Source organism: Trichosurus vulpecula, chromosome 9 (assembly GCF_011100635.1).
Source record: "Trichosurus vulpecula isolate mTriVul1 chromosome 9, mTriVul1.pri, whole genome shotgun sequence".
NCBI classification, from domain to species: Eukaryota; Metazoa; Chordata; class Mammalia; order Diprotodontia; family Phalangeridae; genus Trichosurus; species Trichosurus vulpecula.
This window is the reverse complement of record NC_050581.1, coordinates 68470064-68542152: the sequence shown is the minus strand read 5'-3', so window position 1 is coordinate 68542152 and position 72089 is coordinate 68470064. Positions and strand designations below refer to the sequence as shown.

General features: G+C 36.8%; 1 pseudogene; it reads right to left on the bottom strand.

Moving 5' to 3' along the window:
- Positions 1 to 21413: 21413 nt before the first annotated feature.
- LOC118832142 lies at positions 21414 to 51919 on the bottom strand (annotated as a pseudogene).
- Positions 51920 to 72089: the final 20170 nt, after the last annotated feature.

Sequence of the window (72089 nt, the reverse complement as noted above, 5' to 3'; positions counted from 1 at the left end):
GCTAATATATAGTCAATTTTTGTAAAAGTGCAATGTACAGTGTATACTTTTTCCTATTTCAATAATGACCAGAGAAGTCTTTTATAGCTAAGCTTTCTAAAATGCTACTTACAATTTTTTTTACCTTAGAAGGTAAACATTTCCCTTCTTTCTTGCTTATTTTGACTCCATTTTTTCTTTTTTTAAAAAATATTTTATTATTTTGATAGTTTTAGTTTTCAACATTAATTTCCACAAGATTTTGAGTTACAAATTTTCTCCCCAATTCTACCCTCCCCCCCACTCCAAGATGGCATATATTCTGATTGTTCCATCCCCCAGTCTGCCCTCCCTTCTGTCACCCCACTCTCCCTGACACATCCCCTTTCCCCTTACTTTCCTGTAGGGCAAGATAGATTTCTATACCCCATGGCCTGTATATTTTATTTCCCAGTTGCATGCAAAAATAACTTTTTTTGAGCATCTGCTTTTAGAACTTTGAGTTCCAAATTCTTTCCCCTTTACCCTCCCCACCCACCCTCCCTAAAAAGGTAAGCAATTCAACATAGGCCACACATGTATCATTATATCATTATGCAAAACACTTCCACAATAATCATGTTGTGAAAGACTAACTATATTTCCCTCCATCCTATCCTGTCCCTGTTTATTCAATTTTCTCCCTTGACACTGTCCCTTTTCAAAAGTGTTTGCTTTTGATTACCTCCTCCCCTAATCTGCCCTCCCTTCTATCATCCCCCCTCTCTTATCCTCTTCCCCCCTAATTTCCTGTGTGGTAAGATACCCAATTGAATGTGTATGTTATTCCCTCCTCAAGTCAAATCCAATGACTAAATTTCTAGCTTTTGTTTTTTTCCCAATTTCTAACTTTTGTTCTAATTTCAACTGCATTGGATTTGTATAAAAACTTCTTTTTTTAATTTCATGGAATCAATATTATTTATTCTATTTCCTGTGATCCTATCTATCTCTTGTTTGATTATAAACTCTTCCCTTATCTATAAATCTGACAGGTACATTTTTTCATGCTCCCTTAATTTGCTTATCATATCATCTTTTATAACTAAATTATATATCCATTTAATCTTAACTTGGCATGCTTTGTTTCTGTTAAATGGTTTCACAGTTTTCCTAGTAGCTGTTGTCAAATGGTGAGTTCTTATCCCCAAAACTTGAATCAGATAAGAAAAATTGGGAGCAGAGAGAAAAAAAAATTACTTGCCAAAGGTCATACAGCTAATAGGTAAGTGTCTGAGTCCATATTTTAACTCAGGTTCTCTGAGATTACTCCCTAAATTCAGCCTTCTAGGAAGTGGAAGATTTCTTGGGCAAGGATCATGCTAAGCTTCCTCAAGTCCTAGAATTTCATGATCCAGGCTTTTGTAAAGAGAAAGAAATATCCTGAGGAACACTAGAATTTAGACAGAGTTAAAGACTGTGCACAAGCACCATTAAACTGGACCTCCCAAATTCTTGTCAGTTATTTGGAAAGAGCAGATCTCATGGGAAAAGTATCATTAGAAAGAGCCCCAGTTTTGTTTGCTTTCTGAGAAGACCCTAATCTCTCAATGCAGTACCATAAGGCTGTGTGTTCGTATGGATCTATGAGATGAAAACTGGGACTACCAAGAATGTTGATAGATGTCTCTCTAGTAACCCTGACTTCAGTTGTCTTTTGAGAAGAGTCTAGACCATGAATCCAAAGGAGCATAGAATCCTGAAGAAAAGTAAACTTACTGGAAAAGTAGGATAATTTTATTGTTTATGGGTTACCCTGAATCCTTTTATGTAATTTATTTTCTCTAGGGTGTTATAAAGATTGTCCTATATATTCATGACACATGTATTTTTATATTTTGTGGTAAATGATCTGGGAGACATTTTACTCACATCTCTGAGGAACTAGATAGGAGCTGTGTTTGATTTATATTCTGAGACTTCCTAGAGACAACTCTGGGTGGGACCACTATGTGCCCAAGAGTTTTAATTTTTATTTTTCATATTCTCTGTCATATATTGTCTAAGAGAGTTGCCTAGAGAAGTGAAATGTTAAATGACTTACCAAGGGTCATAAGGCAGTATGTATGAGATGTAGGATTTGAACCAAGGACTTCTATCTACTATAATGCATTGTCTCTTTATATATATAAAGAACATGAAAAAGGAAGAAGGAGCAGAGAGAAGGACAATAATAGAAAAGAAGGAAGACAGAAGGAAAGTAGTAAAGGATGGATGAGAAAAAAGGAAGAGGAAGAGGAGGAGGAAGAGAAGGAGGAAGAGGAGGGGAGGATGAGGAGGAAGAGAGAAAGAGAGGAGGAAAGAAAGAAAAGGAGGAAGGAAGGAAGGAAGGAAGGAAGGTATGAAGGAAGGAAGGAAGGAAGGAAGGAAGGAAGGAAGGAAGGAAGAAAGAAAGAAAAGAGGGAAGGAAGGAGGGAGTGAGGGAGGAGGGAGTGACAGAAGGAAAGAAGGAAATCTTTGGGGAAAGGTACTAGTATTTGAAGAGACTAAGAAGTGCCTCATGTAAAAGATGATGCTTAATTTAAATATTGAAAGAAATTAGGGGTTCCAAGAGGTGGATGGATTGAGAAGGGAGTTCATTTCAGACATAGAGGATATCCAGGCCAAAAACACCAAGACTACAGATGGAATGCCCTATGTGAGAGCAGTAAGAAGGCCAATTTGTACCAGAAAGTTTCTGGAAGGGAATAATTTAAAAGACAAGAAAAATACATTGGGGACATGTTTTGAAGACTTTTAAATTCCAGATGAAGGCATTTACATTTATTCTTCAAAGTAATACAGAGTCATGGAGTATATGGTTCAAGGAATGATATAGCCAAACTTGTACTTTAGGAAAATTCCTTTGTTGACTATGTGGTTAATGTATCATCAGTAAGAGAGATCATGTCTTCTCTTCTGTAAGATCACAGGATTCAATCTAATTCTGAATTTCTGAAATGAAATAAATGATGTCCCAAAAGTACAATGACTTGCCCAAGATCAAATATCTAATAAGTAGTAGAGGTGGGGGTTCCGATGTAGTTCTTCTCATTCTGAGTCCAATCCTTCCACTGTATCACATTGCCACCATTATGGAGTCATTGTTACTATTATGGTCCCCTTGAGTTTCTATTGCTAAACGTTTTGCCAACTGTAGAATTGTATCACCCACTCATCTCCTCATCTCCAAAATAGGCACTTAATAAACATAATAACTAATATTTAGCTAATTCAGTTCACTAACCTACAAGAGCTAACACTTATATAGTTTTTTTAAGGTTTGCAAACTTATTTTTTGCAAACTATTATTTCATTTGGTACTCACAACTACCTTGGGAGATATTGGGTGATATTATTATCCTAATTTTACAAATGAGGAAACTGAGGTAGACAGAGATTTAAGTAACAAACATTGTTTCTGAGCCTTAACTTTATCTCAGATCTTCCAGATTCTAGGTCTAGAATTTTATCCACTATGCCACATAACTGCTTCTACTGTATAACATATAACTATAAACATAATTAGACAGTGGGCCCAACAATAATATATAGGGAAATTTTCCTATACAGGGAAATAGCTGAAAACTTTCAGGCAAGAGTTTGCTGGTAAATGTTTTGACAACCAGGTCTCAACACGTCATACTTTTAAACTTAATTTGCATTATTACCATTTTTTAAAATCAATGATCAACAAACACTAAATCAATCTCTGATTGGTAGTACTTTTCTATTTCCTAGGTACAAATGTTTATGCTGAAAATTTACCAATTAATTCTTATGAAGCTGTCTGAACTGATTCACGTACACCCATGTTTTCATGGGTCCCCTGAAATAGCTGTATTGAATTTCTTCTCCATGTTTTTTATACTATGCCCTATGAAATACATAAAAAAGCCAAATGGACAATTCCTTCTACCAATGGGGTTACAATCCAATTTAAGTTCAACAATCATTCACTCATTCAAAGAATATTTGGGTTGGGGCCAAAGAATTAATCCTTATGGAACTGACAAGATAGTCTGGGAACTTTTAGCTAAGGGAAGGACATTGCAGACAAAAGGAACAACATGCCTTTAAAAAAATTGAGGCCAGTGTGCTATTTGATGTACTAAACTGGGTTTTATAGCCTGATAGCCAAAGAGACACAAATCATCCTCCAACTTCTAAAAGTATCTATCACAACTATGGATCATTTTATCTATCTAGCATAGATGTATTAATCTGTTTAAAGCCACCAGAGAGTTTTCAAACAGAGGCAAAGATAAGAATACTGCACACTAAAGGCAACCTGTAATTGTCATTTTTGATATTACATAGTTTAACATTACTCACAGAAGTCATAAAGTGGAATAAAAATGAGGTTACGTTAGTTTCAGGAAAACTCAATGGCCTTTCATATAACTCCAGGCCTGGAAGATTATCTGCCTCATTCCAGAACTAGAGGAAGAGATTCTTTGGCTAGACTCAAAAGACGAAAAGCAGCTACATTCAGAATGACTTCGTAGTGGAGACATGATATCAACTAGGCATTTCAAGATGAGCTAAGGTGGCATATATTAGAGTTCATTTGCACTAATTGCAAATTTGTAATCCTATAAGAAAACAAGCTCATTCTCTGTCCAAATTCTAAGAAAATGTGGGAATTGGTAAAAGAGGTCTACCCAAATCTGGAAATTGGTCTAGCTTTTTACACCTTTCATTAGGTTAAAGTGGAAGAAAAATGAGACTTTTGCCTTTATTAATTTTTTTCAAAGATTCTTACATTTTTCATAAAATGCTGATGCTTTGTCTCCAACACAGAGGCTCTAGTAAATAGAACTCTGGATTTGGAGTCAGAAAGACCTAAACTCAAATCCAGCCTTAGACACTAACTGTGTGACCCTAGGCAAGTCACATAACCTCTGTTTGACTCATTTTCATCATATACAAAATAGGGAAGATAATACCACCTATCTCCTAGCATTGTTAAGAAGATCAAATGAAACAATGATAGGAAAGCACTGAGAACAGTGGCCAGCACATAGTAAAGGCTATAGAAAATTTAGCTATTATTTTAATCATTGCTACAGTTATTAGTAACCTCTCCTTTTTTGTATGTCAGGGGAAAATTGAGAGAGGAGTAGGAAGTAGACATAGGGGCAGCTAGGTGGCACAGTGAGTAGAGCACTGGCCCTGGAGTCAGGAGGACCTGAGTTCAAATCAGACACTTGACACATGTACTAGCTGTGTGACCTTGGGCAAGTCACTTAACCCCACTGCCCTGCCAAAAACAAACAAAAAAACAATGGAAGTAGACATATTTAAGGTCAGAACATTTTTTTCTGATTTTTGAAACTTAAATTTGTCCTCAAAATAGAGGGCTAATTACTTAAGTGAGGGTTAATTTATAAATTCAGTTAAAAATAACAGTTCTATTCAACACGTATTCATAAAGCTCTTGTTCTGTACAAGGAAATGCCCTAGGAAATGAAAATACAAAGGAAAGAGTGAAACAGTCCCTGAACATAGGAAGTCTACATTTTACTAGAATCTGGAAAATATTAACCCCTGTATTTTATTTTATACAAATTTAGTATAGAATAATTTCATTTTAGTAAGTCTAGAAACTTTGAGATATTTCTTAACTAATTAATTTCTAGGTATTAGAAAAATGACTATAAAGAAATTTTACACATACACACACACACACACACACACACACACACCACATATATACTTGTAACAAGAATTCCATATAAAATGTAGCATAGAAAATGGAGGTCAGACAAGGGGAAAGTAAATGCATTAGCTAATCTTGCCTCAAAGAAGAATCTTACATCCCAAGGCAAGAAATTAGATATAACATTTATTGAAACCCAGCACATTTTTTCAATGTGATTTCCCCAAACTAAAAACAGATGGAATTTAGAGCTAGAATTACAAATAATGCTACACAAGCATTCCTAATATTGTCAGATCCTTTGGGAAGAAGTATCTCACCCCAACCTCTCAGATGGTCAATTATGACTAAAATCCCCCTGAATAGTTCCCTCAAGACTCTATCTTTACCTTATGTCAATTTCCCAATTACAAAACCAGTTCTCAAATGTCTCCAAATCCTGAACAGTAAAGAGAGAAACAGAAAAAAAAAGTGAAGGATAGAGAGAGACCAGATCAATTTGGACCTTCATTATACTATACATAATTAACAGAGAACAGATGCTTCCCAATTAATTGTGCTGGCTTCAGACCCATGTAAAGTCTCTACTGATTCTCTTGGACAGAACTTAGTTTAAAAAAATAAACCAACAACAAAAACAAAATACAAAACATTAAAGGAACCAAGATAGATACTATAATAATTCATATTAATATTATCTAAAAACATTTACTCTCTGAGCACAGTTCTAAGGAAAATTCCACACAAAAGAGGCAGATACTTTCCTCTAGGACCTTACAATTTAAGATAGAAAGAAATAATCTGGACAGACAAAATTAAGATAATATTGAAATAGGATAAGTAATGGAGAACGTACAGAAAGAAGTTTTTTAAGCACAAAGATACTTATAAAACATTAAGCCATAAAAAGAATTCCTAGAATATAACCCTAACTTTGTAGAAAATGCGTAATACAAACTGTAATTGAAGAAAATAAGAATCTCCCAAAAAGAAAAGATAATTCACTCTGCTAGAAATTGAGATGCTGGCTGTGGATGCCCCCAAATAGCTTTAAAGTGGGCGGAAAAAAGAGTAGCAGAATGACTGCTATAGAGGCCTTTAAGGTGCCTTGTATTTTTAATTTGTCTTGATTGTTTACATAGCTGTGATCATTTACCACTCTCTTCCCTCCCCCACATATGAACACTTACCAAAAAAAAGAAAGATATTTACATTCAAACAGGTTTTTGTTTTTAGTTTAGGATGTTGCGTAGGCCTAAGAGTCAGCATGGTATAGTGACTAGTGTTCTAGATTTACAGTCAAAAAAAACTTGGGCTCAAATATTGACTTGCACATTGAGTAGTCACATGACCATGGGCAAGTTGCCTGAACTTTCAGATACAGTCTCCTCTCTCTACAATCGGGGTGACAGATAATATTTATAATGCCTAGCTAACAAGGAGCTGTTGTCAGGCTAAAATGAGATAAAATGTGGCAAACACTTTGCAGTCTTCTAAATACTATATAAATGTCAGTTATTACTTTTTGTATGGTACTCATCATTCTTCCTTGCATATAATGAACACTTAGAATGCTTCTGTTAGTGACTCAATGATTATGTATACCTCTTCTAACTGTTACAGGAACAGCACCAATTTACAAACAGGATTGATAATTGCATAATACAGTGTTTTGTTTGTTTTTTTGTTTTTTTACTATGTGATATGCAGGTATGAAATACCTCCAGGATGCTAGGCTCCACAAGTTTCTCTGGGCCTTCTAAGGTGGAACCAAAGAAGCAATCACTCTTTTGATAAAAATGAACAAAACTGCCCATTTCCCCCCCAACTTTTGGGGGGCAATTTTTGGGATCAGAGATAAAGTTCAAAAGAACATTTTGGAGGCAGCTAGGTGGCATAGTACATAGAATGTTGGACTTCAAAGTTCAACATTCCTATCAGAATCAGGAAAGGCTAAGTTTAAATCCTTCCTCATACATTTACTGGATAAACCATTTGATGGCTCTAAGCCTCAGGTTCACGATTTGTAAAAGAAAGAAAATAACAACACATACCTCATATGGTTGTTGTAAGGATTAAATAAGATTACATGTCATTGGCCTGGCAGACCTTAAATCAAATGGACTCACGTCATCCCAGGTTCTTAATTTTTATAAAAATACTGGGATATATTTGTAGCTTGGTTTGTTTACCTTTGATGAAAGATTATTTTGATTTGAGGAAAACAAAGGATATCGTCTTTGTAAGGAAAATAAAAGTTTTGAGAAGCATAATAATAATGAAAATGCCTATGAATGAGATAGAAAATACATTCATTAAATTTCTTCTCATTACACTCTAATAAATCTACCAATGGATCTGTGATCTCGTCAGTGTGGGTGTTGACTCCAACCATGCAGATCACAACTTATCCATTTTTGCTCATGTCAATTCACACACAAAACAAAGAACAAAAGGTTGCTCAATCCTGCGCAGCCCCATTTTGCTTTTGCAGTAGTGATCTCGAAATATCAGGAAAGAGAGCAAAGGGTGTTATCAATTGTGCATATTTTACACAGTTTATAAATCCATTTATAGAGAGACAAGCGAGCTTAATAGTTAGAGAATTATCCTCAAAATTAGAATGAAAAATTGTAAGTCATACCTCTGATATAAATAGTGGCTGTGTGACCACCTCTCAGTGACATACACAACTCTCTGGGAGAGGAGTTTGTAGCATTTTTTTCTGTCAAGGACCCCTTTGGTGGTGCAGTGAAGCCTATGGATCTCTTCTTCAAATAATATTTTTAAATGCATTAATTAAAACATAACTTACAAAGGAAACAAATTATATTAAAATACAGTTATGAATTAAAACAAATGAACCAGTTCATACAGGCCAAGTTAAGGACTCTTGCTTAGGATTAGGAGTTACAGATTTGTTGTTGATTTGCATTGGTAGAGGAAATTTCCTAACTGGAAATGACCAATACTAGTGAAATGACAGGTCCAATTTCCCAAAAATAAAATAAAAAAAATAGACCCATTTATACATAATTGTAAAAATTGAGTAGCGTTATAAACTTGCTGAATTTGGAATTATCCTGAGAGGTCAGCTAATCTAATGCCACAATTCTATCAAGCCTCTGTTGAAGCTGCCTAGGGGAAGATGGCTCAGAATTATTCTGGGTGGCAAAGGATTACATTGTGATAGAAATTTCACAGTGATCCATTCACATAAAGATGATCAAGATTCCTCTGACCTCAAACACAACTATATTACCTATCAAGATCATCGGTTTTGTAAATTGTGGAGGGTAATCAAAAGACTGAATTGAAATTTTTAAAGATTCTTTTTGGTGTAAAATAAGGAGTAACCTATTTAGCTCTTCCAAGAGAATTTAATTTTCTTGTTGATTATAAATAAAGCCAGAGCTGCAATTCATCATTTCTAAATGTAAAAGGAAAAGAATTTGCCAGGCATTCAAAGAAGCTGTTTTAATTAATAATTTATTTACTCTTCAATTGAAATGTCTTTGCCCATGTGCTGCCAGGCACATCCATGAAAACAATAATTAAAACAACTTTTTATGCTTGCTAATGGAAGCAATAAAAAGACTTTTCTATCTGTCTTTCCAGCAGCACCTAAATGGCACACCCACCAATCAATCCTCTTTAGTAAGAGCTTTGGTAAACAAATGGATCTGAGTTCACATGAGGAAAGATGGTAAATGTAGTTTAGAGAGAACAGTTATCTAAATAATATTAAAGATGGCTATCACAGCAGTTTTCTCATTTGGAAAATTTATGAGGCCTTTCTCAAATCCCTCAGTTTACAAAAACTGCAGCACTCCTGGAGTACTTTAAGGCAACATCTGTACATCTTATGGGCACGAAGAAAGATCAAAGGCTACATCTGACTTTAGGTTTCCTTCTCATAGCCAGACCTTATCCTGCCAACAAGTGAACAAAACTTCAGATGGATTAGGTTAGGTTAATTAGATTTTTAAAAAGTAATTGTAAAAATTGGAAGACAATTCACCATCCATATGCACTTCAAGGCCTTTTGCTTAGTGACTTTTAACTTTTGGAAAGATTTTAGATTGTGTGTATGTGTGTGTTTGTGTGTATAATACATATGAGTGCATGTCACAAGTGTTTTTCCTTAAAAGCAAATATTTTAAAGCTTATAAAAGGGAATATCTAGTGGGTTCTGGCTAATTGCAAGCTCTTTATAAGCCTACAGTGTGAGATAGCTACTAAAAGACCTAATGGAAACTTATTCCCATTAAAAGAAGTATAGGATCCAAATCAATGAAAAAAATGTTCTCGATATTCACTTGTAAGACCATTTCTCCAATATTTCAATTAATTTGGGGTAATACATTTTAGGAAAGGCAATGCTAAAGAGTGGCCCTAGTAGGGAAAGCAGAATGAAGAAGGGACTCAAGATCTTACCACATGATGGTCAGACTTAGGCTTAGGCTGAAGATGAGAAAACAGGGAAAAGAACATGATGGTTTCAGTAATTTTAAAGGCAACCAGCTAGAAGTGGAAGTCACCTTTTGTACCCTTGATTCTACTGGGTGGTCTAATGGGTGGAAGCAATGGGCAAAAGTTACAAAGAAGTGAAATTAGATTTGATGTCAGGATTTTTTTAAAGGAGTAGAGTCATTGCCCCAAAATGAAATTGACTGCTTCAGGATGAAGGGGGTTTCAAGTCATTAGAGGTCTTCAAGCAAAGATTGGATGCCATTTGTTAAGTATATATTGGATTAAGTATATATTGGAGTCACTAAGGTATCTTTCAACTCTGAAATTCTATGATTCTGTGAGACTATCACATTGCCAGGGTTACTTGGATGATAACAAGCACAGTATCTATCAACTTGTAGGGTGCTCAATAAATATTGATTGATTGACAGAGAAAGTCTGAAAGCTTTGATGATGATTAACAGAAAACCCAAGAAACTTTGGCTTTATCTTTAAGAAGAGAACATATAGGGGCAACATGACCCTGACAAGTCTTTTAAGTATTTTCAATAATGTCATATGGAAGAAAGACTATACTCAATTCTTGCAGCTTCAGAAGCTTGAAGGAGCAATGGTAGATTTTACAAGAAGGTAGGTTTTAGTTAAATATAAATTTGCATTTTATTTATATTTATATATGTGTTATATATGTATATATGTGTGTATGTACACATTTGGGTACATGTATATGACTGAAGCAACCTCATGAGATAATCAACTTTCCACTACTTGAAGAAGGAGTGTATTATACCTAAAAGAAAGCCAACCTGGGCATCAAGACACCCAGGTTGTAATTCTGCCTTGACCACACGTTGTCTAGCAAACTTTCGCAAATCACTTTCTCTGTACTTCAGTTTCTCATTTGCTGAATGGAGTTTTATTAAATTATCTCTAAGATTCATAGAAATTTAATCCAATAAATCCATTAATGTCTGTGTATTACAGTAAGAAAAAGACCTTGGTTTGTGATTTATAGTTGTATGACTAATTGTTCCATTAGACTGTAAGCTCTGTGAGGTTGGACTCTTTTTCCCCTTTCTGTAGCCCCAGACCTTAGTACAATGCTTGGTACATAGTAGGCACTTAGTAAGTTTTTATTCATTCATTATTATTCACACAGAAACTCCATCAGTCAGTAAGTTTATAAACACATATTAAGCACCTGCTGTATGACAGGAATTGTACTAGCACTGAGGATACAAAGAAAGGCTAAAGACAGTCCCTGATGTTAAGGAGTCCACAGTCTAGCAGGGGGAGACAACACACAAACAACTATATATCAATAAGATACATACAAGATAAATCAGAGATAATCACGAGAAGAAAGGTCATAGCATTAAAGGACATTGGGAAATGCTCCTTGTAGAAGGTAGAATTTTAGCTAAGACTTGGAGGAAGTTATGGAAGTCTGGAGGTAGAGATGAGGAAGGAAAACATTTAGGCATGAGGACAGCCAATTAAAATTGAGTCAGGTATATTATACATACACACATACACATGTATGTATATATGCATATATTTCTACAAGGTGAAAAATTGAACTACATAACTTCTAAAGTCCCTTCCAAATCTAAGATGCTATGATTATTAAGAGGAAAAACATTCAAAAGGTATTGGATGGGGAGGAAGGATTCCATCCCAGGCATGAAAACAGTACAAGGACTTGGAAAGAGTAGATGAACCACTAGACAGACAGACAGCTAGACAGATAGATAGATAGATAGATACATAGATACATAGATACATAGATAGATAGATAGATACATAGATAGATAGATAGATAGATAGATAGATAGATAGATAGATAGATAGATAGATCAAGTAGACCAGTATGACTGGGCTATAGAGTATTTAAAGGGGAATAATGTATAAGAAGACTAGAAGGGTAAGAAAGACCAAGTTGTAGTGGCCTTTAAATATTAAGCCAAGGAGACCATATTTAAATTTAGAGGTAACAGGGAGCCATTGGACTAAGTTGAATCAGAGAGCAACATGGTCAAATCTGAATTGAAAGGAAATCACTTTGGCAGCAGAGTAGAGGCCAGATTAGTGCAAAACTTGAGTTATGAAGATCAATTAAAAGTCATTGTAGTAGTTCATGTGAGATAGCCATGAAGCAGGAAAAGGATGACAATTAGTTGGAAGAGACTTCAGAGGCTACTTAGACTAACTTATCTCTCAATAAGTATATGATCTCTACAATGTGCTTGAATGATTATCTGACCTTTTCACAATGACTTCCAGATAGGAGGGATCCATTGCCTCACTAGTCATCTATTCCATTTTTGTATCACCCAGGAAATGCCAGATTCCATTATGAATTTTCCACAAATTTATGCATATATTAACCACAGAGGAAAAGGGAGTAATTCTAACTTCTAAAAATAGATAGGTATACATTTAGCAAATTAAGGATGGAGTGAGGAATGCTTAAGTTTTTGTTCTACAACTCTCTCCCCTTCCTATCCCATTGATCTAGAGCTTCATTTGTATGTAGTAATAGCTTTCATCTCATTATGCATAGTTAACCTCAGTCATATTAAAAAAAAAACTTAATCCTGTGCAAACTGTGAACCTACCACTAATTTATGCATGTTACATCATTGTCATCATCATCACCAACCATTGGAACTATACAATTACTCTTTTTACTATAGAGTGGAATTTGGTATAAAGCATTTGGCTTATCTGTGATCCTTTTTTCAGGGGAACTATTTTGCAAAATACCTCCCCAAAACCACTGGTTATAAAGTACTTGCCTAAATGTGGTCATTTGATTTTTTAGGTCACGAAGTTATTATCATATTGATATATCAATATGCATATATTTGGTATTCCCTGTCAAATTTATTTTTCCCTAAAGAACTTGAAGAGCATTGCATGTGTACTCTTATTTTGTTTATTGCCGTTTTGTTAATTTACCATTAAGAAATATAAAAAATATATAATATTCAAACATTTTAAATGTTTTTAAATATCTTAAAATTTTTGAATAAAATTTAACCCTTCTAAATAAAATGCTATCTGTTCTCCTTTAACTCAGTGGCACCACACACCACTTGCAGATGAAAGAGCAGTCTGTCCTAGATCATGAGAGGAAAGAGAGAGTCATAGTCTCTCCTCACAGGAATCAGGAGGTTGAGTTTCAGTTTAACTCAGCTCATAAGTGTCTGAGGTAACTGTTGAACCCCAGTCTTCCTGATTCTAAGTCCCATATTCTATCCACTATATCACCTGTAATGAATAGTAATGACTGCACAACATTGTGTCATTAAATATCATTGAATTACAGAATTTCAGAGTTGGGAAGGATTTTAGACACTACTTAATAGAATCTACTAGGTGGGCAGAGAGGAGACACAGTGGATAGAGTGCCAGGCCTGGAATCAGGAAGACTTGTCTTCATGAGTTCAAATCTAGCCTAAGACACTTTCTAGTTGTGTGACCCTAGGCAAGTCCCTTAATCCTGGTTGCCTCCGTTTCCTCATTTGTACAATTAACTGGAGAAAGAAATGTCAAACCACTCCAGTATCTTTGCCAAGAAAACCTCAAAAAGGAAATGAGTAAAAGAAAACAACTGAACAACAACCAAAACACAATTTACTACTGGACAAAAATCACCTTTACAACACAAACAGATAAATGAGTATTTAACCTCTCTCAAGGGGGTTCCACCCCTGTGGTCTCAAAGCTATGGACCAGAGAGAATCTGCATTTTCCTGTCCCCTTCGTGTGCCAATGTTAACTGGGTTCCCTAAAGATTTGTGTTTTTTTAATGTTTTATTTTTTTATTTCAGTTAATACACTTTTTTCACTGATTCAGCAATACTTTCATTCTTCCCCATTTACCACTTTATTATAGTCTTCACAACAACTATTCCAACCCTTCTCTTCCACTCTCCTCCATACTCCTTGTCAGCAAAGGACTTCCTCATTTCCAACTTTACTAAGAACATAGAGGCTATTCATCACAAACTCCCTTTTCTCTGCTCATCCCATTCTTCAAAATGCCTCTTAATCATCCTCCATGCTCTGTTTCTTTGTTCAAATGAAGAGATGGTCTTTCTCTTATATAGCCCAACCCCCTTCCTTTGTACTCTGTTCCACAACCCTATCCATCTATTCCAAGAGTTTTCCCCCTTGGTAGTCTCTTCTTTCTCTCACCTTCACTCTTTTCACAAACACTGTTTCCTTCCTGACAACCCTACTGATATTATCTCTCATTTTTCTCACATCTCTGAGGAACAGTTGACTATTTTCCCAGTTGATTCTATTTGCCAAGAACAAGGTCTTTATTTGTCCTTTAGATCATTTTTTAAATCTGATTTTACTTAATATCTTTTGTTTTTACACCATTTTCAGATATAAATATATTTTTTCAACCCTACTCAGAAAACTATTTTGAATAACAAAGATTTTTCATAAGAGAGAGTAAAATACCAACAAAATCAAGCAGTAACTGATAGAATATTATGACCTCGATATTCTATACCCTTCTGTTTCCCCCAGGAGTTTGCTATATAGATAATTCCCTCTGTTTCATCTTTGTTATTTAGCTCTGTTGTTTTTCCCCCTCTAAAAGACAAACAGGCTCAGGTCAAATCTTTTCTTAAAAAAATACTTGACCCTTCCATTTTCTCAAACTATCATTGTTTATTTCTCTGTATCACTGCCAAATTCTTAAAAAGAATTTTCTACATTCACTACTTGCACTTCTTCACCTCCTGTTCACTTCTAAGTCTCTTACAATCTGGTTTCTGGCCCTAAAACTTGACTTAAACTGCTCTCTTCAAAGTGATCAATGATCTCTTAACTGCTAAATCCACTGGCCTTTTTATCCTTTATACTTGTTAACCTTGCTACAGATTTTTATACTGTTAAACATCTTTTCCTCCAGGACTTTCTATCTTCCATTGGTTTCCATGACATTATGGTCTCACAATCCTTTGTTTTTCTGACTCTTCTTTCTCAACCTCCTTTACTGAGCCCACAGGAATCAATGAGATTGACAGTTAAGACAGCATAGAGGGAAAAGAGAAGAGAACCCAGGACAGAGATCTGAGAGACAACCACAGCTAGTGGACAGACTCTGAATAAATATCCAGCAAAGAAGCCTGAGAAGGAGAAGTCAGAAGACAACCAGGAGAAAGCCAAATCATGGAAACCTAGACAGGAAAACTCAGAGGAAGGGGTTGATTTACAGTATCAAATACTTCAGAGCTTAAAAAAAAATGAAGAGTGAAAAAAATTGATTAGATCTGTCAATTAATAGATATTTTGTAAATTTAGGAGAAAGCAGTTTCTGTTGAATAATCCTATTGGAAACCAGCTTACAGAGGACTTCAAGGTGAGTGAGAGGGAAATGTGTTTTTGTCGAGTAGTTAGATCTCTATTACCCTTGTGTAATAATTATTTGTGCATATGTTCTATATCTTCTCCCACCCATATCCCCACCCCCATAGACCATTAACTCCTTAAAGTTAGGTGTTTATTTTATTTTTGTTTTTGTATCCTCGGTGAAAATTACAATATCTGGCAGGTAGGAAGTTCCTAACAAATAATGAAATGAATTTAATTCAATTTAATAATAAACAAAAGAGAATTCTAATTGGTTAACATAGAACTTATACTAATGTGCAACTTAGAGTACTCTAAATACAGTCAGGCAATAAGTATCTGATAGCTTAGGCCCTAAATCCTTTGTAAGCCCAACAATCAACCCATTGAGGATTGATTTCAAAGGGAGCAATGTCTCTTCAATTGTGTCAACCTACTCCTTGTGAAGCTAATTCTTAATAAATACAAGTGAACGTCCTAGGGCACCTCTTTGAAACAGTCTGACTCCATAGGAATTCTTAGATTTTTGTGGACTCATGTGATTCTACAAATTAATTACCTGGAGTCTTTTATTTTCCCATTACTCAATTATCATCTAACCCACACGTCTGCAACTATTACACACAGAGCCTATAAACCTAGAAAATATAATTACTACTCCCTTGAAAATGAGGGGAAATTACTAGTTTCTAGAGAAAATCATTCATTTATTTATTGGATAAACTTTTATAAGATATTTTCTATGTAACAGGAATCTCTAGTACTGGAGAAATAAAAGTAGAAATAAGATAGTACTGGCCCTCAAGGAGTTAATGTTCTACTGGAAAGAAATTAGAAACAGGAAGAGCTATAAACTTTACTTATCCAGCATGATAGGAGAGAGATATTCATATGAGTGAATACAGTTAACTGAAGTTTATCTCTTTATATGTCAACACTTTTTTTAAAGTAGAAGCATTTTATTTAGATATTTTCCTAAAATGTATAACACATGTCCTTATCTTTGTGAACAAGAGTAGGAAATATTATTTTGATGACTTGGAGTTTTAATTCTTTTTAATATTCTATTCTATTGTGTAATAAGAGTGATGCCCATAGCGATATTGATGCATGAAGGGCTTTTTATCCCTATAGTGAATGACTCCAAACTGGTAATGCTTTCTAATTGTACTTTTTTCTCCCCTCATCTATCAGGTTGTTAATAACTTGGTAAATGGAAAAACTGCTGGAGGACCTGGGTTTGAATCTCAGCTCTGCAAATTAATTACCTGTGTGATTATAGGCAAGCTAGTTTCTTCATCTGTAAAATGAGAATGTTAAAACTAAATGACCCAAAGATCCCTTCCAATTTAAAATATATGATCCTATTGTCCTGCTGCTGTCTCTGGGCACACCCCTCCATTAATGCCTTTCTTCCCTAGTTATTTCTCATTCCATTCTGCTTCTTCTATCTACTAACTCTAATTCAGTATCAACTACAAAATTAGGTAATCAAACTAGTAAAAATCTTACATTGCATGCACAACTATTAGCTAATAAGGTTCTGAATGAATGTCTAAACGTGTTTCTTCATTTTTTTATCCTTGAATCTCATATTTTATTATTTAATACTTTTACTTTTCAACATTGATTTCCACAAGATTTTGAGATACAAATTTCCTCCCCATTTCTACCCTCCCCCCCACTCAAAGTTGCCATATATTTTGATTGCCCATTCCCCAGTCAGCCCACCCTTCTGTCACCCCACTCCCCACCCCCCATCCCCTTACTTTCTTGTAGGGAAAGATTGACTTCTATACCCCATTGCCTGCATATCTTATTTCCCAGTTGCATGCAAAACAACTTTTTTTAAGCATCTGTTTTTAGAACTTTGAGTTCCAAATTCTCTTCCCTCTTCCCTCCCCACCCACCCTCCCTAAGAAGGCAAGCAATTCAACATAGGCCACACATACATCATTATGCAAAACACTTCCACAATAATCATGTTGTGAAAGATTAACAATATTTCCCTCTATCCTATCCTGTGCCCCTTTATTCAGTTTTCTCCTTTGACCCTCTTTTCAAAAGCATTTGCTTTTGATTACCTCCTCCCTCAATGCGCCCTCCTTTCTACCATCCCCCCTCTTATCCTCTCCTACCCTACTTTCTGGTAGGGTAAGATACCCAAATGAGTGAGTACGTTATTCCTTCCTCAAGTCAAATCTGATGAGAGCAAGATTCACTCATTCCTCCTCACCTGCCCCCTGTTCCCTTCCAATGAACTGCTTTTTCTTGCCACTTTTATATGAGATAATTTACCCCATTCTATCTCTCCCTTTCTCCCTCTATCAGTGTATTCCTCTCTCACCCCTCAATTTTTTTAGATATCATCCCTTCATATTCAACTCACCCTGTGCCCTTTGTCTATATATACATATATATATGTATATGTATGTATATATGTATATGTATGTATATGTTTGTGTGTGTGTGTGTGTGTATTCCCTTCAGCTATCCTAATACTGAGAAAGGTCTCATGAATTACAAACATCATATTTCCGTGTAGTAATGTAAACAAAACAGTTCAACCTTAATAAGTGCCTTATGATTTCTCTTTCTTGTTTACCTTTTCATGCTTCTTTTGATTCTTGTATTTGAAAGTCAAATTTTCTATTCAGCTCTGGTCTTTTCATCAAGAATGCTTGAAAGTCCTCTATTTTATTGAAAATCCATACTTTGCCTTGGAACATTGTATTCAGTTCTGCTGGGTAGGTGATTCTTGGTTTTAATCCTAACTCCTGTGACCTCCAGAACATCATATTCCATGTCCTTTTGGTCCCTGAATGTAGGAGCTGCTAGATCTTGTCTTATCCTGATTATGTTTCCACAATACTAAGATTATTTCTTTCTGGCTGCTTGCAGTATTTTTTCCTTAACCTGAGAACTCTGGAATTTGGCTACAATATTCCTAGGAGTTTTCTTTTTGGGATCTTTTTCAGGAGGTGATCGGTAGATTCTTTCAATTTCTATTTTACCCTCTGGCTCTAGAATATCAGGGCAGTTCTACTTGATAATTTCCTGAAAGATGATGTCTAGGCTCTTTTTTTGATCATGGCTTTCAGGTAGTCCAATAATTTTTAAATTATCTCTCCTGGATCTATTTTCCACGTCAGTAGTTTTTCCAATGAGATGTTTCACATTGTCTTCCATTTTCTCATTCCTTTGGTTCTGTTTTACAATATCTTTATTTCTCATAAAGTCACTAGCTTTCACTTGCTCCAATCTAATTTTTAAGGTGGTATTTTCTTCAGTGGCTTTTTGGACCTCCTTTTCCATTTGGCTAATTTTGCCTTTCCAGGCATTCTTCTCTTCATTGGCTTTTTGGAGCTCTTTTGCCATTTGGGTTAGTCTATTTTTTAAGATGTTATTTTCTTCAGTATTTTGGGGGGTCTCTTTTAGCAAGTTGTTGACTTGTTTTTCATGATTTTCTTGCATCATTCCCATTTTTGTCCCAATTTTTCCTCTACTTCTCTTACTTGCTTTTCCAAATCCTTTTTGAGCTCTTCCATGGTCTGAGACCAATTTATATTTTTCTTGGAGGCTTTTGATGTAGGTTCTTTGACTTTGTTGACTTCTTCTGTCTGTATGTTTTGATCTTTCTTATCACCAAAAAAAGATTCTAGAGTCTGTCTTTTTTGCTGCCTGTCCATGTTCCCAGTCAACTACTTGACCCTTGAGCTTTTTGTCAGGGTATGGCTGTTTGTAGAATACAGAGTACTTTGTCCCAAGCTTTAGGGGCTGCGCTGGTCTTTTCTGAGCTACTTCTGTTCCACTGTCACTACAAGCTCTGCCACACCAGTGCTCCTCCTCCCCTAAGAACCACCAACCAGGATTGTGACCCAGATAAAAGCAGGGCAAAGCAAGAGAGCCCTGCCTCTGGGCCAGCAAAGTGCTCCCTGTACTCCTGCTCTGATGCACAGCTTCATTCCTCCCACCAGTGGGCCTGGGCCCCTAAGCAACCGCAACTGGAGCTCTGGAAGCAGCCACAGGAACTTCCTGTTGCTACTGCCTGCTCCCCATCCACCTTCCCCCGGGCTGGGGCTGGGCTGGACCACTCTCACCCTGATCCATAAGTTTTCCCACTAACCTGCTCTGTTGTCTTTGGCGTTTCTGGGTTGAGAAGTCTGGTAGCTGACATAGCACAGTGATTCATGGCCCTCAGGCCTGCTTCACCTGACTACCACTCTGGTTGCCTGGTGCAGACCATGCTGAGCTGTGCTACACTCCCAGCACAGTGCAACAGACCCTTCCCCATGATCATCCAGACTGTCCTGGGCTGGAGACCTGCTTCCCTCTGCTATTTCGTGGGTTCCACAACTCTTTAATTTGTTCAGAGCCATTTTTTTACAGGTGTTTGGCGAGATTTGGGGGCGAGCTTAAGCAAGTCTCTGCTTTCCAGCCACCATCTTGGCTCCCCCTGTTTCTTCATTTTTATGCAATTTTATGCACAGACATTGTGACAGTTGTTTCCTTTGCCTTTTCCCACTTATGTCTGTCCAGGTTCCCTTTCAAGGTTGTATGTTCTCATGTTATGTCGATATATTACATATTCCTGATTAACTTTAAACTCAGTTTCAGTGATATCGAGAGGCACCATTATGTGGTCATATTAATAAAATAGAAAAGGCAAATATGTTTTGCTGTAAAAACTAACATGATATGCTAAACATGAATGTAATAATAGACCATAAATTGTCAACTTGAGAGGAAGAAGATCTATTTAGATAATAATATGAATAAGCTCTTTGGAAAATGGTTTACATTTCAGAATAACCCCCAGGATGTGGCATGTGATAGCTTCCCTATGGCACAGAACTGAGAGGCGTGTCCAATTGGATTTTCTTCTGAAAAAAATATTACAGGACTATTCAAGATGAACCATTTCAGCTAAAATAGAGCATAGCATAATTACTGATATAATGCTATCCTCCTCCACTTCCACACATCTGTCCGAATCTTGAACTCATATTTCTTTCTTTAATATATATGGTGGCCCAAAATATCTACAATTACAAATTGTTTCTAGCTACATTGCATTTCTTTCTGGTCCCATTTATAGTCAGAAGTGATGCCTGTACAATTTCAAAGCCCCAGAATAACAATTGAAATATCTGGTTAATTATTTCAGAGGTTTTTGGTGGTGTTGGTTGTCTGGGTGGTGATCGTGCCTCTTACAACCCTTTAAAAATGAGATTACCTCTCCAGGTCAAGTTTCTCAACAGTAGTGTATCGCTACATTTAATATACATATTATGGTATACAACGTCATCCTGCCCTCAAATATGTGTGTGTGTCCTTGAATATATGTACATATGATACGTATATATATATATATATATATATCATTCAGTCAAAAAACATTTATCTATTGCTTTATTTAGGGTTTTATACACAAAAGTCTAAAATAAATAGCAATATAGACAGGTATGGAGCCCTTGCTTTGGGACTCCTGAATTCTAAAGGCAGGTGAAAATAGGGTCCCCACAACATCCCAACTCTTTCCTACTCTCCAACCATTAAGGTCAAGACAAAGACGAAGGTGAGGGATTGTCACAGGGCTACTTCATTTGAGAAAAATATCTTTTTTAAGTATCAAAAAGTATAAGAAAAACATCTTCCCCTCCCAAGAAAGTTTATTATATAAAATCTCCAGTAACCCTATGAAGAGGGTGAGATCAGGCACTGCTGGTGGTACAACAACTTGGCTGGGTTAAGTCACAAAAACACATTGGACCTGATGGTGTCCAATGAATGGCAAAAGTGAGTCTTAGCTACAGAAATGTGAGGGGGAAGGGCTACTCACATGCTGGAATTCATCAAGACACAGATAGTACAAGAAAACTCTGGTCAAGTGATAGAAAAATTCCTACATGACATCCACAAAAAACTCACTAGTGTTTCCCATGGCCATGTGGAAGCTCTGTTGACTGGTGGTTAGCTCAGGTGATACAGAGCCCAGGTCATGAACAAGAGGTGCCCCAGGAGGTTAAACTGCTGGGGGTGGTGGAGGAGGCATCATAGCCACCATTATGGGATTATATGGTAGAGCCACACCAGGGAGTGGCCCATAGGGATGGAGATTAAGGTGAGAATGAAGGCTGCTGCCACCCCCACCTAGTCCCCTGGGTGGAGGAGGGGTGGCATCACCAGAATCCCCACCCCAGTGGAGGCTCCCACCATGGCTTGATGGCTCTGATTCACTACCACTGCCTGACTTGGACTCTGGGCCCCAATCTTCTGGTCTCCTGGTCCATCCTATTTTGTGTAGACACACTGCTCCAGCTTCCCTCACTCTACTGGCTGCCAGCACTGCCCCCTCCATAGCTGTGGGATGAGAGCTTGTGTTAAGGAGGGGTGGGACTGGGGGCTGTAGGGATGAGGGGCTGGGAACTGGTAGGAAAAAGTAGGCAGGAGGGGCCTGGGCATGGCCCCAGGCAGGGGAGCCAGTGTGTCCTGGTCAGAAGCCCCACTCAATCCATCATTATCACTCAGAGACAGGTTTACAAGGTAGCTTTCACAGCCCCCACTGAGGTCCCCAAAGACATAGTAATACTGCTCAGAAAAGGTGATCTTGTTGACAGTATGCCAGATGAGGCCTGCCTTGAGCAACCCACTGGCATATTTCCTGGCCTTCCACGCTTGGGGAACCTCTGCACATGGTGATAAAGCCAGTCAACTACATCTGAGCCCAGAAAGGTATTGGTGATAATTATCTTGAGCCACATTCAGTTGCAGACCTCCAGCCCAGACTCAGGAGCTGCCATGGTCTTGGTCACAGATGCCATGTCTGTGTGTACAGAGAGGCTGTGCCCTTTACACTCATCAGGCAGGGAGGAGCCCCAGGTTATGGTGCTCATAGAGGAAGAGCCTGGGTAGGCAGGGAAGGCACCAGTGAGTGCGGCTAAATGAGAGACCCAGGTCGCAGGGTTGATAGACTGGATCCGCTCATTTTGGGGGAGTGTGAAGTAAGCCTGAGGCGAGGGATCCCAGCACTTGGCCACCATTAACACGATGGGGCCAGGCTTGTGTGCAAACCCTCTCAGCACCCGCACAGCATCGTCATTACTCATGTTCTCAAAGTTCATGTCATTCACCTGCAAGCATGTCCCCTGGTTCATTTCACCCATCTGCAGCCACAGCACCACCCTTCATGATGGAGCCAATGTAGATGCTGCCATTGCCACGTTCATTGTTTTGGCCCACAATGGAGATGCCCAGGAAATTGTACTTCTCCATATTGAGTGTGACAGTGATGATGTTCAGAGACATGATGGAATCCTTTATGCTGCTGAAAGATGAAGTGGAAGTGGTTGCTGTTTCCTCCTCCGACGGTGTCTCTTTAGGAGTTGGGAGGCACTGCTCTGCTCTGTGGAGCCACCGAACCTGCTCATGATATCATCCTCATCTGAATCTCCCAGGCTGGTATTCTCACTAGTTAGGAGAATAGAGGAGCTCCCATAACCAGCCAGGTGTCGCTCCAGGTGGGACGAACCACTAGGCCGATGGCCCCCACCAACATGGTGGATGCTCTCTCTCCTCCTGGACTGCTCCTATCTCAGTGATATCACTGATTCTGTTTCTGTCTCAGTTTCCAGGTTCTCTCAGCTGCTAAATACATTAGGGTGGAAGGATGCAGGCCTTGAGTCCCCAGTGCCACTAGCGCTCTCAGGAGGGAGGGGAGGCAGTGGCGGGGGTGGAGATGAGGGCTCTGCCCTAGGTTCAGGAGCTGGGGGAGCATTCTATGGTTGTGGGTTATCTGAGGACACAAGCTAAGAGTCCACCCTGCCATTTAAGCAGGGCAATCCGGCATTGTCATCTGAAATCTCTGCCTTCACCACTCCAAAATCCTGGTGCATTGGCTTGAAGTAGTACCTGGCCCCAGCGGGGCGCTGCAGGATGCTCTTAAAGTCTCCCAAGGTGATGCACTCGGCCAGGACTGGGATCTTCACCAAGTATGGCGTCTCCTCCTCGTCCAGATGGTAAATCACCTTAGCCTAGCTGGCCCCGCCAAGGGCCGCTGCTCTGCTGCCTGCCATGGTCTCATCCGCGTCGCCCACCCAGCCTCGAAGCTCCTCTCTGCCCTCTCACAAAAACATTTATTAAGCACCTACTAGGTGACACGAATGTTGCTAAGTGTTGGGGATAGAAATACATAAAAGAAAGAAAGTCCCTACCCTCAAGTAGCTTATAATCTAAAGAGAAAGAGACTACAAAGCTTGAAGAGGAGGAAGAAGGAAAGTAACTATTCTGGGAGCTTTATGGAGAAGTCCAAGGAAGTGCAGCTGAGTGGGAAGTGTATACGCATATATTTCAATATAGGAGGGATAAAGGTAGGGACAGTGATTGAAGCTGCAACCTCACTGATATAAGTTAGCTCCCAAATTATGAAACTTTTATCAATGTGAATTGATACTTTCTTAGCAATTTATGTTTTAGAGTTGCCTAGGATATTGAGAGATTGATATATACCGATATGTATGTATGTGTGCGTGTATATATGTGTACATATATATAAATTCGTGTGTGTATTCTAACTTTGCCACACTGAACATGATACAACAAGTAATTAAAATATGGAAATTCATTTAAAATTTCTTTGGATAAAAAGTCATCTGTTTCATATATGTGCATATATACATACATACATATATGCACATTTATGACTGGAGATGTTCATCAGTATATATAGTAATATCTGTATATACTTCAAAACATCTTTGTTTTCATGGCTATAGTTATTCCCTACCCCTGCAATTCATTTCTGCCTTCTCATGCTTCATAATTCTTGCCCACATTTTCCATTAATCTTCTAGGGAAAATCTACTCAATATGCGAGAGACCTTCCCCGAGATGTTTTCACATGTTTATGGATAGAAATGCAGCACTTGGCCTATCTCTCTGTTATTCCTTGCTCTTTCTATGGGACTGACCCACTTCTTTTTCTAATCTTGCATTTCCTGGTTAATATCCCTTATGTCACCTTTTATAACAAGTCATCATTGCTAATATGTTGTAGCCTGTTGACATTCAGCAGGCAACTTTCCATTTCCCTTTGGGTCACCCACAACTCTGATTCTTTGGAAATTAGAATTTTATATTATTTTTCAACATATAGCAACTCCTTGAGAATACTTGCTTCATCTAACTTGTGTAATAAAGATAATTGTACATAAATACATCCATAAATATATATATATATAAAGATGCAAATCTATAGATACATTTGTGTGTACATGCGCGTGCACATACATACACATGTACATGTGCATCCATATGCACATAAGAGTAGAAATAGATATTTTACCTCTGATTTCCTTGGTTAGGGACCCTGTAGATGAACACACTATTTTTATCCATACAGACCAGCACCTTCTCTGTGACTTGTAGTCTTAGTGAGTTTCTTTGGGCACTTAGAGGTTAAGTGACTTGTTCGGCAAGACACGGTCAATATGTAAGAGGTAAGATTGAACCCAGGTCTTCCTGTCGTTGAGTTTGTTTTTTCTCTTTAGTATACTAAGCTGTCTCCATAGGAGTGTGTGTGCGTGTGTGTGTGCGTGTGTGTGTGTGTGTGTGTGTGTGTGTGCATGTTTGTGCCTAAATTTAAGTCTACATTTCAGTAAAACACAATAACGTATATATTGTATATAAAGCATGTATTGAATTAATAATGCTTAAACAGGGCAGGTTCTAAGAAATAGTCAAGCTTTTCATCAACATCCCATCTCCCCAAGTTTTATCCTTTATCTACCTCCATCTTCTTGTTGGCATCCTTAGCCTTCTGTACGAACCACCACTGTGTTCATAGCCTAAAAATATGCTTTCAGGCTCTTCATGCACATTCAATTTTAAATGATTGATAATAGATCTAAGTGTTCCCCATCCCAAGAGTATGCACATTTTAACAAAGACCAAAGTCTTAAGCTAAAGGAATAAAACTCAAAAAGCAGAATTTGAAACATCAACTAGAGGGATATAGGGGGAGGGGCCTTTCTCAACAACCCTGAAACTACCCTTTAAAAATTCATCAGCTATTTATAGGAATATAAGCCGACTATGGCTTACAGCAGTTCAAAGTTTAGGTTCAGGTCAGACAAGCAATTAAATGGATGGGTGCTTCCCTAAAGGGATCAAATCTTTTGAAGGCTGTCTTTGAGTTCAGCTTTCAACCAAAACGGGGTGGGGGAGGAAGAAAAAAAAATTAAATTCTTTCCTAAATAAACTCCCTGGAAAACTTTTCCACTGACATTAAACAAGTAATTTGGCTCCCTCTCTCTTTTTTTATTTATATAAGAAGCAGAGCCAGGGAGCCTCCAGCTACATTTCATAATGCACCAGCCCACTTACTTTCACAACTACAAACAGTGTGGTAACAATACAGAATCACAAATGATATCATACAGAGTCTGCCCAGAGAATTTAAACCAGACCTTTTTTTCTCCTGTAGATAAAATCAGCTCAACATATATAACAAAAGAAAAATAAAATAAAATAATACCAATTGAGCTACATTTTTTCCAGTTTGCAAATCAAAATGTCTCGACCAGTGCAACATGCAAATCTATTATTAACTTTGCTAAGTGAATCAATGTGCGTAATTAGTTCAATGTTCTTCTGTATAGCCTTCTTTTCTGGAATTGGTCTATGTATTTCCTAGCATGTTAAAATCGTCTGATCTCCCCCTTCCCCTGCCCTTTCCAGAACACCATTTTAAACAAACACATGTGACTGATAAAGATAGATTGTACAAAATTATTAAATTGCTAACTTTACAACTTGGGGATTATGAAGGAACTTTGTAGAGGAAAGAATGGTGCTCATGCTGACTTCAGTATAGAGTGAACTGCAATTTGGGGTTGGGGAGGGGGGAGATTTGATATTTTTCTCCTTGAAACCCTGAATGCAATTGATAACACATGCCATTGTGCATTTTATAGTTGACAAGTGTTCTTTTGAATAACCTTTTCAGATTAAAGAAGTATTATCTATTGTTTCAGATCTCCAATACTTCTCTGACAAAGATCTTATTTAATATCATGTGCAAAATTTTGAAGTAATACTATAAAACCATTTATTTTTTCTATACAACATATCACCTCTTTTCCTCTCTACACACATAGCCACCACCCTAGTTCAGCCCCTTATCACTTCTCAACTGGATTGTTGTAACAGCCTCCTAATTGGTCTCCCTGCTTCAAGTCACTTGCCATTCCAGTCTATTCTCCACACAATTGCCAAAAGGGTTTTCTTGGAGGCAGAGCAAAGATGGTGGAATAAAGGCAGGGACTCACCTGAGCTCTCCCCTAAACCCAACCAAATACCTTTAAAAATGACTTTAAATAAATTCTAGAGCAGCAGAACCCAAAAAAGACTGAGTGAACAAATTTCTAGCCCAAGACAACTTGGAAGGTCAACAGCAAAGGTCTGAGGTGAGAGAGGAACACAATATAGCACAGGCCATGCCATCACAGAACTGGCCACAGCAAACCAGGAGCAGGCCTTGGGAGTGATTGAATCAGTAGGGGCAGCAGCTGCTTTCAGAGCTCTCCACCAACAGATGGTAAAGGGGTTGAACAACTATTCAGAAGGAGAGTACAGGAGTCTTTTCCTTAGCACTGAGGCAAGACTGTTGCTTTGCCCACACTTGGATCTTGCAGCTACAGTGAAGGGAGGACTCTCCTCACAGTTCCAGAACAGAAAGCAGTTCCTGTGGTTGCTCACAAGCCAGGAGAGTAGTAAACATCTCTCCTTAGATAATGGCACCCTTGAAAAATTGAAAACTTACAGGTCCCTAGAAGTATCTCTGAAAACAGCTGCACAAAACCCCTGAAGCTTGGGATAGTGCACCCTCCATGCTGTAAGCAGAGCCTTACCTTAACAATTAGTTAAAAGTCAAGTAATAAACTGGGAAAATGAGCGAACAATGGAAAAAATAAAAACCTCTGACTAGAGAAAATTAATATGGTGACAAGGCAGATCAAAACACACATTCAGAAGACAACCTAATCAAAGTTCCTACATCCAAAGACTCCAAGAAAAATATGAATTGGTCTCAGGTCAAGGAAGAGCTCAAAAAAAGGATTTTGAAAATCAAGTAAGAGAGGTAGAGGAAAAATTGGGAAGAGAGATGAGAGTGATACAAGAAAATAATAAAAAAATGAGTCAACAGCTTGGTCAAGGGGACCCCAAAAATACTGAAGAAAATAACACCTTAAGAAACAGAATAGGCCAAATGGTAAATGAAGGCCAAAAAGCCAATGAGGAGAAGAATGACTTAAAAAAAACAGAATTGGCAAAATGGAAAGGGACATCCAGAAGCTCACTGAAGAAAATAATTCCTTAAAAATTAGAGTGGAGCAAATGGAAGCTAGTGACTTAATCAAGAAACAAAACAAAACCAAAAAAATGAAAAAAAATAGAAAACAATGTGAAATATCTCATTGGAAAAACAACTGTCCTAGAAAATAGATCCAGGAGAGATCACTTAGAAATTATTGTACTTCCTGAAAGCCATGATCACAAGAAGAGCCTAGACATCATCTTTCCAGAAATTATCAAGGAAAATTGCCCTGATATTCTAGAACCAGAGGGTAAAATAGAAATTGAAAGAATCTACCAATCATCTCTTCAAAGAGATCCCAAAATGAAAACTTCCAGGAATATTATCACCAAATTCCAGAGTTATCAGGTCAAGGAGAAAATATTGCAAGCAGCCAGTAAGAAAAAATTAAAGTATTGTGGAACCACGGTCAGGATAATACAAGATTTAGCAGCTTCTACATTAAAGGATTGGGCTTGGAATGTGATATTCCAGAGGGCAAAGGAGCTAGGATTAAAACCAAGAATCACTTACCCAGCAAAAGTGAGTATAATCTTTCAGGGAAAAAATGGATATTCAATGAGATAGAGGATTTTCAAGCATTCTTGATGAAAAGAGCAAAGTATTAGAGTTGTCAGAAAAAGTATATGTAGAGGGGACAGGTGTGAGTTAAATATGAAGGGATGATATTTAAAAAGCAAAATTAAGGGTTGAGAGAGGAATGTACTGGGAGAAAGAGAAAGGGAGAGGCAAAATGGGGTAAATTATCTCACATAAAAGAGGTAAGAAAAAGCTTTTACAGTGGAAGGAAGAGAGGAGAGGTGAGGGGTGAGTGAACCTTACTCTCATCAGAATTGGCTCAGAGAGGAAATAATATACACCCAGATGGCTATAGAAATCTATTTCCCCCTATAGGAATGTAGGAGGGGAAGGGGATAAGAAGGGGGGAGTGTGATAGAAGGGAGGGCAGATTGGAGGAGGGTGGAGTTAGAAGCAAAATGCTTTTGAAGAGGGACAGAGTGAAAAGAGATTGTGAATAGAATAAACAGGGCGATAGGATGGAAAGAAATGCAGTTCTCATCGTTTTTCCCTTTTGTTCTGATTCTTCCTTTACAACATGACTAATGTGGAAGTACGTCTAATAAGAGTGTACCTGTATAAGCTATATCACATTGCATGCCATCTTGAGGAAAAGGGAGGGCAGGAACTCAAAATCTTATAAAAGTGAATGTTGAACACTATCTTTACACGTAATTGGAAAAAATAAAATACTATTAAGTGGAAAACAAAACAAAACAAACAAAAAATAGAGTTTTCTTAAAATGTAGACATGATCATTCCTCCTCCATGTTCAATAAACCCCAGTGTCTCCCTATTCCTATAACATTGTTTGAAAATTACTGTTTTTCATAACTCGATCCCTTCTTATCGTTCTTATCTTCTTACTTTCTCTTCCCTTCCCTAAGCTCTATGATCCTGTTTTACTGGCCTTTTTGTGATCCTCACACCTGATACTCTATCTCCTGTCTCTTTTACTTTGCACTTGCTATTCCTTATATACGCCTGGAATCTTATTACTCCCAGTCTCTGATTTAAAATCCCTGGCTTTCATTAAAACAATTTAACTCCCCTCCTCCCCCCCACACAAAAGCCCCAATTGATAGTGCCTTCCACTCTGAGATGCCATTCCCTCTATTCTGTATTTATCTTGTATGTCCTCATTTATATATGTTTTCTTCCCTCATTAAAATGTAGGTTCTATAATAACAGGAACTGCATTTTCTTTTTCTTATGATCTCTACAGTGTCCATCAAATGGTAAGTGGTTGATAAATGCTTGTTGATTGATTTTAATACAAGCTTTCATCATACAACACAAATACAACCTATACCATAGAGTAATTGAAATTTTGGAGAGTGTCAAAATTCCACAGAAATTAAAATTGAGAAATGGAAACCAAAGCTACAATATTTAAAGCAGTGTTGTGGTTGGTCAGAATGCTTAAAGATTAGAATGTTGTGATTAGTTGACAAATAGGCACCCACAAAAGCTGAGACCTACCGATAAGTGCTCAAGAGTGGAATGTGAGCAGCAGAGGCAAGATAAAGATGAAGGTTGGAGTATACTATTAAAAGAAGAGAGAAGATGTAAACAATGTAGCAGCCAGCAAATATTGGGGAAAAGCCAGTGGACTGGGTTTGGGATGATGAAAAGAGAAAAGAAGGAATATAATTGGAAGAGGAAAGTCTTCTGGAGTGGAACATCAGAAAAATATTGAATGAGGAGAGACCATGGTAGGTAACTTAACACTGAGAAAAATCTTAACAACCTTCACTTATTCAATATGCCCACTCTGAAATATTGTTGATTAAATGAGGTATCTTTTGACATTAATTATAGTATCATAATGACACCTCAGTTAATTAGCATAAGTGCAATGTTGTACATTCTGGATAGCTGAGGATTAACTCTAAGTTTCAGTTTTAATTTGAATCCCCAAACCACATTTGGGGCTAAAATATCAAATTCTATTTGTCTCCAAATATTAACTTTCTTCAACTCACCTTTACTAAGATAAAATGGGAAGAACCACATAACCCTAGAAAGTTTTTTTTCTATCCTATTGGAGGATAATCACAGTCATATATACATGGTTAATTCCCAATCTGATACATTATCGTTGCTTAAACAAGCCAAGAACCATTCATCAAATAGCAAAGCATTTAATTGAGGCAGAATAATAAGTAAATATTGAAGAAAATCAGGCAATAGAATCCTTCCTACTCTGCAATTCATGGAAGAATAAAATCTCTTGACATATCAGACCCACAGCTCCATCTTTTGGCACCATGTTGTGCTATACTCTTTATCTCTGTATCTTCCTGCTTTATTGATATAGTTCTGTAGCTTCTCTTGTAAATGCCACTCTACTTGCCTCTTCAGCTGTAATCTGATGAAGCACTCCCATTGCCTATTGCTCCTTGTCATCCAAGCTGCCATGTGCTATTTCCAAATCCATCTTCTATAGTAATTCTCTACTACTTCGGCTTCTTCTTCCTCTATTATATTTCTTTAATGAAACTAGCTTCAATCAACATACTTTAAGGCTAATCAACATTTTTCCAAGTCTTTTCTTGGTAAATGTCTTGCCATACCTGGTTGACCTATACAATGTTCCCTAAGAAATCAACACATTTTATTTTTAATTTTTTTACTTTTCCAAGCCTGAAGAGAAATCCCATAACTCCCATTCTTATATATGTGTATGTATATATATATATATATATATATATATATATATATGTATGTATGTATGTATGTATTGGGGAATGAGTGAAAATTACTTTCTTTCTAATCAAAGCATTTCCCTGGAAATGTAGTGAAAATATTGATGACAACATCACTGCCATTTTTACTCTATGACTATGTGTTACCTTCTCTTAAATCTAACCATATTTTCTCCCCTCCATACCATTTTTTCTCTTCACTAAAAACTTCTAATACAGATGAAGTGCCCCAAAAAACTATAATTGAAGTCCTTTCTTCAAAGTTTATCTCTTTCAAGTATGCCCTCCACAAACAAAACAACAAAGTCAACAAAAGTTTTCCGATCCAGAAGTACCAAATTAAATTCGAAATCAAAAGAGTATTTTAAATTTCAAGAGAGCTGACGCACTTTAGGTCAATAATGAACTGCTTCAGGCTTTGCATGTATGACTAATATTAATTTTTATATCTAAATTAGTAACCAAAAATATAGTACACAGAGAAGTCTAAGAGACTGGTATAGTGTCTATTCATTTTTGCGATCCATTTATTGCCCAAATTCTTAATACAAATCACTTTGACTGCCTGATAAACAAAAAAGTTCTTTTTGAATGAAGTGGCTGTTTAGAGTAAGAAAAGATGACTAGGTCCTGAAAAAAGTAGGCCTAATATACAAAGAAACAAACTACCATTATAAAACATAGGAGCAAAGAATGTGACAACAAAAAGAAATGTGAGATTGGATAAGCTTATTATTCCCCATTTCCACTGAATTCTCCAGCTATTCACTTTATAAAAATAACCTCTACTTTGGTTATGTTAGAGCTGTGATTGGCTACATCTGAAATGCATCACTAATTTTACAATCAAGTCTCTCTTTGCTTATTTGTTTCTTGTATGATTTTGAGTTTATGGCTTCCAGAAAATGTGCCAGTGCCAGTTTTGGCACTAGTTAGTTAGCTTTGAGACCTAAGGCAAATGATTAAACTTTCTGCATCTCAATTTCCTCATCCATACAGTGAGGGCTGTCACCTCACCATCTGTCTGTCATTTATGACCTGCTCCTAGCACTTACTACACTAACCTGAGACCTGGAAAGCTATACCCAGGTCTTTGAGAGTCCAGTCCCTATTCCCTGGAAAAGTAGTTTGAATCACAAGAATGGGATTCAGCAAAAGGGTTAAAAGGACACTTTAGGCTTACTTGTAAGAATATATTGTGGCTATACCTATGTTTATGGCAAAATTAATTCTGTTCCCCATCTCATTAACGATATTATTGGTTATTGTCTATACAAATCAAATATACTGAGTTGTGTCAATCAGTTCTGTTTTTGATTATTCATAGAATGTTAGCACAAGAAATAAACTTAGAGATCTCCTTTGACTGAACCTAAAGTGTCCTTGAGGCCACAGGTTCCCCACCCCTGTGACCCAACCCCTTCATTTTACAGTAAAGGAAACTGAATTCTAGAGATGTAAAATGGGCTGGCTATGGTCACACTGGCAGTGAGTGATAGAGGAATCTGAGGATACCAAATAGACTGTCTAACAGACTATTTGTTTTTGACCATATTAAAAGTCAATGAATATTCTAGTTCTAAAATACATGCCTTTGTATAAAATTATCAAGTGACTCATGTGGTTAGTGTCTTGACTCTTATTCAAGGTTGGAAAGTCTATTAGAGAGAACTCTTATTAAGATGACAGAGTGAGTGTGAAAGCAGAATAGCATAGCTCTGTCATAGTAACTCTAGCAAATGTTGAAAAAAAATCTACTCGACAAAGAAAAGATCAAGAATTAAAGGAGAAATTACAGTATGTATATTTTGTCAGGCCAACTTTACAAAGAGAAAGCCAGAAATCTGTAAGCACTAAAGGAGTTCAGCCATTAAAGCAAAATCTAGGAGCACAATATACAGAATCATTTCATTGTGACTAGAGTTGACCCAGGGAAGCCTAGAACCCGAAGCTGTGTATAAGGGCAAGGAGAGTGGAGCTCGGACCAGAGTTTAGTCAAAGAAACTGGGATTCTATATTTCTGATAGCAAGTCAAGGTTCAGAAGCTCTAGGATTTCTAGGACTTGGACTGTTAGGGCAATGATGTGGGTGCACTATGGGTTAGAACACCCTGAAGAGTCCATGCCACCTGGGGCTTTCTCCTACCCAAGGCTTGAGACCCTTGAAGAACACAGGGCTCACTCATTAACTAGATCCCAGAAAATATAGATAAGTACCAAAAAAGACTTTACCATTCCTTATAGAAATGCATTCTCGCCCACATCAAAAAGTCCTAATTTAGGAGATAAAGCACAGGAAACAAGTAAACACAAAATTGAAAATAAGGAAAGATTATAGGATATTGGCACTAGGTAGTTAGCTGTGAGACTTTATAATGGCAAGCAAGGTGAGACTTTTTGCTGTTTTTTTTTTTTGAGTGCATCTCAGGACTAAGGCGGTCCAGTGCCTTTGACTGAGTCTTGCCTTTGTTTCAATCAAGAGTCTTTGAATCAGTAGTCTTTGATGACCTGCTTAAGTCACAGGAAGGCCTAGGTCACTCTGACCCCAAAGAAGGGTATATATACTCTAAGGTTAGCATTTTGTTCTGGGCTCACTCACTGGAAGAGTGTTGTGTGATTTGACCAGATGAGACTCTGGGTAGCCAGTGTTAAGGAGTACCCCCGGCTTTGAAAACCCAGATACTGGTGCTTCTCTTTCTGGTAACTGTTTATGTATTTCTAGGAAAGACAGCTAAAAGCCTGTCTGCTGATTTGTGTTATTTTGCTCATTTTATATAATTTCTGCTTGTAATTTCTGTTTGTGTCTGGAAGAGTGTTGATTTTTTCCTCTGAAATAAGTGAATTCTATATGTATGTTTAATTAAAGTGAGATTGTGAATGCCTTAAAGTTGCTTTCCTTAAGAAAGTAGATGAAAGAACCTGTGCTAGTAGCCCTCCTGTGTGCTGGTGTTGTTAGTCTTACACAGTCACAGTAGTGGCAAGTAGCATTGTTGTTACAGACCTAAGGCAAATGATTAAACTTGCTGGGTCTCAATTTCTTCCATCTCAATTTTATTATCATAAAAATCTTGAATCTTGATGAAGAAATTAACTCTACATTATCAACAAGCAAGACATTACAAAAGAAGCATAGCTTTGCCACAAGTACTGCTAGAATTCCTAGGAGAAATGAAGCAAGAATTTGCATGTGTGTGTGTGTGTGTGTGTGTGTGTGTGTGTGTGTGTGTGTGTGAAGTCTGTAAAGGAAAGAATGAGAGGGGCAGGAAATAAAAGCTCCAGAGGAAGGAAAAAGAATTGAGCATTCTAGAAGACAAAATTAGAAGGCAGGCAAGAAGCTTTGTATGGGACATATGAAACCTTATTCTAGAGCAAACTCCTTTAAAATCATATTGGACCAGACAGAAGTCAACAAGGTCGTGAGGCAACAAGATACTAAAAGAGAAACACAAGACCGAAAAATATCAGGATTAAGATATCTTGTACTGACAACAATCAAGCTAGAAAAAGAGATCAAAGAGTGATAATCCAAGAATCATTGGAGTACCTGAGAATCACCTAAGTGGACTCCATGCTATTGGTTGCCAAATTAATTTATTGGAAATGGAATGGCCAGGGCCCAGCAGTCTGCATTTGGGAAAGGTTCTGGCCTGTTTAGATTTACACCAAACACTGACTTTTCAACATACCTGTTAAGAGCTTCAGGAAGTTATTTAGTTTGTAACACCTGTGAGTGATCACACCCAGCTTTTAAGAAAAAAACAAACAAACAACTAGAAAACTTTTTTTGCTAGAGGTGTTTTCAATTTGTTTTTTTTTGGGGGGGGGGGTGCGGATTGGATGACATTTTTATTTTTAAAGAGGTTTTCAGTAGAGTTGGTAGACTCTAATGGCTTCTTTCCACTCCACCATCTTACCATAAATGTTGGCTGAATGGAATTGAATTGACTTACACATATCATCCAACTATTTGTTTTTACAAAGAATATTTTTTTTAAAAAAGATATATTAAAAGTTCCATAGCTTGCTTTTTTGTTTTTTAAGAGTACCTTTTTGTCATTTCTGGTAGATCTTTGAGTTATATTAGTGCCTCATCACATCATCCAATTGACAGTGTCCAATATACTTCCCAGTCTAAACCAAAGAGAAAGAAAGGATAAAGAAGAGAAAGGGAGAGAAAGGGAGCAGTGGTGGAAGGAAAGAAATAAGGAAGGAGGAGGGAAGGAAAGAAGAAAAAAGGAAAGAAGGAAGGAAGGGAAGGAAGAAGGGAAATAGAGAGGAAAGCAGAGGGGGGATGAAGAGAGATTGGTAAGGAGAGATGGAGAGAGGAAGGGAGAAAGAAAAGAAGGAAGAAGGAAGAAAGGAAGGAAGAAAGAAAGAAAGAAAGAAAGGAAGGAAGGAAAGAAGAAAGGAAGAAAGGAATGAAGGAAGAAAGAAAAAGGAAAGAAGGAAGAAAAAGAAAGGAAGAAAGAAAGGAAGGAACAAAAAGAAAGGAAGGAAAAAGAAAAAAGAAAGGAAGAAGAAGATGAAAGAAAGAAAGAAAGAAAGAGAAAGAAGAAAGAAAGAAAGATGAAAGAAAGAAAGAAAGAAAAAAGAAAGAGAAAAGGAAGAAAGGAAATTAAAGATGACAATTTTCTTCTTGTTCCTATTTCTATATCTAGGTGGGGGAGGGTAAAGACCTCCCACATTTCTAAAAAATCTTTAGAAAAAATTGTTCCATGAATTAAATCTTTAATGTCTAGTGATTCATTTATTAGTCATGTTTTGGAAAACCTTACATATGGGTTAATTGCTAGATTTCAGTAACTTTCAACATAGCTTATGCTGAAGAGATTAGAATTTCCTCTTCATAGAAAGAATCTGCACTTAGATCTCTAATGTGCTTATTTTCCTCAAATAGCAGTGTCCAGTGATACAAATAAACAGTCTAGTTGAAAACAGGACCTTGGCTGGCCCTTTAAACCAGCTGAACTAATAAACCAGCTTGATGGTGCAAATCTCTTCTTCCTACCCTCCACCCTTGCATTCTTTCCTGCACTACTGCTAACCTGTAGGAGCTGTCACTTTTTATTATTGGACTATTGTTTGTGATACCGGCCAAACCTCCTGAAAAGCCAGATGTTTGGGACAAAGAAATAAACAGATGACCTAAGAAGGATTAGACTCATACAATAAGAGCTTTCTTTTCTTTATTCCAGAATGTGTTGGTGTTCAGCCTAGCGGGATGATCAAAGGGAGATGTGTCTGGAACAGAGTGAAGACAAATTGTTGCCGCCACACAGGATAAGCCATAAACCAGCCGTGCAGGTATGCAGAAGAATTCTCATTTCCTCACCAATGTTTATGGCATGATTACTATGTTATGAAAATACCCAGAATCTACCTGCTCGGTTGAGAGCAGTCATGCCAAGGCAGTTGAGTATACTTTTTGGATGTATGCTTTTACATTTTTCCCTTTCTTTGGAAGTACATTGGGCTTCATTTTATAGCCTCCCCCCAACCCCACCCCCATGCATGGCATAAGGACTGGCTGTGTGATTAACTGCGTCTGGTTACATTATTTCATCACATCAAAAGTCAGAGAGAAAAGCTTTCCTGATGAGTAGAAAGCTGAATTTGGTGGTTCTGAATGTACTAGACATCAAAGAGCTCTATTTATCCACAGAATATATGGAGGCTGGCCAAACTCTTTGAGTTTCATCTACACTGCTCTTTCCCTTAAGTGGAGTCATCACCCACTAGACTGGGGGAAAGGAGGTGATTTCCATAATAATCTACTCTCCAATGATTCTTTATCCAGATAAGAAAGATGGTGACCATCTGTTGTTTGCCTCCATTGAGGGCAGTGAAAAAAAAGGAAAAAATAGCTTTAAATTATAGTAGAAAAGAGACCTCAGCATGGCACAGTGTAAAGAGCATTATACAGAAGGTCAGCAGGGCTTGGCTCCTACTTTTGATTTCACCAGCAACCAGCCCAGTGGCCTTGGGCACATTGTTTAGCTTCTGTGGACGTCAGTGCTTAGACAGGCAAAATGAGGGCAGGGTTGATCCAGATGATCATTACAATCTTCCTTAAGATAATTTAGACTACTTCCTACCCTAAAAACTCGGGTGTTAATTGCTTGCTTTTAAAGGGTTTTAGATAATAGAATAAGGGTGATAGATGCTAAGGGATATAGCCATATGTCTGCACCTAGTGTTCTTTAGAGGTAAGACCATCTATCTAAAAAGTTTCTGAGGAGATAATAGTTTATGAATTACTGGATCATTCCAGAAAGCTCTGGCCTTATGCTCAGGGATGTCTATATGGCTGCTGGCCTATGTCACTGTTGACATATGCCTCTACTCACCATTACGATAAACATTTTTTTAACATTTTCTTTTATCTTTAATTTATATAATAAAACAATCATTTCTATAACATAATACAATAAAAAGATGATTGCACATGAAATCTACTATGCACAATTTGTTATTCCTTTCAAATATACAACAAAATTATGGAAATTTCTTTTTTTCCTTTTTTTTCTTCCCTGCTCCCGCAAGCTAGAGATGTCTACCATCAGGCACAAATAGGTGTATATATGTAAAATTATTCTATACATACTTCAATTTATCAGTTCTTTCTCTGCATGCAGATACATGTCTTTCTTCATATGATCTTTATAGTTAATTTGGGTATTTATAATAGTCAAAGTAACTTACTCACTCAAAGTCATTCTTAACCCACAAATTACTAAACCAAAATACCCCTGCCTGATCACCAGTCCCTTATATATGTTATCCAAACTTTTGAAATGTAAGTTGCTCTAGGGCAGGGACTGTTTACAATTCTGCATTTGTATCTCTAGCATTTAACACTGTCTGGCTTTTGCAATTGCTAATAAATTCATTTTTCATTCATTGAAGTTCCCTTGAAAACTTTTGATTCCTGATTAGTTCACCATTCTCCTTGACTGCCCTGCCTTCAACTTGTTCCCTCCTATACTCATGCTGTTTTATGTAACCATGGAAATCACACAACCATACTGCCTTGTTCTACTACTTACTCCGCATGCACATTCTTTGCCTCTTTCCTGGTTGTTTTATTTTTTCTGTCAGTGAGTGGTTCTTAAATGTTTATGTCTCAGAACTTCCTTGCACTCTGTAATAGCAATTTACATTTGAAAATCTTTCTCATCATTAATAGGCCATGTGACCTGCTTACCTCACAGGAAGCCTAAGTCACATGTGATGAGAGGAGCTTCCTGACAGGAAAAGGAAGTTATGTCAAAGGAAATGCAGAGAGAGAGAGAGAGTAGTTATGGCTGCTAATGGCCGCAGTTCTGATAGTTAGAGCTGAACAGGCTGACTTAGCTTACTTTGAGTTTGTCTTTGGGAAGACCCCAGCAGGGGGTCAGAGAGGTTTGGGGATGGAGAGGCTCCATGTTGTGATATTGTGTTTTAAGTTCCTTGCTGTTACGACAAAGTGGGCTAACTGGCTGCAGGAGCCAAACATTTGGTTATAGGATATGGTTCTCTGGTGTCTGAATAAATGTTATACTCCTTCTACCTTCTTTATAGAGAGTCTCTCATACGTTGCGATACTGAACTACACAGGCATATTCATGATTATTGTTGATGTTGTGTTTATCGCCTTACTGATACACACTTAAAAGGTATTGATGACTCTAAAGAGTTTTTGTTTATGTGGGTTATATTTATCAATATTTACCATATTAAAATTTAAAATGACTTCCATATTGTTATGAAAATAGTTTTGATCTCATAAAGTCTCTTAAAGGGACTTGAGGACCCCCAGGGTTCCCCAGCTCATACTCTGAAAACTACTATTCTAAGACTGGCTGTGAATTGGAGCAAGTCACTTAACCCCAATTGCCTCACCCAAAAAAACAAAAAACAAACCCACAGAATCTGTTTCAAATCTCATCTTTTCAAGTTACCTACTCTACTCTCTTTCCTCTCTCTTCTTAGTAAAGGAACTCATCTCATAGTTCATTGAGGAAAAAAAAGAGAAATGCCTTGTTCTCTCTAATACTATATCCTCAAATCACAACCTCTTTCCTCTTTTGCTTCAGTGACAGGAGAAGCAGTCCTTCTCCTTGTGAAGGCCAAATCCTCCTTTATCCTTGATATCCTCCCTTCCTTTCTCTTTCTGGACCATCCCCCTTTGATCTTCCCATCATCACTGTCCATTTTAAACCCACCTTTACCACAAACTGCTGTTTCTGCTGAGGGTGATACCATCCTCCTAGTCATCCAAATTCATTACCTGGAAGTTATTCTCAATTTATCATACTCCTTCACTCCTCATATCCTCCTGGCTTCATTGGCTTCCTTCAGATCCCAATAAAACTCTCACCTCCACATGAAGCTTTTCCTGACCCCTCTTAATTGTAGTGTCTTCCTTTTGTTGATCGTTTACAATTTATCTTGCATATAGCTTGCTTGTATATAGTTGTTTGCATGCTGTTTCCTCCACTAGGCTGTAAACTCCTTGAGAGCAGACACCATCTTTTCCCTTCCTTTCTATCCCTCTTAGTACAGGAGCACTTAGCTTCTTAGGACATTAATAAGGAATTTAATAAATATTTGATGACCAATTGCTTAAACTCTGTGCCTCAGTTTCTACTTTTGAAAAATTACCTATAATGTATACCTTAAGTAGGTATTGTAAGGATCAATAAAATTACACATGTACATATATATGCACACACATACACAAGTATATGTATATATAGAATCTAAACAACAAAATTATGAAAACAACTGGCAATTATAAGTATTTTCCCGATTGGCGTTTATTATTAGATGCAACTATCCACAATGCCAGGACAGTGGACACGTGGGTTTTTTGAATCTGGATTTTGGAAGAGAGCTTTTCAGGGTGATACTTCAAATGGCCTATTCCAGGCTATAAAATTTAAATCTTATTTAGAACAAGCTGATTACCTACAGCTCAGCAGAACTAACAATATTTTCTGCACCAATGACTTTTGTGGGTTTTTAAAGAAGGTTATTTTAGGGCTTCTCTTTGCTCAAATTTCTCTTCCCACTCTTTTTAGTTCTCCTTAGTCTGCTCCAATTGGCTAACATTGGAACAAAAGTATCAGTCATAATTCTACTTAGATGATGAAAGGTTCCGCTTTAGAATATTATTCAGACACGGTGAAGGATTTATGCTTGTGTGGATTTTTAAGCATGCGTCTACTTTAGGATCATTGATGCTGCTTGTTACAACATTTACATTTTATTCAAACGGTTGGAGATTGGTCCTGTGATTTATTTGGTATAGGGAACTCTGGGATGAGGAAACTGTCTACCAAACAGGTTGGCATTTCCTATCATTTTAGAGCTCCTTGAGGGCACAGAGAAGTTAAATGACTTACAGTAAGTGTCATGTCAAGTAAGTGTAGGAGGATTTGAACCCTGTTGCTCTCAGTTCTGAGGCCAATGCTCTATCCACTACACCACATTGTCTCTCATCTTTTATATGGTATATTGCTATAATATTCTCTTTGATCCACAAGAAAGTTGTTAGAGTGGCTCTAATATAATATACTTCAGGACATGTTTCAAGGTAAACTTGGTATTTCCTGGACCACATACAAGAAAGTTTGCTAACATAGGACATAGTTATAAAATATGTTCATGTAGTGGCTTTCTAAGTGTATAAAAGTTATTCCAGTGTACTTTCCCCAGATTTTGGCTGACAGCACTAGACACTGACACATAAGACTGACTAGCATGTGTGACCTTGACCAAGCCATTCAACCACTTGAGGACCTTGGTTTCTTCATCTGTAAAATGAAGGGATTGAATGTTCTCAAACATCCCTTCCTACTCTCTACTTTACAACAAGAATTTACTGAGCAGAAGTCCAAATATATTAGAAAAAGGATTGTCCTTGACCATGAGAAACTTACAATCTGGATGACAGACAATGGCAACATATAAAAAACAATGTGGCTTTTTACGTGATTTGTAGCTTAATCGCATAACTTTTCCATCTACCTGTTTTTTCATTGTCATTTGTGTGTTCTGAGTAAGGAAACATATAACATAATAGATATTTATTATGGAGCATTCATTTGTGGATGGATCCAAGGCTTGCATTCCCCTCAATGACTGCTTTAAAATTTATTGATACTGACTGTGAAGGTTTGATTATCTTTGAAACTATTCTTTTGACCTTTAAATCATCTGTGCCATTTCCTGCAGATCTTTCAAAGCAACATATTAATTTTCTTTAAATCAGAAACTACCAGGTAGTTTCAAAACTTGTTTCCTTTTGTATGTTATCTTACCCTATTATTACTCCTTGGGGGCAGGGATTGTCATCCTTTGTACCCCCCAAATTTTTAGCACATTTTCTGGCACATAGTAGGCACTTAATAAATATTTATTGTATTTAATTTAATTGCTTCCAAACTAGTTTAGTGACTTTTCATATCCTAGACCCACAATTGTTTCCTAAGTTGAAATTTTTTATATGAGAACATGTCTTATTCAGTATTTCCATTATTGATACACATCAAGAAATTGATTGTTTTTCAAAATATCTCAAACTTTTCTTAAAGCTATCTTTATCAGATTTGTTTCTAATTCCTTTCATATGTTGTCTACCCCCATTAGAATGTAAGCTTCTAAATGGCATGAAGTATCTTTGTTTGTTTTGCTTTTATTACATTCCCAGCCTTTATTGTAGTGCCTTGCACACATGGTAGTAGACATTTAACAAATTTCTCTGTCTCTGTCTCTCTGTCTCTGTCTCTGTCTGTGTCTCTGTCTGTCTTTCTCTGTCTTTCTATTTATGTCTGTCTGTCTGTCTCTGTCTCTCTGTCTTTGTCTCTCTGTCTTTCTCTCTGTCTCTCTGTCTGTCTCTCTCTCTGTCTCTCTCTCTCTCTCTCTCTCTCTCTGTCTCTCTCTCTGTCTCTCTCTCTCTCTCTCTCTCTCTCTCCAATGAAGAGAGAAGTAAGCATTGAGAAAGGCAGCATGGGTCAGAAAAAGAATGAAAGGCATTTAACCATGTGCCAAGCACTGCACACTGGGAATTCAAATATTAAAAGCTAGATACTTTGTGCTCATAAGCAACTCACAGTCTAATTGAGGTGAATAACACACAAAAAGAAGTTTAATAGCAGGACAGATAGAAAAGCTTGACTGTCCAAAGGGTATCCATGGTACAGATCGCAAGGCATGGAGTTCCATAGGTTACTTAAGCAGTTAAGATGACAGTATCAAGAGACTGAAGCACATAGAAACAGAGCAGATGGTATGGCCTGAGGGATCTTAGGGGTAGTAGCAGGGCAGAGAGTAAATCCTGATGGTCCTCAATATTAGAACATAATGGTTGACTTCCATTTCATTCAGACTCTGTAAGTAGTCAAACAACCCAGGCAAGAGGAAGGCAAGAGGGCAAGATAACCTTGAGCATTTTTCCTGCCTGGCTATCCTGAGTGGTTTTTGCACTGGTCTAACCTTTTTGGAGAATAATGTGGAACTATGCTAAAAGTACTATGAAAATGTACATAGTCTTTGACCAGGCATTACCACTACTAGGTCTGCATTCCAAAGAGAACAAATGAGAGGAATAAAGAGCTTTAAAAATATTTATAGCAGGTATTTTTGTGGTGACAAAGAACTGGAAATTGAGGGGATGCCATCAATTGGTGATGGGCAATCATGGGGTACCAATCATCTTAAAGCAAAAGCAAAAATGGAACTAATTAAAATAGATAAGCAGGGAGGCTACATTTTGCTAAAAGTTACCATAGAAATGAAGCAATATCAGTATTAAACATATATGTACCAAATAACATGGCATCCAAATTCTTTGAGAAAAAGTTAAATGAGTTATGAGAGGAAATAGTAAATATGTAGAGGTGGGGAAATCTCAACTTTCCCTTCTCAGAGGTAGGTAAATCTAATCATAAAAGAAATAGGAGAAAAAGTTAAGGAGATGAACAGAGTTTTAAAAGAGTTAGACCGGACAGACCTCTGAAAAAAAATTGAATGGAAAAATAAAGAAGTATAATTTTTTTCAGCTGTATATCGCACCTGCATAAAATAACCATGTATTAGGGAATAAAAACCTTACAACCAAATGCAGAAAAGCAGAAATAGTAAATGCATCTTTTTCATACCATATAGCAATAAAGATTATATTCAACAAAGGGATTAGAAACAGAGGTAACAATTAACTGGAAACTAAATAATTTAATCCTAAAGAATGAAGGGGTCAAAGAACAAATCACAGAAACAATCAATAATTTCATTAAAGAGAAAGACAACAGTGACACAACATTCTAAAATTTATGGTATGTGGCCAAAGCAGCACAAAGTTGAAAATTAATATCCCTAAATGCTTGCAGCAATAAAATAGATGAAGAGAAAATTGATGAATTGGACATACAAAAAAAACTAGAAAAAGAACAATTTAAAAATCCCTAATTCAACACCAAATTGGAAATCCTGAAAATCAAAAGAGAAATTAATAAAAAAAGAAAGGAAGAAAACCATTGGGCTAATAAAAGTAGGAACTGTTTTTATGAAAAAAAAAAAACCACTGGTTAATTTGATTTAAATAAAAGAAAGAAGAAAACCAAATAACCAGTATCAAAAATAAAAAGGATGAATTCACTACCAATGAAAATGAAATTAAAGCAATTATTAGGAAATGTTTTGCAAAATTATAATGCAATAAATCTAACAATCTGAGTAAAATATGTATTTACAAAAATATAATTTGCCCAGATTAACAAAAGAGGAAATAGAGCACTTAAATAAACCTATCTTAGAAAAAGAAATTGAACAAGCCATCAATGAGCTCCCTAAGAAACCTTCCCCACCCCCCAAGACCAAATGGATTTACACAAGAGTTCTACCAAATATTTAAAGAACAATTAATTACAATAATATACAAACTATTTGGAAAAATAGGTAAATAAAAACATCTACAGAATTTCTTTTAAAATACAAATATGACGCTAATATCTAAACCAAAAAGAGAAAAAAGAGAAAGAAAACTATAGATCAATTTTCCTAATGAATATCAATGCAATAATTTTAAATAAAGTGTTAGCAAGATTATAGCAATATAGCACAAAGATCATTTACTCTGAGCAGGTGGAATTTATTCCAGGAATAAAGGGCTAGTCCAATATTGGAAAACCATCAGCCTAATTGACCATATCAATAACAACAACAAAAATCATGCAATTATATCAACAGTTGCAGAAAAACCTTTTGACATAATACAACACTCATTCCTCTTAAAAACACCAGAAAGCATAGGAACAAATGGATCTTTCCTTAAAATCATAAGTAGGGTATATCTGAAACCATCAACAAGCAATATATGTAATGCGGACAAGCTAGAAACCTTTATAATAAGATCAGGAGTGAAGCAAGAATGCCCATCATCATCACCATTGCTCAGTATTGAACTAGAAATGCTAGCTGTAGCAATAGAAAACAAAGAAATTGAAGGAATTCAAATAGGCAACAAGGAAACAAAACTGTCACTCCTAGCAGATGATATAATGGTATACTTAGAAAATCCTGGAAAATCAACTAGAAGACTAGTTGAAATAATTAACAACTTTATCAAAGTTACATTATATAAAATAAACCCAAATAAATTATCAGCATTTCCACACATTACCTACAAAGTCTAAGAGGAAGAGATAGGAAGAGAAATACCATTTAAAATACCTGCAGACTATGAAATAACTGCATATTTTAAAAATAAAATACTTGGGAATCTACCTGCCAAGAAAAGCTAAAGACTATATGAACACAATTACAAAACACTTTTTCACATAAATAATGTCAGATCTTTAAAAAATGGAGAAATATTAATGGCTTGAAAGGTTGAATCAAAATAATAAAAATTAAAATTCTGCCTAAATCAATTTACTTATTCAGTACTATACCAAAACTACCAAAACTTTAGTATTTTTATGATCTAGACATAAAGGTTGATGATGTCACAGACAAATTAGGGGAACATGGAAAATTTTACTGAACAAGAAAGAAATGGAGAGCATTAAGGAATGTAGAATGGAAAATTTTATTGCATTAAATTAAAAAGAACATTGTACACAGTAAGAGCAATGTTGTACAATGATCAGTTGCAAATGGTGATGTGATATGGCAAATTTCTTCAGAAGAAGAAATGCTACGCTTAGCAATACAATGATCCAAGACAATTCCAAAAGACCTACAGTGAATAATGCTATCCATATCCAGAGAAAGAATCTATGGAGTTTGAATGCAGATTTAAATATACTATTTTTCATTTTCTCAATTTTTAAATTTTTTTCCACTCTGTGTTTTGCATGATTCCATATGTATAACCTGTATCAAATTTTTATCCATCTCAGGAAGAGTAAAATGGGGGGGAGAGAGGGAGAGAACTTGAAGCTTATTTTTAAAAATGAATGCTGAAATTTGTTTTTACATGCAATTGGAAAAATATTATTTAAAAAGGAATGTTCAAAAATTCTCTTTCATTAAATATATTTTCCAATGAAGGACTACACTCAGTTTTTTCTGGATGTATTAGTCTTGGTTGTAATCCCAGTTCTTTTGCATTTTGGAATATTAAATCCAAGCCCTCTGCTCCATTAATGTGGAAGCTGCTAAATCTTGTGTGATCCTGATTGTGACTACAAGGTACTGGAGCAGTTTCTTTATAGTTGTATTTTTTCTTTGACCTGGTGTAAGTGTAAGGAATTTGGTTTTCCAGGATCCATGGCTATAACAATTTCTTGTTCCCAGGTGTTAGATGTGAGTTCTATGGTTTAAAACATTTCTACCAAGACCTGTGTAGATTGTAAGGGCCAGGTGTCGCTTGTTTAGATTGTAAAGGTCAGGATCCTGGAGGAGCGGTGTTTAAGTATAAAGTAGGTGGGCACTGGTCAGTGAGTGGGGAACCTCTAGGGTTGAAATGCACAAGCTAGGATGCTATGTGTGCCTTGATTGGCCCCCATCAAGGCTTGGGGGAAATCTGTGTTTGCCTCAACTGGCTCCCATTGAGACTTGAGAGGAGTTAGGGGAATACATAAGTTGTGCCTGTCTTAATTGGCCCCATGGAGACATAGAGGGAGTTGCTGCTCCTCCCTTCTCACTGGCTCCTGTGAGAAGGGTGATTAAGAAATGCTGTAGGAGTTGGTGCTCAGCAAGCTTTGTGAGAAGGTTAGGTAGAATAAAGTCTGCATTGTTTAATTAAAGTCTGTCTTTCCTTTATAAGAGCAGATCAAAGAACCTGTGCTAACAGGCCATCCTGCATGTGCTAGGGTGCTTGCTAATACACCCAGGATCTCTGGAATTTGGCTATTATATTCCTGAGAATTTTCATTTTGGGATCTCCTTCAAGTGGTGATTGCTGGATTCTTTTTTTGAGCTTTAAATTTATCTTAATTTGTGGCATAAAACAATTATTTCTATAACATATTATAATAAAAAGATGATTGCACATGAAACTGCAAATCTATTGCATAAAACTTGCTATTCCTTTTAAATATATATCAAGGTTATCATGTAAATTTCTTCCTTTTTCTTTTTTTACTTTCCTACCCCCCACATTCCACCCTAGAGATAGCTATTAGACACACATACACACATATATATATGTAAATTTAAATTATATAAATTAAATTTACATTCACATGTAAATTTATTCTATATACACTTCTATCAGTTCTCTCTCTGGATGTAGATAGCATCTTTCTTCATATGTCCTTTATTTTTATTTTGTGTATTTAAAATAATCAAAATGACTTAGTCGCTCAACGTCATTCTTAAAACAATGTTGTTACTGTATAGTGTTCTCTTGGTTTTACTCACTTCACTCTTCACCATTTGCCCTTTTTAGGATATTGGGACAGTTTTCTTTGAAAATTTCTTGAAATGCTCTCTAGGCTTTTTATTTGATCGTAGCTTTCAGGTAACTGAATAATTCTTAATTTTTCTCTAGACCTATTTTCCATGTTAGCTGTTTTTATTTTCTATGAGATATTTCATCTTTTCTTCTATTTTTAATCCTTTTGATTTTGTCTTGTTCTTTCTTGATGTTTCATGGAGTTATTAATTTCTCTTTATACAATTCTAATATTTAAGGAATCATTTTCTTCAGTGAGTTTTTGTACCTCTTTTCCCATTTGGTCAATTCTGTTTTTAAGGTGTTATTTTCTCCAGTATTTTTTGCACCTCTTTGACCTATCTGTTAATTGTCTTTTTATAAGTTTCTTCCTTTGCTTCCATTTATTTATTTATTTTCTCTACCACTCTTATTTGATAATTTTTACCTTTTCCAGGAATTCTTGTTGGGCTTTTGTCCAATTCACATTATTCCCCCTTTGAAGCTTTGCTATTTACTGTTTTGACTTCATTGGCTTCTTTTGAGTTTGTGTTTTGATCTTTCCTGTCACCAAAGTTTATCATGTGTCCATTCGTCCACCTTATCTTTTGAATGGAACTCTATATTAACATTGGGCTCTTTTCTCTGCATGGGTTAGGAGGGCCACTGTCTCAAACTTCAGGGTTTTTCACACTCCTTTATAAGCTAACTCTGGGAGATTTTGGTGCCTCTAAGGTGATGTGATATGGCAAAAGGTATTGTCACTGCTTTCTTGTTCTTCACTCTGATCTTCGCCCAGGAATGGCTTCTAATTCCTTGGGCTTACAATCAAAAATACTTCTTAGGTACTCTCCTACCTTGCCAGAAACAAAACTGTTCCTCAATATACCTCATTCCTTGGGGATAGAAGTGATACTGCCCCTCAGGGCTTCCACTCCTTTTTGATGGAAAGTGCTTCTCTCCACCCTTGAACTATTATAACCCAGAAGGCAATAGGGTAGTCAGAGTCTGGTTCTATATCCAGTGCTAGAGCCAGGGGCCCCTGTAATGTCTTTCTTACCAATTGCCAGGTCCTTTTATAGTCTCTGGCTTGAGAGCACCCAAAGCTGCTACTGCTGCTGCTTCTGTCACCATCACCTAGTTCTACCACTGGTGTTTCATGCATGTGGGCTCCAGGCAAAACTCCTCCCCCATGTCACAGATCTTTTTTTCTGACCTCCTATATTTTCTTGGGCTGGAATAATATCTCACCCTGACCTTTTGTTGGCCCTGCCACTCCAGAATTTGATTTAAAGTAGTATTTTAGAATTGTTCGGGGATCTCATTTAGCAATATTGGGAGATCTCAATTGAGTGCTTTCTCTATTCTTACATCTTAGTTCAGATTAGCTTGTATTCTATAAGGGAGACATGTTCACCATGTACAAATAAGTGTATGCAAAATATATTATATATGTAATATTTATAAACGATTGTATATTAGAATATAAATATGATATATATATAATATATATGTGTGTGTGTGTATATATATATATATATATATATATATACATATAAAAGGGAATTAGATGAATCTCTAACAGTTGGGAAGTTTGGTAAAGGTCTCATATAGGAGGTGGCATTTGAGTTGAGACTTGAAGGAAACTAGGGATTCTTAGAGGCAGAGGTAAGGAGAGAGATGGACCATAGTGGGTAAGTAGAGAGGGATGGACCACAGAGTTCACGATGGGTAGTACTACATAATAAGATTGGACATATATGTCAAGGTTAGATTATGAAAGTCTTTAAATGCCAAATAAAAGAGTACATTTAGTCAGCTATCATTTATTAAACACCAGGCAATATGCTAAGTACTGGGGGGTATAAAGAAAGGAAAAGACAGTCCCTGCTCTCAAGGAGTCACATTCTAATGGGGAGCAAAATGCCAACAATTATGTACAAATGGGATATAGATACACAAATACACACATACATAAACATGTATACATGTGTGTATATATTTTTATACTATTTTATCCCAACAGTGTATTTTGCTTATTTTTAAAACACAATACTATTTAAAATGTATTTAAATGTACTTTTAAAAATATGTTAAGGTCCCTGGAGACTGAATGCCAGAGAGTTTGAATCATCTTGAAGGTACTGGGATATGCCAAGGATTTAAGGAAGCATGAAGTTGGTAAATTGCTGTTACAAGTCTTTGTCAAGTATACCAGATTATGTTCTTTTTCCTGTAACTCAGGGGTGAAAATAAAAGGCTGATGTAGGTTAAACAGTGGCAACACAGCCAAGAGAGAGGAAGCAACTGTCATAAGCAGGAATCAGAGTGACAAATGAGAAGAATTATACAGCAGTCAAATGAAGTGAGTAGAAGGGACAAGAGTCCCTTCTGTCAACTAGAATGGAAAAGTAATGCATATTTGAGTTATTTACATACTTTAAGAAAAGAATGCTATGTTAGCTATTTGGAAGGGAGGTGGAAAGAATGATACAGAACAAGCAACACCTTTTTCAATGACTAAATTTTAATGGCTTTAACTGTCATCACCGGAGTTCAAATTGATATGCTGTGATTATGAGGGGAGGAAGGTCTTATTTCATAAATTTGCAATTAGTCACAATGCTCAAACCATATTTCCTAATAAGGTGTGATATTTTAATTTTTACCATGTGATTTTTTTCTGATAATGTCTAAAGATAATAATAAATACAAGACAATATGATGTACACGTCTTTAAGTTCTAACTAAAATCTCATGTTCTACAGGAAGCACTTCCAAATCCCTCTAAATTCTAGTAATTTCCTTCTGCTAACTATTTTCTATTCATCCTGTATATGGTTTGCTTTTATATATGTTTGTTGTTTTCTTCATTAGATTGAGGGCAATTTGCCTCTTTTTGTATGACCAGCACTTAGCACAGTGCCTGGAATACAGGAAGTACTTAATAAATGTTTATTGATGGATTGATTGACAATGAGATCTTGTATTCTGTCCATAGTTCAGTCAATTTAATCTATCAGTCAATAAGTATTTATTAAGAACCTCATATGTGACTGGCTCTGTCAGAGGTGCTAAATTGTGTGAGGGCAAAATATAGTCTACTATGGAATGTCATTTGCAAAAGCCTGTCTATTTTTTCGTAATCCCTCATAAAATACTCTTTAAATGCCTGTGTAGATAAGTTTCATTAAAATTTTACATTGATGGGAAAGTAGCCAGGTAGGTCAGTAGCTGTTAATGTTCTTTTGGTTGTCTTTTTCAACATTAATTAAGTCCATTATTTTTTCAAGATACCACTATTATTGGAATCTTCTCTCGTTCAGATACTTTATGAATTGATTCTTTGATGCCATTACAACTATGTTGCCTACAGCAGGAATTTTCTATATGTGTGCTTGATCTAATAGAGCTGTTTTCATTGTCTTTGTTCTCTTTGGGGCAATTTCTACCTCTTCTATAAGCACATTTGGGACTTTATTGTTAGAGCCTAAGTATGATAATTCTATGGACAGCTACATGCCACAGTGGATAGAGTTCCAGGCATGGAGTCAAGAAGACTCATCCTCCTGAGTTCAAATCTGGCTTCAGATACTTACTAGTTATGTGACCCTGGGCAAGTCACTTAACCCTATTTGCCTCAGTTTCCTCATCTGTAAAATGAGCTGGAGAAAGACATGGCAAACTACCCCAATTTCTCTGCCAAGAAAACCCCACATATGCTCACAAAGAGTTGTACATGGCTGAAAAGTGAACACCTATATACCTCTATAATCCTTCCTGGTTTAAAAAATTGTCATAAAATTTTTTGGAGATTATTTCCATTTTTCTTCTGATTTCTTCTTGTTGTCCTCCTCTTTCTATCTTTAGATGCCTTCAGAATGACTTTCCTTAACTGAGCATCGTATCATTTTTTTCTTTGACTATTTTCATCCTCCACTGATTCTGCTTTCTATGAGTCTATTCTGTTCATAATCTGCCATCACAATCCTCTGTAAAATTTTATGCTGGAGTGCTGAATATACAAAGGTAAAAACACAACTATTACTGTTCTCAATGAGCTTCCATTTTTCTGGAGGGATGTATATATGAAGTAAATCCAAAGTATATACAGAATAATTTTGGGAAGGCGAGAGTGCTATTCATTGGAGGGCTAAAAATAAAGATGTCAGGTTGAAAATGGCATCCAAACTGTGCTTTGAATGAAGTGAGGATCCTTCAAGCCAGTGGTGAGGAAAGTATATTTTTCAGACAAGGGGAGTGATATGAAATAAGGTCAGATAGATAGATGGAAGCCAAAATATGGAGGACTATAAATGGCAGGCTAATAGCTTTATACATTATCCTAATGCAATGGGGAGCCATTGACAATTTTTGAGGAAAGGGAAAATGATATAATGAGTTCTGTGTTTTAGGAGTATCTGTTTGGCAGTTTTGTGGTAGACGTTTTGCAGAGGAGAGAGACTCAAGGGAGGGAGATACGTTAAAGAGGGAAATGGGAAAACCTTATTCATATGGTTGTAAATGCATGCCTTTTTCATGATCTCATCTATAAAAATATTTGTTAACTCACATATGGTTTCAAGAGATTTTCTTGTCTAAGTGGAACAGGTGAAGCTAATTATTACCCCCTCATACAGTAGTGTTCATTTATACTCACCAAACTCTTATAGACTGTTGCTACCTTTGATAGTGTAAAGATGTTGCTTGTGTCCAGTAAAGCTGAATTGTCTTCCATTTGATGAAATAAATGTGTCCTCTGGAAAGTGAGCTATCTACGTTGTCTTCACTAAAGAGAGAATCAGAGGTGGCCACACTTGTTGACCATCCATATTGTCTATGATAATGCAAAGTTTTAGAATCTTGCGCAGGATGTCCTGAGGGTGTGACTGGTATGGTATAAGCCATAGGCCCAATGTAAAGGAAATGATTAATCCTGAATCTGGAGGCTGAAATTACTTCCAGATATATCTTCCAAATATTAATGTGTTTAACATTACAATGAATCTAGTCCTTCACATTCTATAATTCATTCAACAAGAATTATTTAGCAACTATTTTATATAAGGCAGTGTACTAATTACTGGGGAAAAATACAAAGATAAGTAAGAAAGAATCCCTGCCCTTGGGCAACATAAACATTGGCTGAACTGGAGGGAAAAATTACTGTCTGTTATAGTTATAATATCATATATTATAATTATATATTATAAAATGGCACACATTGTAATAATATAATATGATTATTATATATGTATGCATGGTTTGTGTTTTAAATGGAGTACATGCCTATCCTCCAAGCAGCAATGAGAGCCAAATTTCTTCTGCATTTGTCCCTTGATCCGTAATTCAAGGGGACACTATATTGCAGGAACATAGGTTCATAAATTTCAAACTGGAAGAGATCTTATAAATCCTGAAGTGCAATATCTTCCTTTTATTGATGAGGAAACGGAGGAAAAAAGAGGTCTTAGTGCTTCTAGGTCCAATACCGTATCTACTATGTCATGTTGCATCTACATATTTGTAAAGCTCTTTGTAAACCTTAAAGCACTGGCTAAATTATGATTGTTGCTGCTGTTCCTATTGCCTAGCCTCACACAGTTAGTCAGTATCTGAAAAGACTTTGGAATCAGCTTTTCCTCACTCCAATCCCCATGCTCTAACCACTATGCCACTTAATAGATGACATCCATCATGAAAGCTATCCATATTCTCTGCTTCCCTTGTTTTGGAAATTTAAAAAAAAAGTCCTTCAAGTATTCATGTCACCATAGGTTCTTAAAGTTACAAGTACTTTTGGGTTCATAAGATCACAAACCCCTCATTTTATAGATATGGAAACTGAGGTCCAGAGAGAAGAAATAAATCGATGAAAGTTTACAGATTAGAAGTGCTTAATTAACCTGGAATGTAAGTATCTTGACTTCGAGTCCAATGTTCTGTCCACTATATTATACTAAGCAATCAGTGAAACTTCATTAGAGCCATAATAACCATTAATATTTATATAGTAGTTTAAGTTTTGCAAAGCTCTTTCCACATATTTTTCTTCTGATCTTTTCAACAACCCTATGAGAAATGTACTATTATCATCCCCATTTTGCAGATCAATAAAATGAGGCTAGGATAATTAATTGATTTGTCTAGGGAAAAAGAGCTATTAAGTATCTGAAGTAAGATTAATACTCAAGTCTTCCTGAGTTCAGCTCTAGAGCTCAATCTACCTCTACCACCTAGCTGCTATAGATAGAACTTCTTTCATCTAAGGCAAAAATACCTGGGGATGGTGACCAATACTGGTAGCATAGAGGACAGTGGGACTACATTTGTTGGCACCCAGTGAGATAACTCCTTAGAGGCAGTCAAACTGCACAATGGGGCAGGCAGGCAGAAGACTCCTCGGTGTACAGACTACAATTGCTGGGGAGAATACCACTTTGTTCCTCATTTTCAGCAACTAGGTCAAAGCTTCATTTGCACGAACTCGCTCTGCTTTGGTCCAAAGTGGCAAAAATCAGTGATATAACCATATATCACATATGGCTCTCACCATTACTAACACTAATCCATTGCCAGAAAAAAACAGTGGTAAAGCAAATCTCAAATCACCTGAATCCACACTTCAGTGAATAGAGCCAGATAAACAGGCTTGTTCAACCATCAGGTTACACACAAGTAGCTTAGGCTACCAACCTCATATAATTTGTTCAAAGAACAAAAGAGCTGCCTCATATTAAAAGCAAATATCAAGCTTTGTGAAAGAGATTAACCAAGCATTTTCAAATAGTCATTGTCAGGATGCTGTACAAAATCGAGATCATATGAAGCTATGTAATCACAGCCTATTAATTGATTGAAACCCATTAAGTGTTACAGGTTAGGGACATTCACCTTATGCTGGCCAACCATATTATACAATGTTCTTCCCTATGGATTTTCTTTAACCAATGTGTTGTGCTCTCTTTCAGAGTGCATCATTTCAATGTGTGAAGCTTGAGCAAGAATGACTTCTTCCCTCCCCCACCCTCCCCACTTCCTCCTGCTGAGTTTTGGCAAGCAGACTTTGGGTTACATGCACACTGGGGAGTAAAGTATTAATGAATTCATATGAAAAGTAATGTACCTAAGAAAAAGGTAAATGATAATAACTGGTGCACAACTTTTTATGACTCGGGCCTTTAAACAGAAAAAGCTCTTTCTGTAATAATAAATGTACTGTGTTATATAATGTTGCAATAACACTCTAAATAATGGAACGCTAGTTGTATTTTTTTCCTCTGCTGCAACAAAACGTGTTCCGAATCAGGGAATAAAAAGTCTTTCCCCCTTATTGTTTCAATTATGTGCGCATTAAGCTTTGACAGGCATTTTAAAGAATTATGGTCAGACTGCAGGGATGAATAGTTGAACCACAAATGTATCATAAGTCAATGTTGAGCCTGTTTTGCCTCACAAATTTTGATCCACTGCATATTCAGCACATTTATTGGGCACCTATTATGTGCAGGTATTGTGCTATGCTGTAGTATATAAAAAGAATGACTGCTGGTCTCTGCCCTCAAGATGTTTATAGTCTAGTAACCTAGATGGTTTTTGTTTTGTTTTGTTTGCATGGGGAGATGCAGGACCTGTGATTGTATCAGTGGGTAACTCCCAGTATAAAAACTCTCCATAGAAGCAACCTGGAGACTCCTCTATCATGTATAGTCTTAGAGATTAGCCAGAGTGGTAGTAAGAGGTTCCAAGATTTGACCATGGTCACAGAAGCAGCTATGTGTCAAGGAGAATACTTCAACTTAGGTCTTCCTGATGACAAATCCAGCCAACATTCACTGCCTTATGATGCCTATTATAGAATTCACTATATGCTTTGCATCATGGGGTAATAGATAGAGGACTATCTGTAGAGTTAAAAAGTCATGGGTAAAAATCATCTCTCTCTGAAACATTAACCCTGTGATCCTGAGCAAGTCATCTGTAATGACAATTTAGATTTGAAGATCTTTCCCACCCATTAATAGGCTATGTGACATGCTTGTTTCACAGGAAGCCTAAGTCATATGTGGTGGGAGGAGTTTACTGAGAGGAAAAGGAAAGTGTGTCACAGGAAATGCTGGAACAGTGTTTAGAGCTTTGGAAAAGAGCAGACATGTGCTATCCTGTGAGTATGTGTATTGGTGGCAAGGCCCCAGCAGGGGGATGGAAGGTTATGGGATGACGAGGCTCCATGCTATAATATTATGTTTTAAGCTCCTTGCTGTTATGATAAAGTGGGCTTACTGGTTTTGAGAGTTGGTTGATGCTTGGATGGGTTGGACTTAATTGGTTCAGGGATTTTGTCTGAATAAATGTTTTACTTCTTCTACCTTCTATATGGAGAGTCTTTCATATTTTGTGATACAGAACTACATAGGCATATTCACAATTATTGTTGATGTTGTGTTTATTGCCTTGTTAATACTTCATATCTCAGTCTCTTAAACCCTCAGTGTCCCCAGGGAACATTCTGAGACTTCCTTTGTATACTAATGAGATCTTTGACCTCATTAAAACAAAGACTTTCTAGTGGGCTTTAAGAACAGGGAAGGTATGGCTAGGTTTTTGTCCCTTTTCTTAGGCTCAATTCATGATCATTCACTACTTTTTTCCAAAATTCCGTAGTCTAAACATTATTCTCTATGCCTTCTTAAAAATGAAATGTGCTCTTGAAAAGAGACACTAAGCAAAAGGCTGATTCTGCCACATCTAAGCAGAGAGTCAAAAGTAATACTTCTAACAGATAAAGGGGTCAGAAGGAAGAGTTAAAAATTAATTGGGAAGTGCTGTGGGTTTTCCAGAAAGGAGGAGATTCCATGTAACCTGTGTAATGATTATTTTGGCAGTGGTATGAAGAATAAGAAGTGCCAAAACTTAATTTCTTTTTAAAAAAAATTAACATACACCATCATTTTTGCTTAATTAGTGAAAATTCACTGCATCCACCTTTATTATAACAACTTTTATAGGAAGGAAGCAAGACCTGGATAAATGAGTCTTAGTCATTGAACTGAGAAACCTGGATTCTAGTCCTGGTTTTATTATTAATAGTGTAACAATCTGTCAATTTGCCATAACTTAGATTTCTGTGTGAAATAAGAGGTAGAGTAGCTGACATGTAAGATTCCTTTCAAATCACACATTTTACTTTCTTTGGACAGAACAGTTATGCTGTGATGTACCCATTTTCAGGAAATATCTTTTGTATGGATACATGATTAAATTTAGTACAGATCCTAAGACACAAGGCTTGAAAAAAAGGCAAATTTCAATTAAAAATATACTGGAAAAGGAAAAATTGGTAATAATCTAATTCAGCCTTATTTTGCAACTATTTATTAAATGCTTAGAATGGTATGTGGAAGGTTTTGAACTAAGCAATAGGAGAGATGAAAAAAAAAGATAGCCCCTGCTCATAAGGAGCTTACAATTTAAAAAGGGGAAGTAAGTCAATTATGTTGATAACTAATACAAAATAGAGTATAATAAGAAATCTACGTGCCAAACAAATTGACCTACTTTTCTGTTCTTCAAAATCATCACTCTACCTCTGTCCAGTACCTTTGAATGTGCTCACTTCCTCTTAGAATCCATTACTTCCTCTTAGAATCCATTACTACCTTCAAGACTTAGCTCCTGATCCCTCTGCTTGTTAGTTCTCTCTTGCCCCTCCTCAAATTATCGTTTATATACTTATTTATTTACACATTTTATCCTCTGTAATCCTCCCTCTTCCACACATACACACACACACACACACACACACACACACACACACACAGAAACAGAGACAGAGACACTCAAAGAGGGGGGAGGGGAGGAGAGATGTAAGCTCTATGAGGTGAAGGGCTATTTTCAGTTTTGTTTACTTATCCTCAGTATCTAAATGAACATTATAGATGTTTAACAGATTCTAGATTGGATTTAATAGCACACAAAAGAAACAAAGAAACATTTATAATGGAAAAGACTACTGAATGTATTGACTGTATATATATATACATAGATACGTATATATGTATGTATGTATATATAATATATATATATATATATATATATTTCAGACTGTTAATATTTAGTACCATCAAATCCATCATCACCTTGCCTTTGATTAAGAGTTGGAAGGACTTTAAGATTTCCACGGGCTAGAAAAAATTCTGGCAGGATGATGGAAATTAGAAATCTGTGTGCAAGATGGACATTAAAACTGTACCTAAAGTTTATGGAATAGCCCCTATGTATCTCAAGTTTTCAGGTGCCTGATACTTGAAGACAAAAATTAAGCAGAGGAGTTATAATGATGTATATTTGATGACTGGTAGCAAGAAAAGGAGATTTAAAAAATAAAATCTGAAAGAGAGTTGAAGAGCCCCAGAGGCACCAGAGGGTGGATAATGGAGCTATCTGTTAAATTTGAGAAAGAGATAAGTAATAACAATTAAGAGATGTTGTTTATCCTGTCAGATTTGAAAAATGAAAACCACCATTCGAATCAGGCCCCTGGGAAGCTGAAAATAGTGCAAAAAATTATTTCTCTGTGGGTGTCAATCCATACATTAGACCATTCTGAGGAATATATTAGCAGCATTATGCACCAGCACCAAACATATTTGGAGATCCACATTGTTACATATCAATAGAGATGAAGGACATAGAGTTTGCAGAGTGTGGTATACATAACAATGATGCTTGTTGGATTGCCAAAAACTAAGAAAAATGATTTGTTTTGTATCTATAGAGAGATAAAGAATGTTTTTCAAAGTAGGTATAGTTTCAATTATGAGATTATTTGCTAGGATGAAGTTTCATTAAAAAATCAACAACTGTAAGTTATTCACACACATTCTGTGATAGATGATCTTGGTATTTGCCATTCCTACTGTGTTTATACCTTCATATCAGTGTTGTTTGGCATATTTCCATTCTGTTTCTCCAACATATGTTTGCATAGCCCTCAGTAAGTATACTAGTAGGAAGAGGGGTGGATATAGATTCAGAAGACCTAAGCCCAATTCCTTGCTTTGCCAATTACTACCTTTTGTGACTTTGCCAAAATTTAGCCACTGTTGGCGTCAATTTCCTTATCTAAAGAACAAATATGTTGGACTGGATACAAGTAAGGTCCCACCCAGGTCTAAATCCATGATCCCATGATCCTACAATATTTCATCTGGGACAGACATTACAAATAAACATGGAATCGGGCCCAGAATTTAACATGAGGTGGAAATTAGTCCGGAAGACCTTTAGGAAATTGCCAACCTTCTTTAGTGACCCCACACTTCCCCCAGAAGCAGGTGATTCATCTTTTTTTTTTATAATACAATTTTTTTTATTTGACTTTTTATTTTTTATTTTTTTTAATTTAAATTTATTTATTTAACATATTTGGTTTTCAGCATTGATTTTCACAACAGTTTCAATTACAAATTTTCTCCCCATTTCTATCCTCCCCTCACTCCAAGATGGCTTATAATCTGGTTGCCCTGTTCCCCAGTCAGCGCTCCCCTCTATCACCCCCCTCCCCTCTCATCCCCTTTTCCCTTCCTTTCTTGTAGGGCAAGATAAATTTCTATGCCCCATTGCCTGTGTATCTTATTTTTTAGTTGCATGCAAAAACTTTTTTTGTTTTTGAACATCTGATTTTAAAACTTTGAGTTCCAAATTCTCTCCCCTCTTCCCTTCCCACCCACCCTCCCTAAGAAGTCGAGCAATTCAACCTAGGCCACACATATATCATTATGTATAACCCTTCCACAATACTCATGTTGTGAAAGGCTAACTACATTTTGCTCCTTCCCAACCCATCCTGCTTTATTGAATTTTCTCCCTTGACCCTGTCCCCTTTCCAAAGTGTTTGTTTTTGATTACCTCCACCCCCATCTGCCCTCCTCTCCATCATCCCCCCCCTTTTGTTTTCTTTTATCTTCCTCCCTCTTCTTTCCTGTAGGGTAAGATACCAAACTGAGTATGTATGGTACTCCCCCTCAGGCCAGATCTGATGGGAGCAAGCTTCACTCATTCCCCCCTCACCTGCCCTCTCCCCTCCTCCCACAGAACTGCTTCCTCTTGCCACCTTTATGCGAGATAATCCACCCCATTCTATCTCTCCCTATCTCCCTCTCTCAGTATGTTGCTCTCTCATCCCTTAATTTCATTTTATTTCTTTTAGATATCTTCCCTTCATCTTCAACTCACCCTGTGTCTGCTCTCTCTCTTTTACATATATATATATATATATATATATATACACACATATATAAAAACACATATATATATACACATACATACACATACATATACACATAGATATATGCATACATACACATTCACTTATATATATACATAAACATATATATATATATATATATATATATATATATATATATATATATGCATATTCCCTTCAACTACCCTAATACTGAGGTCTCATGAATCACACACATCATCTTTCCATGTAGGAATGTAAACAAAACAGTTCAACTTTAGTAAGTCCCTTGCAATTTCCGTTTCTTGATTACCTTTTCATGCTTCTCTTGATTCTTGTGTTTGAAAGTCAAATTTTCTATTCAGTTCTGGTTGTTTCACTGAGAAAGCTTGAAAGTCTTCTATTTTATTGAAAATCCATATTTTGCCTTGGAGCATGATACTCAGGTTTGCTGGGTAGGTGATTCTAGGTTTTAATCCTAGCTCCATTGACCTCCGGAATATCGCATTCCAAGCCCTTTGATCTCTTAATGTAGAAGCTGCCAGATCTTGGGTTATTCTGATTGGGTTTCCACAATACTCAAATTGTTTCTTTCTGGAAGCTTGAAGTATTTTCTCCTTGATCTGGGAGCTCTGGAATTTGGCAACAATATTCCTAGGAGATTTCTTTTTGGGATCTATTTGAGGAGGTGATCGATGGATTCTTTCAATTTCTATTTTGCCCTGTGGCTCTAGAATATCAGGGCAGTTCTCCTTGATAATTTCTTGAAAGATGGTATCTAGGCTCTTTTTTTGATCATGGCTTTCAGGTAGTCCAATAATTTTTAAATTATCTCTCCTGGATCTATTTTCCAAGTCAGTGGTTTTTCCAAGGAGATATTTCACATTGTCTTCCATTTTTTCAATCCTTTGGTTCTGTTTTATAATATCCTGATTTCTCATAAAGTCACTAGCTTCCACTTGCTCCAATATAATTTTTAAAGTAGTATTTTCTTCAGTGGTCTTTTGGACCTCCTTTTCCATTTGGCTAATTCTGCCTTTCAAGTCATTCTTCTCCTCATTGGCTTTTTGGAGTTCTTTTGCCATTTGAGTTAGTCTGTTTTTTAAGGTGTTGTTTTCTTCAGTGTATTTTTCAGTATTTTTTTGGGTCTCCTTTAGCAAGTCATTGACTTGTTTTTCATGGTTTTCTCGCATCCTTCTCATTTCTCTTCCCAATTTTTCCTCTACTTCTCTAACTTGCTTTTCCAATTCCTTTTTGAGTTCTTCTATGGCCGGGGGCCAGTTCATGTTTTTATTGGAGGCTTTTGTTGTAGGCTCTATGACTTTGTTGTCTTCCTTAGGCTGTATGTTTTGGTCTTCTTTGTCACCAAAGAAAGAATCCAAAGTCTCAGACTGAATCTGGGTGCTTTTTCGCTGCCTGGCCATATTCCCAACCAACTAACTTGACCCTTGAGTTTTTCAGTGGGGTATGACTGCTTGTAGACTAACGAGTTCTATGTTCCACGTTTGAGGGGGAGGTGCCAGCTCTGTCAGACCCGCACTACTCCTTCCCCGAGAACCCCCAGTCCAGACTGGGCTTAGATCTTCAGCAGACTGTTGCACTCCTGCTCTGATCCGCCACTTAATTCCTCCCACCAGATGGTCCTGGAGCCAGAAGTAACAACAGCTGTAGCTGCCCCACCTCCGCTGCCCCCGGGGCTGGAAGCCGAATGGGGAACTCCTTCCACTCCCGCAGCTTTTCCCACTAACCTTCTCTGCAGTCTTTGGTGTTTGTGGGTCGAGGGGTCTGGTAACTGCCGCAGCTCACATATTCAGGGCGCTAGGGCCCCCTCCGCCCGGCTTCTGGTCTGGATGGTCCACGCTGCTCAGGCTGGGCTCTGCTCCACTCCGTTCCTAGCTCCCAGCTCCCAGCTCCCAGCTCCGTGTGGAATAGACCTCACCCAGAGACAATCCAGGATGTCCTGGGCTGGAGCCCTGTTTCCCTCTGCTGTTATTAATACAGTGATCTCTGCAGTTCTAGAATTGGTTCAGAGCCATTTTTATAGGTTTTTGGAGGGACTCGGGTACGAAGCTCACTCTAGTCCCTGTTTACCAGCCGCCATCTTGGCTCTGCCCCCCAGGTGATTCATCTTTTTAATGCCAATATTAAGCTAATGTATATGACTGAGATATGCAACACAATAGCTTCTGAAGAACTGAAAATGGACTTATTGCATGGAGGTTAATGAAGACCTATATGGTAAGTATGAGCAAGGTGGCAGCATATAACAAATGAGTTACTTCAAAGAATAGGGATAAAGGATGTTATCATGGAAAGGGAAATGCATGATAAAAAAGTGAAGAAGAGTTGGTCATGTGGTGAGGGGAAGAGATGACCATTGAACAATCTAATTACTTATTGTTTTCCCCCATGATGTCAAAAGAAATTGAGGAAGGTCTCCGGCACATTGGGTAACCACCAATGACAAATTTATGGGAGTATATGCACAAAGGTGCACAGGATCAGCAGTCTTGGATTGGTTATAACCTGAATCACTGTATCTCACAATGATGAGATCACAGATCCTCCTCCATCTGCATTTCCTCTTCCTCCTCCTTGTTTTCTTCTTCCTCTTCCTCTTCTTCCCCTTTCTCCTCTTCCTTTTAGTCATCCTCATCATTTATATGATACTTTAAAATATACAAAAAGCTTTACAAATATTCGCTCATTTTAAACTCACAATCGCCCTGGAAGGTTGGTGTTAATATTATCCCCATTTTATAGGTGAGGTATCTGAGACAGACAGATATTAAATGATTTGCCTAGAGTCATAGAGCAAATATGTGTTTGAGGCTGGCTTTCAATTCAAATCATCCTGATTCCAAGTCTAGCAATCTAAACATTGTTCCACTTAGTATCTGAGCATTTGAATAGTAACATGGTTTGTTTTCATATGCTAAAACTCATGAAATTTGGAAACCAAAACCCAGAAAAGTCATTATTGTTTGATGCTGGCAAGACTAGATGGTTTGCTTTAGGGATTGGTACTTGTCTTTCCCCAGTCATGCCTGACAAATGTCTGTCAACATTGACTGCCAGTTTTGTTTTGGTTCAGAACCACAGTTATACTTGCAGTAATACAGTCATCTCATGACATTCGAGAGTTTAACATTTGTTGCTTTGGTTATTCACAGGTTGGCCATTGATAATTAAATGGTAATTTTGGGATATTTGCTGTGTCCTGCAGAAAATTGCAGATGATACAGGCATATAAAGAATTTTTTTAAAATTAGGAAGTCATAAGTGAATAAGTACTGTATTTTTAGTACTGTATATTGTTAATCTATCATCATTTACTAACAGAAGGATGCATATATAAATTGATTATAAACAGTTAAATTTTGTTATAACCTTCAGTGCTCTAAAGAACTATGGGCTACACACTGTCTGGGAAGACCTCCTCTTTGCCACTGGACCATCCAGACCCAGTCACGTGATTTTCTCCCATAATGATCATTGTGTTTTGCATTTAGTAGGAGAAGGAAATCATGAAGCAGTTGCTGCAGCTGCACCTGTGGCTGTAAATATTGCATAGTGTGTGACGTATTAACCTCTCTCACGTTGAAACAGCAACTTGTTTTATATAGATGCAGTATGTTGCTTTGCTTATTTGGTGTATTAAGTAATATGATCAGGATGATTAAAAATAAAGGTTTAAGGCGGCACAGCCCTACTGTCAAGAAATGACATTACTGCATTTAAAATACTGACCCAAGCTTAGAACTCAATAGAGAACTTGGTAACTACTTCATGCCCCAGTACAACAGTGTAACCAATCCTCTATAGACTGTAACAGAGGGGCAGATGACACAGAAAAGCCAAATGCTCCCCTGGTTCAAAATATCTGTCTATGATGCACAGATCTTAGAACCCTCACTATTCTTTCCCTAGAAGCTCAGTCTCCTCTCTACCTTGACTTGGTTCAAGGATACCTCTTCCTCACAATCACAATCAGGCTTTTCTTGTTGTTCAGTTGTTTCACTCATGTCTGACCCTTTATGACCTCATTTAGCATTTTCTTAGCAAAGGTTCTAGAGTAGTTTATGATTTCCTTCTCGAACTCATTTTATAGATGAGGAACTGAGGCAAACATGGTTAAGTGACTGGCATAGGGTTTCACAGCTAGTAAGTGTCTGAGACCAGATTTGAGCTCAGAAAGATGAGTCTTCCTAACTTCTGGCCCAGCACTCTATCCACTGTGCCACCTAGCTATGTTTCCGTTTTAACTGAAGGCTTATTATTTATTGTGGTCTCTTTCCCCCCTGCTTAGCATATAACCTCTGTTCACTGGTTTGTATCTCCTAAGTGCCCCCTCAAGAAGATTTTTGGTTGACTACCATCTTATCCCAACTCTGGTCTATAGCATATCTTCCAGAGGTTTTTGCCAAGGTTCTAGCTAGTGACCACCTTGCTGTTTATTACCTGTGGGTGAGACAAATTACCCAACTCACTTTTTTTTCCAGCTGAATTTTTATTTCAATATGTGTCCCAATTTGATTATCTTTTATAATAGTAGTCTTAAAGCAAAGAATAGAACAGATGCATGTAATATGTATTGGAAATAAACCATAGGAACTTTTTTGCAATGTTAGAATATTTACCAAGCAGCCTATGTACAACTCTGTTGTACTCTTAGAATTTAAAATTGCAATGTTTTATATAATTAAATATACTTATCAGTAAGGAGAAAAATAAAAATTCCCATTCAATGCTTTCTGAAACAAATTATAGTATATCAATTTAATGAGTTATTATTAAGCCATATGAAATACACAATATGAAAGATGCAGAGAAACACGGAATAAAGTTAAGCAAAGTGTATGACCTGTATGAATAGGAGCAGTAAAATAATTTACAAGATGACAATTACATGAAATTTTATTAAAAATTAAGAGAACAATGAACAATATCAAAATTTAAAACTGACAGTAAAACATGCCCTGTACCTCATGACAGAGACCTAATGGACTAGAGATGAATGAAATATAAGCCATGAGAAGAATGAGATATGCATTCTTAAACACACGGCCAATATGTTAAATTATCTTGATTCTCATTTATTGTAATAACATTTTCTTTTCTTCTTTTGGTTTTAATTGGGGTGGGGATAGAAGAGAGAAAGATAGATTTCTGTTCATTTTTTTTAAATAGAGAAGTAATGGAATGCTACATATGTGAAATGTTACATACACTTTCAGATGAGATCACTGTATTAATAGCTTTACTTAATTTTACTTTGTTACAGGGGAGGACCTCTCCTTGGGAAGAATGAGGTAGAGATAGGAAGTTGGTGGACAGTGACACATTCACACACATGCATACACACACACAAACACAGCTGGGGCAGTTAGGTGGTACAGTGGATACCTTCTCTAGGTCTGGAAACAAGAATACCTAAATTAAAACCTGACCTAGTACACTTATTAGCTGTGTGACCATGGGCAAGTCACTTAACCTTGTTTTCCTCCATTTCCTCATCTAATAGCACCTACCTCCCTGAGTTATTGTGAGGATTAAATGAGATAAGAAGTGTAAAGCATTTAGCACAGTGCTTGGAACACCATAAGCACTGTGTGGCTGTTATTAAACAAAGAAAGGCAATCAATAAACCTTTTTTTAATGCATAAAAAATCTCTTTTGTGCAGAGGTCAAGCAGTGGAAGAGATCAAAGAAAGAAGAAAAGGTCTTTTATGTACAAAAAAATATTTATAGGAGCTCTTTTTGTGCTGGCCAAAAACTAAAAACTAATGAGATATCTATTAATTGAGAAATGGCTGAATAAGTTGTAGTTTACAAATGTGATGGATGCTGTAGGGAATGAGGAAAGAAATCATTTCCAAAAGCTGTGAAAAGATTTATATGAACTGATGCAGAGTGAAGTAAGCAGAGCCAGAAGAATAATTTCTGTTAAAACATCATTGTAAAAATGAATAATTTTGAAGCCTTATAAATTGGTGAAGAATGAAATGAACTGTTAGGGCAATTCATACAATAATGATATTATAAAAACAAAAAAAAACTTCTTCTCAAGGAAAAAGACAATGTTTATTAAGGATTCACCATAATGGGTTGTTTTAAGAAATCTTACCATTTGTGATGCTTTTTTTCACAAGAAAGCCAGATTCAATCTGAGCTAGATTGAATCTGAGCACAAAAAAACCCTTTAAAGCTATAAGAACCATGATCAAAATGACCACTCATGATGCTAGAAGACCAACAATGAAATGTGGCATCCATTACAGAGAGTGATAGATTTAGGGTACAGAACGAGCCAGTATATGTGTATACGTATGTATTATGTATATGTGTGCCTACAACTACTAGGAGAATTTATTTTGATTCTCATTTATTGTAATAAAATTTTCTTTTCTTTTTTGTTTTTAATTGGGGTTTGATAGAAGAGAGAGAAATAGATTTCTGTTCATTTTTTTTTTAGAATAGAAAGGTGGTGGCATACTACATATGTGAAATGTCACATATACTTTTAGATGAGATCACTGTATTAATAGCTTTATTTGTTTTACCTGGTTACAAGAGATCTCATAAAATGAGAAGAATTAGTAAATGTAATGTAAGAGCAAAACATCAAATAAAACATTTAAAAATAAGTGCATGGTAGAAAGCAAATAAGTATAGAAGAGCAAAAATAGAGTTGTTTTGTTAGTCACAGATTAAAGCATGTGTGTGTATGTATATGGAGGTGGGGGTGGGTATGTATACTTCTGTATACAACAGAAGTTCAGTTTCTTATATGAACCTGTCTTTTTGTTCTTATTTTTGCATGTTGATATGTTTTTTGTTTTTTTAATTAAATTTCAAACAGAAAAAGAATAATAAAAATAAAACACAACTGTCTACCAACATGTTCTGAACCAGACCAATATTTCATTCACTCAGAGTACCTGGCCTGTCTTGGGTTTAATTGTCATCTTGTTGTAGATGATTCCCAAATTCACAAATACCTACTGAATATCCCCAATTGGTTGAACCATAGGCCACTAAAATGCAACATTTCCCTAATTAAAGTACTACTTTCATCCTAAACCCATCTGAAGACATTTAATAGCTTTAATAGTCTAGGTCTTGATCATTGTTCCAAGCCATCAACACAGTATTCCTCATCACAAACCCTAAAATCCAACCTAGTTATCCTACTCTATGTTTTTCCTACGTGACATTCTATCCCCTGCCCATGAATTTTTGCACAGCCCTAGAATAATTACGTTTAGAATTATTTATAGTGGCCCTTTTTGTGGTAGCAAAGAATTGGAAATCAAGGAGATACCCGTCAATTGAGGAATGGCTGAACAAGTTGTGGTATATGAATGTAATGGAATTCTATTATGCTATAAGAAATGGGGAAGATATGGACCTCATAATAACCTGGAAAAACCTACAAGATACAATGCTGAGTGAGTGGAGCAGAGCCAGGAGAACATTGTACATGACCACAGATATATTAATTCTGTGATGACTAACCTTGATAGACTTGGCTCTCCTCAGCAATACAAGGTTCAAAGACAACTCCAGTGGGCTCATGATGGAGAGAGCTATCTACATCCAGAGAAAGAACTATGGAGTCTGAATGCAGATTGAGGCAAACTATTTGCTCTCCTTTATTTCTTTTTATTTCTCTTTTGTTTTTTGTTTTGTTTTGTTTCTTCTTTCTCATGATTTATTCCATTGGTCATAATTCTTCTTTACCACTTGACTATTGTGTAAATAAGTTTGATGCAGAGTTATATGTAGAAGATATATTGGATTCCATGCCATCTTGGGGAGGAGGTGGGAGGAGGTGGGGGGAGGTGGGAGGAGGTGGGGGGAAGAAAATCTGGAACTCAAAATCATGCAGAACTGAGTATTCTAAACTGAAAATAAAAAAATCTTAATTAAAAAATTGAAAAAAAAGAATTATCTTTGTGCAGAAAAAAAAAGGATTGCTAATGCATTGTAGATGAAGCTGTTAATTGGTTGAACTATTCTAGAAAATCAATTTGAAAGTAAGTGAAAAAAAAATCACTCAACTATTTTCTTTCTCCTCATCTCAGCTTCTTGGAATTCCAAACTTCTTTCTAGCTCAACTCTAATATTTCCTCCTTCAAGAGACTTTTCCTGATTTCCCCAGTTATTCATTTTTTCCCCTAACTTAAGTCTCATCACTCTCTATTTATTATGTGTATGTATATATAATATATGACAGATATAGATATACAATATTTATCTACCGGTATTCTCCCTATATCATGTAACCAGAGGCCATCTTTTATATTTGTAATCTGGTGTCTGGCACAATGCCTGGCATATTAACCTTATTCCTGGCCAAGGGGTTAATTTGTTTTACATATTTCTTATAAAGGAAGGATTTCTCCTCAGGGCAAGACAAGGTAGAGATGGGAGGTTAATCAATAATGATAAAACAGCATGCAAAGAGCATCGATAAAACATTTTTTAAAAGAAAGCAAATGAATATAGGAAGGGACACAAAATGAGCAATAAAATAATAAGAATTTGTTAAGTGCTTGCTAAGTGTCCCCTGAACTGTGCTAATTAAGAGTGATAAAAGTAAAACAAATGGTATAATTGCTACAGTAGGATTTTAATCAATGCTGTTTAGCCGACTGGTTGATTGATTGGAGATCTTCTCAGTCCTCTCCATGCTCAGGACAAGCAGGGCAGGTGGCCTTACAAAGAACTCCGCTTGAACTTGTTTGACAGATTTCCAAGTCTAGTGATCTTCTGCCCCATGGTACAAGAGCTATTGTTTTCATCTGGCATAATCAATGGTGCAGTTAGATGAAATGGGAATTTAGAGCTTTTATGATGCTTCTCTCATGCTGTTTTAATATTGCTTTAAGCTCTTTATAAAACATTTTAATTTATTGTATTTTTTACTTATTACATTTGTACCCTGAGGCTGGTTAGTGAAGGATGCAATTTTGAAAATCTAAGAAAAAAATAGCCGAAGTGCCAACATTTCTATAGTATTTCCAGGCCTCCTGGAAACTCAATATATAAGACATCTTGAAAGGAAGACAATTACGGTGAAACTTCATGCTCAACATTTCACAGACAATACTCTTTACATGCCAAACTGTGTGGTCTCAGCATACTATTAAATATGTCAAGGGCAATTTGTTATCAAAAATTAGTGGCTTATTAACATGGTTCTTAAGTCCATGAACTTGCATTATGGAAATAGTTTGTTAACTCTGCTTCCATATAATCAGTTTCCTTTGTAATTCTATGTATTTTATTTTAGGCATTTAAATATTCTTTTCTGAGAAGGAAACAGTGGTCTTCATGACGTTGTCAGAAGAGTCCACAACAAAGAAAAAGTCAAAAATCTTTGTCTTTGAGCATCTACATATACATAGCAATAATATTAGTTCATTCAAGTATTGGTTCAAATCTTTCGTTAATTTAAATGGCCCGAAAACAGGCTGGTCAAATAGATTTTGGTGGGATTCTTCAGGCAGTTTTTATAAATTTTAATAAAAATTTTGGTGTGGCTACTTTGACCTAAGTTTTGAGGTTATAACTGGGGGATCAGTGGTAGTATAAATAAAGAGTTGTCCTCAGAACAAGAAAATCTCAGGTTCTGGTATACCTACTGTCTGTGTGACCTTGGGTAATCTTATTACTAGTCTAGATAATTCTCCAAGACTGTTAGTTGCAAATAAGGTACCAACATGTATTGGTAAAGGTTCCTTTTCTAATAGTTCTCTATACTAAAGAAATTAGAGATATGGGTCCTAGCCATATTCCTTGTTAGTAAATTATTTCTGTCTCCTGTATGAGATTCATAGCCACTCAGAAGTGGTTGGCCTGATCATACACACAGGAAAAAAATAAAGCAAATGAAAAATGACTGTTGTCAATTACACTATGCAGGCAGACTGTAAATATACTTGTTTCTGCTTAGTCATTTTTCAGTCATTTCCAACTCTTCGTGACCTCATTTGAGGTTTTCCTGGCAAAGATACTGGAGCGATTTGCCATTTCCTTGTCCAGATGGTTTCACAGATGAGGAAACTGAAGCAAACAGGGCTAAGTGACTTGCCCAGGGTCACACAAATAGCAAGTATCTGAGGCTGTATTTGAACTCACAAAGTTGAGTCTTCCTGACTTCCAGCCCAGCACTCTATCTGCTGCCCACTTAGCTGACCCCTTAAATATATATTATATAAATTATACTCTATTCACATATTATCTACAATATACATACAGAAGTATGCAAACATATATATGTAAACATACACAAAGATTGTCCATCTGATTGCATACATACACATATGTCTCATAGCATGTTAATATTCTCTCCACCTATTAAGAGAGGGCTATGTAGAATGTCCCAGATGTGAAAACTCGAGTTACATAGATAAATAGATGATAGATAGAAAGACCTGGAGTCAGAAAGACCTGAGTTCAAATCTGACCTCAGATATTTACTAGCTATATGACCCTGAGCAAGTCACTTACCCCTGTTCGCTTCAGTTTCCTCATTTGTAAGATGAGCAAATGGAAATAAAATGGCAAACCACTCCAGTATCTTTGCCAAGAAAATCCCAAACAGGGTCAGGAAGAATTGGACACAGCTGAACAACAAGAAGGAAGATTGTGCAGGACTTGATCAGTAAATCATTGACTTGACATAGACCTAAAATCTAGAAATAAATTTAGTATACATTCTCTAGACCTTCCCATTTAATTGCTCCTGATAAGCTTAACGGTCATACAAAATCAGGAATCCTCTATGTAACGTATTTCAGACAATGCCAAGTTAGTAGGAGAGGAGGTAAGGCCTGGTATACGGGCTCCAGCACTAGGACAGATGACATTTGAAATTGGTCCAGAGAGATGTCTACTAATGCAACAAATCAAAAAGAAGCACCGTTGCATCTTAGCCTTTTGACCCTTTGCACCAAACTTCACTAGGAAAACTGACATTCTACAGGGATCCTTTAGCAAAGAAGATATAGCCTTAACAAACACACCATTGCTTCACTGTTGTCAGAACATTTGTTACAAGAGGGAGAAATAATGCAGCAGGAATAAGAACTTTTTTTTACTTCAGATAAGGGAGTCCTAATACTAAAACTGAATTAAATGCTGACAAAAATAATGGTAAATATTCTGGAACACATGGAATTATGCGAGTATAGTGATTTTTGTATTTAGTTTGTTTTTCTTAAAGAACACTTCACTGAACACCAAGTATGATCAAACAAACAAAAAAGTTTGTATATCATGGAAATAGCATTGTACTGGGAAGGAGGAGACCCAGGTTCTAATCCCAACTAAAGATCTTGCATTGCTATGTGACTCCAGGCAAGTTCCTTAATCTCTCTGGGACTACCATTTCTTTTACCATAAAACAGAGTTGGACTCTTTGATCTCTAAAGCTCCCTTCTAACTCTACTCTTATTTTGTATATCTTTTCCTTTTTATTTTGCTTCTGAAGATAGAAAAAATTCATCTGGCTCCAAAATTTCAGTTATCCAAAGGATCTAAGATAAATTAGCTATGACAGCTCTATCCTGAAGCCCAATGCAAGGTATTACAGAGGGTACAAGCACTTAAAAGTGGCCTCTGACTTTAGAAGTAGTTAGTTTCTAGGGCTATGCATGAAATCCCATTATTATCCAGGGAAATCCTGTGCATGTGTCTTCCTATGTTCAGACATCAGTGGAAACAGCAAATGAGTGTGTAAAGGTGACAAAGAGTGAAATACAGGTCATTATTGGGGAGTGTGGACTGAGTATTCTTTCAATGAACATTTATTAACTATTTACTATATATCAAGCACTATGCTTCACACTGGGGATATAGAGAAAGGATATCCCTATTCTCAAGGAGATAACGTGCAAGTAATTGTGTATGTATTCCACAAACACACATTTATGTATAAGTACGCATGTGTATAAATATATATACACATAAATACACATACATATATGTATATATTATGCATGTGATGAGGGCACAGTCTCTGGGAACCCCCTTGAATCTGGAATACAGTCTCTGGGAGCCCCCTTGAACTGTCCTTGAATCTTCCAACTGGATCTGGCCTTCCCCTAAGGCCACAAGCCTCACATTATCATTAGGCCCAAATCTCTACCTAGCCTCACCCTTTATTGTCCAGCTACATCCCCACCCTTGATATATCAGTATCCATGCCTTCAGCTACTTCCCATCCTTAATTCCATTCTCTAGGTTCCTGGAGTCTGACCCCACCTTATTCTCCTTAGACTTCCCCTCAAGACCCTCCCTAAACCCCTCCTCTAGTCACCCCAGACCACCTCTCAATCCCTCCTACAATCTTTTGTCTATATAATCTCCATCTTGCCTCCATGAAGGTGCTCAGATTCAATCTAATTCAGTAGGTTGAATCTGGCCCCCTTGTGAAAACAGGCGTCACAAGGTGGGGGGATTTCTTAAGACAGCCCATTGTGGTGAATCCCTAATAAACTTTGTCTTTTCCCTTGGCTGAGAAGGCTTGAGTCGAATTCTTTCGGCAGGACCCGGTGCGTCAATATTTTGGGGTGTCGAGCACCTCTCAATCTTTTACGTCTTCACGTGTGCATAAATCATGTATGTGTTAGACTCAGCAGTGAAGGAGATAATAGGAGAGGCCTCTTACAGAAGGTGGGATTTGAACTGAGTCTTGAGGGACGACACAAGGTGAAAATGAGGAGGTTGTTCCATATATGGGGGACAGTGTGAAAAGGCATGGAGCTGGAGCTGGAGAGCTGTGTGTGTGTGTGGAAAAGCAAGTATGCCAGTGCGACTGGA